The sequence below is a fragment of the Folsomia candida genome, unplaced genomic scaffold (assembly GCF_002217175.1).
Source record: "Folsomia candida strain VU population unplaced genomic scaffold, ASM221717v1 Fcan01_Sc056, whole genome shotgun sequence".
Classification (NCBI taxonomy): domain Eukaryota; kingdom Metazoa; phylum Arthropoda; class Collembola; order Entomobryomorpha; family Isotomidae; genus Folsomia; species Folsomia candida.
The window spans coordinates 163820-235908 of record NW_019091248.1 but is presented as its reverse complement, the minus strand read 5'-3'; the positions used below and the strand labels follow the sequence as shown (position 1 = coordinate 235908).

At 38.0% G+C, this 72089-nt stretch overlaps 2 protein-coding genes, 2 long non-coding RNA genes and 1 pseudogene across 6 annotated transcripts; 3 read left to right on the top strand and 2 right to left on the bottom strand.

Moving 5' to 3' along the window:
- The first annotated feature begins 18969 nt into the window (after positions 1-18969).
- LOC110862424 lies at positions 18970-19804 on the top strand. Its single transcript, XR_002549176.2, has 3 exons — positions 18970-19087; positions 19161-19200; positions 19285-19804. It is a non-coding gene; the product is annotated as an uncharacterized LOC110862424 (long non-coding RNA).
- An 18997-nt stretch (positions 19805-38801) lies between these two features.
- Positions 38802-39577, top strand: LOC110862419. Its single transcript, XR_002549174.2, has 2 exons — positions 38802-39015; positions 39163-39577. It is a non-coding gene; the product is annotated as an uncharacterized LOC110862419 (long non-coding RNA).
- Positions 39578-47576: 7999 nt separating this feature from the next.
- LOC110862420 (alkaline phosphatase) lies at positions 47577-54051 on the bottom strand. Of its 2 annotated transcripts, none has more exons than XM_022111617.2 (6): positions 53909-54051; positions 49600-49904; positions 49368-49541; positions 48777-49308; positions 47935-48397; positions 47577-47819 (listed from the first exon to the last, which is right to left on the bottom strand). In XM_022111617.2, exons 1-6 carry the CDS (start codon positions 53976-53978, stop codon positions 47648-47650), a joined length of 1716 nt encoding a protein of 571 aa, XP_021967309.1. In that variant the 5' UTR covers positions 53979-54051; the 3' UTR covers positions 47577-47647. The 2 variants fall into 2 exon arrangements, with proteins under 2 accessions (XP_021967309.1, XP_021967310.1); XM_022111618.2 differs by having other exon boundaries at positions 49600-49901; positions 53909-54035.
- A 2183-nt stretch (positions 54052-56234) lies between these two features.
- LOC110862406 (probable squalene--hopene cyclase) lies at positions 56235-64070 on the top strand. Of its 2 annotated transcripts, XM_035845529.1 has the most exons (3): positions 56235-60176; positions 61151-62462; positions 62919-64070. In XM_035845529.1, the coding sequence occupies exons 2-3, from the start codon at positions 61410-61412 to the stop codon at positions 63729-63731; spliced, it is 1866 nt and encodes a 621-aa protein (XP_035701422.1). In that variant the 5' UTR covers positions 56235-60176; positions 61151-61409; the 3' UTR covers positions 63732-64070. The 2 variants fall into 2 exon arrangements, with proteins under 2 accessions (XP_035701422.1, XP_035701421.1); XM_035845528.1 differs by lacking the exon at positions 56235-60176 and having other exon boundaries at positions 60203-62462.
- Positions 64071-65589: 1519 nt separating this feature from the next.
- LOC110862405 lies at positions 65590-67413 on the bottom strand (annotated as a pseudogene).
- Between the last annotated feature and the right edge of the window lie 4676 nt (positions 67414-72089).

The following is a 72089-nucleotide window of genomic DNA, read 5'->3' as shown; positions in this document are numbered from 1 at the left end:
ATTCACCTCATCTTTTGTATGTTTCTCTATGTAGGCTTGGCTTGTAATCATAACCTCAAGGTTTTGAATATTTTCTCGTAGCTGGTCATGCTCCTTTTGATGCTGCTGGTCTTGATACCGTTTTTCATCCTATTGTTGGTCTTGATACTGTTTTTCATCCTTTTCAAGTTGGTCCATGCGCGTCCTAATATCGGCGTCCGAAAGCTTTTGGCTCAACAAGGCTAACGAAAAGAGAGCCCCACTACCACTAATCAGGCCTGTAATTGAAATGCATGGGATTAATACAATTCCATGAACAATTCTATATATATTCGATGAAATACTCCCACAAACTTACCAAAACTTAGTGTTTTCGCCAAAGCTGGGAATTTAGAACTAAAGTTGCTCATCATTTTTAGGATTTCAAACAACGGACCGCTCATAATCTAAAAGAGATGCACCAAACTTTGTTTATTTTAAAACAGCTATACACAGATGAGCCAACTCACCACCATAGATATATGGTGAGGGGCACCGTCATGGATTGAAAACCAGAACGCAGAGCTCCGCTCGTTGATCTGATACTTGTTGACGTTAAAGGCTAATTTTACAATTGTTTTTTTCAAATTTTACAGAGCAGTACGGACGGTGGAGACGACTGGATAGTCGAATCCAGGCCGTACCGGCCGATAGGCCGTACCAGGGGGGTCAACCGTACACTAGATAAAATGGCAATTCAGAATTTTTCAGAATTTAAAATTTTTTGATTTTTTTTAGTTTTAAGCTAGAAAACAGTCATTTAAAATATGAAAGATTTTGTTTCGCGGATTTGCTGCCAGCATTGTGTCAAATAAGTATGCACGGTACGAGCATGCATTGTTATTTTACCAGGGTCTTTTTCAGTCAAGTGTAAATACTGTGAATGCATAATCGGACATCGAATTCAAAATTCCTCAGAATAAAAAAATATGTGTTGCGTATTACGAACATATGTGGGGAAGGTTAACCAATTTTAGAAACAAATGATTAAACTTAATGGTGGCGAAACTTCAGATGTGATACCTCGCGATAATTTTTGAGACTTTAACGCAGCCAAAAGCTGTGCTTAACTGAGAACCATGAGATCTCTCTCACCTGGATTTTTCTGAAAATCTCACTCGACCGATAATTTCATGAAACTAAAACTTTATTATTTATGTAGGTACTAAAAATCCGCCACATTCAGTGTGTGTGAAAGGAGCCTTCTCCGTTTAAATATTCTGCTTGGCCCTCAGAAAAGCGCTTAGATATAAAATTCATATCAAATTTAGCATTAAATTTAGCATTATATTCCGCCAATATTATTCTTTAATTAAACGAAAAAAAATCCAAAAAAAACCATAGGCCGTACACAGCACAGGAAATCCAGGCCGTACAATGTCTGGCGACGGCTCTGGTATACAACTAGCTCTTCTTCTTATGGTTAATTTCAGCACGTTAGGATACAATAATAACAATAAAAAAGACATGCTAAATTTTCATACCTTTTCCTGACAAAATGTATGAATTTTCGCATAATTTTATCTTCCTTACCTGCTGACCTTTGACCTTGACGAGTACCACACCTCGAATCCAACTTTGTACGCAAATATTAATTTAAAATCGGGAGCAGGGAAAAGAACGTGTCGATCAGAACAAGTGAGCAAAACGTCTGATTCACAATTCCCGCAAAGAGTCTCAATCCGTGCCCCTGCTTTCTCCCGCAATGTAAATATTCTCACACTCACTTTCCATAGCCGATGCATGTTTATTCATTAGCTTAACTGCGTAAGGTCACTCAATTGATCCGCCAACAATAATTTCAAGAAATGTACGTATTTACATAGAAAAGTTGAGTAGCAAATTGTACATACACATTTATCTGATAGGCATTAGGCGAACTATGCTCGACGCGTGTACAAGAACAGACGTGCAAAATTGAGACTGGTAACCTGTATATTCTTTATTCAAGTGTCTTTCCCAATTCATCGCATACATTGAACAAGTTCAACTACAATGTTCTACCATTGGTGACACAATATTTAAACCATTTAACCTAATCTAAAACTATTCTATTCGTAATAATACATCGTAAATATTATTATATTAATTAATAGTATAGATAGTCATCTTCTCGTTTTTCCTCGATAATCTTTAAAATTTCATCTTTATACTGTGAATATGAGCATTTACTCACATAAAGTGTTCTGGGTAGCGAATTCCAAAGTAATTTTGTCCTATATTGTAGCGATTTGCATATTCTACAGTCAATCTGGTTTTCTGCAGTATTGGGATGCAGATCTGCCTAAAAGATGCAAACAAAACCAAATTTTCCCGTCAAAATTTCCAGTGGCAGTAGTGAAATGAAAGTTGTCGAAGGGGGTGTGCGATGCGAAATGGTAATGTGTGCTTTTGTGATGTTAAAAACTTCGTGAAAATAATATGGACGATGCTACAACTTGAAAGGGGGAGGAGATACTTTGGAAATGTTAATGTCACTTTAGTCACAATGAATTACTAAAATGTTACAAATTAGGATCGAATTGACTCTCAGGAATATATAAATTTAATTGCATGAAGAAATGACTTGTTGACTCGTTGGAAGGCCGAATGTGGTTGCACTCGAAAAGAGACGGCAACCTGGACATGAAAATGACGCAGATTGTACTTGCATACATAAGTACATATACATATTGAGAAGTTTGCATGAAAATTGGATACATTAATATGGAGTCAGTACTGAACAAAAGTCTCCTAGTTATAATTGACTCAGAAAGAGTTAGTTGTTTCACTCTTCAGATTCAGGGAATAATCAAAATTGATTTAATAGTCAAATTCATTCGCAACTTTATTTTTTTCATGTAAAATTAATCTAGTCTCCTCTATAAAATTCACTATATAAACCCTTAATCCCTAGATTTAGCAGTTTCGTACATTAGCAGGGAAAAATGTGTACGGAAGGATAGCCATGAGGAGAAAGCAACTTTGTAAACTCAGTTCCAAGTAAATACCTCAGTCAGGCATTCATTCTGTGACCGGTGACTCGTCCTCAGAATCCTCCTGTTCAGAATTGTAAATGTATTTCAATTTTAGCGTATTTTTATAATTATGACCATGTCATTGTCTTCGCCGTGAAGCTCAATTATGCTTATTCTCAGTCTATCTATTTTACTAAGATAATCTTTCCTTTTAACATCATTAGACTAATTCAATTATGTATGTAACCTTTATTTGAATGTGAGTTGACCATTTTATCTGTATTTCCTTGCTCAATTCTCAGAACTCTCTTTAAGTTTGTACCTTTTTCCAAGTCAGTACTTTTCCGTAAAATCTTGTGTAACTTTTGTCCTTCCTCGGTCACTCACACGTACTCTATCTATAAATAAGGGTGCATTTTCATCCTCGTTGTCATTCTGCAATTACCTGTACTGTCACTCTGTTTATTTTGTCACCATAGTCTTAATTTGCCCATTTTTGTAACTTACACATTTTTATGACAATACATTCATCAAGTGACATTAGTAAAGTTGCCTCACTCACAATCTGTCCATTCTTACACTTTGGACAGATCCATTTCTGTGCCGCATCATCATACCGCACAGAAACTCCACTCATACACATTTCTGTGCAATCTCGCCATCCGCACAGAAACTCTGCCGTTCAGTTTTTTACCATCACAAACCATCCACAAACTGCGAAACACTAACTTTCATACACTTGCTCGTTGGGAGCCAACATCCCCAACATTTTTGGTCTCGCGAACCGGATGTGAAACCCGGTGAAAGTGTGAAAGTTTCTGCCGAGAAATTCAGTGCATAATTTCTGTGCACTACCTGCTCGAGCACAGAAATCAACAGAGTCTCAATCTGCCTCCAGCCTTGCAAACAGCTTCATGTCCAAGGCTGGTGGAACTGAGGACGAAGCACGGCCGCTACATATACAATATCCCGTTTTTTGTGGAAACAGCTCGACGATGTTTTTTAAAAATTTAGTCAATTCAGCCATTTTTGTAGAAAATCCTTCGAAATTGATCAAAATGTTTTCCTTGCTTGTGCAACAATGTACATATATGTATGTAGTTGGGTTATATTCACAATCTATTGGGGAAACTTTAAAGTTTTCATCCAATCCAAGCAGCAGAATAAGGGATTTGGGAAGTTGCAGTTAAATTGCGCATTACCGTAAAGGCGGAACCATTCCAATTTGTAGTTGCAGTTAAATTGCGCATTACCGTAAAGGCGGAACCATTCCAATTTGTAGTTGCAGTTAAATTGCGCATTACCGTAAAGGCGGAACCATTCCAATTTGTAGTTGCAATTAAATTGCAGGGTATGAATGTTCTTTTCTGACATGAATTATTAACATAAATTCGTGAATTCGTAAATTCGTCATCCAGAAATATTCCCTCCTCCCACAAAGTCATCTCAACTCCTTCCCCATAAGAATAGCATTGGTCAGGATATTTGGAGAAATTCCTGACTCACTTAAAATCGTCTCAAGTTGGAGCCAAGTCATCCAGAAATATTCCCTCCTCCCACAAGGTCATCTCAACTCGGTCCCCATAAGAATAGCATGGGTCAGGATATTTTCAGAAATTCCTGACCCACTTAAAATCATCTGACTTTGGACACAAGTCATCCAGAAATATAATTGGTTTTTCAAAAATTTCTCTGTCAATAATACATAGTTAGTCATTAGTTCAGTCTGTTACATATTATGCAAATGATTCCTTTAGTCAAGACTAAATTCAAAATTCCTTTTTACTTCATTTTACTTATTTTTTTTTTAAAAAAAGAAAGCGAATCCTTGTAATCATTTTAAATCCAATTGTACCTTTATGGGCCTCTTGGCCCACAGAAAGGCGGCCAATAAATCAATCAATCAATCAATCATCCAGAAATATTATCAATCATTGAAAATCACTGATGCCTGGACTGGTTAGTTTCTAGTAGTTCAATTTTGAGTTCTTATGGATTTGAGTGAGGTGGAAATATTTCCGGCCAAGTTCTCGTCATTTTTAATTGATTTAGGTTAAGTCAGGAATTTTATTCTTTTTCCTGACATCCGTTATTGATATATGTTCTCATCAGTGATTTTCACTGATAGCCTTAAATCAATCAGTGAAAATCACTGATGCCGGCTAAAATGCTACCATTTTTGCCATGGTATGAATGTATGAATGGGAATGAGGGGAATTGCAGACTTGACGAAGTTAAGAATGACATTCGGGAGGTAAAGGGGGATTGCAGACACATGCAAAGCTTGTACATGGACTTAGTTAAACTAGTTTCAGATTATAAGTCAAAGTAGAAGTTTGTTTAATAGTCCTGGTGCTACTTTTCTCAGCTTGGATTCTTGCCGATTCATTCTCCAGATTTTTCGATTGTACTTATTCGGGTGTCATGTTCAATTCTGCCATTACTAAATGTTTGTTATTTATTAGGTTAAGACTTGACAGGTGATTGTTGTCGTGCTACCAATTTTAATAAATTCAGCCACACATTTTGTTTATAAATCACACCAGCATTAAGTTTTTAGCCCGACCCAGGGGTCTGCCCGTTATTCACCATCTCCCAAAGGCTCCAGTGACAGTAGTGACGTGCTTTTTGACACTGGAGGAGGTGTATCACGGGTGTATAAAAGATCTCGCTATCCATCATGTTTCCCATTGCGACAAATGTAATATCGCCGTGAACATGCAAGCTGTCATTTGTTTTAAGTGTCGGGGTTATGGCTGGTTTTTTATGCCTTGTTAAACTTTTCAATTGCATTCAGCTACCAAACAAAAGGAAGAAAAACAGGCCCACAAAGGAATGAAGCGCACAAAAAGACCTTGCTCATCGACAGACTCTGATCTTTCAACCCTGAATAATGAGGATTAGATTGCTCAAAAATTGATATCGAAAATAAATTTAATTATAAGAAATGACATTATAAAAAGCACTGTAAATTTAAATTACAACCAATAAATGAACTGTCGTTAGCTGCTTCATAGCTATGAAAGTAATTACATAAGTATCCCACATCTTATTCTGTCATATTTTATTTTTCATAAGTTTCATATTTCTGTACTAAACAAAATCACTTTAATTAAACTTTAATTACCGAATTTTTTATCTGCATACCTCATTTACCTCCTCTCATACCACACTCGACGGCCATGATTTAAGAAGCAATATGCCAGTGAAAAATGAAAATTAAATAACTAGCAATATAGTCCTCTCAATTCTGATGAACCTGGATGCAAATCAATGATTCGGAGTCTCATATTCTCCAATTAAACTCTGTAGTCATTTTTTAAGTCATTTTTAATTTTCCTGTATTTTTATGACGAAGAGAAACGTTAGGTCTTGAATTCCACTAAAGATTCCAATACTTAAAAAATGCTATCATATTAAAAGTGGAGAGTACTTCCAATCCGAAAAGCACGGCGTCAAATGTCAAATCTACTACTCTAAAAATTTTACTAACTAATCATCCATATGCAAACTTATGTGCGTTCATCTCTACAAATTGGTATGTCCTCCATTTCCATCTAAGCATGACAATCATTGAAAGTATACGCCCACCGTTATGTACCCCTCGTTTAAATGATGGTCATGATGTTCAGGTTTAATCTTTAATATTTATATTAGTATTATGTTCGTTCTGGAAGATAAGTTATGTAATCGACCTTGGGGCGAGGGGGTGGGGACAGGAATGCCATCAGTTGTCATCCGTCCAATGTTTTGGCACGCCAGTTTGTATGTAAATAAGCTGACTTTGCTTAAACCATGCATGGCGACAACTCTTTTTTTTCGTTCTTGCTCCTACCGTTTCACACCCCGTCGATGTGGCGATGGGTGGCAGTTGATCTGACTGGGTTTTGCTCCTCCGGGGTCACCCTCATAACATGGTTATGATGACCCCTCTCATGCGAATTATTCCTCACATGCACCAGATTTAACTTCTCACCCTTGCAGAGGCTCCACCCACAGTAATCATTCATGATTCGCATGATCATATCATCATGCACCAATCTCACCCTTGCTGTCGCTCCTCCGACAGTAATTATAATTTCTGGACACCCCATAGGGCGGCTGAGGTCACGGGGCAACTTATCTGAGGTCAAGGGGCTATCAGGGGGTCGCTGTAATTTTTTGTTCAGTTTTCAGCCAGATTCATCCTGAGGAAGGTGAAACATTTTGATACATTCATTTTGCCCCGTTAGTGTGATCCAAGTACCAAAAGGAGCAGCAAAAGTAGAGGCAACTTTGGTTTTGCCACTTTGGTTTTGGAATATTTGAAAACGAAACCCTTGCAATATTTCTCCTTTGCTCGGGTCTTATCTTCGCGTAATTTTCCTACCTCAGTTCCCTTAAAGTTCATAAGGAAATACGCCACGTGAGCAAGCCGGCTTCGATACGAACTTGCCGGCAGGTTAGTATCGAAAGATCTCGCCATTCTTTCCTTCATCGCAGGTAACTTACTGTAGTTTCTTCTTGGTTGACGTGTACCTAATTGACAATTTTATTGACCCATACAGTCGATATCTCATGGCTTTTTGATAAGGTCCCATCAAGCAATTGAACTTCCACAGACAGCTAACGCAGCTCAGCGCTTACTTGCATGGTTAAAATCCCTGTAAGATAATATTTTTAGGTAATTTCCGCCTGATTGTTGGTGAGTCAAAAACTTATTTTCTTGTTTCGGTTTTAAAAATGTCTCGCCTCTATCGCCCTCTTTACAACGACGGGAACTATTTCGTCGTTTCATTCTCAACTGACAACAACGGAATCACTCGCTTATTCTTGTTCTATGAATTAATCTCTACAATTTCGGCTCATTCTAACGTTAGCAGGTTGTGTTCGCTCGAGGGCCCGGAACTTTTTGTTTCGAAACTTGTAGATTTTTGGCCAACTTTTTCAACTGCTGGCAGGGTGAAAATTGAGGACCGCCCGTCCTGTTCTGGGAAGTTGGAAAATTTAAGATTTTGTAAATTGTCAATGTCAACTAAGTAAATTTAATTGCAGGTTTCGTTTACTGTTGGCAGCACCGGCTAGTTAATATTTTGCAGGAAGATGGCTGGCTTCTTGTATGAAATGTTACGCGGTGGGGAAAAACAATTGTCAATCGGCGTGTATTCGGAGCCTATGTCTATGGACGGATGGACGCAAGGAATTGTAAAAATAAAAAAACCACCGTGTCAAACAGTTGAGGAGGTTGGTTTGCAGTACAGAGTTTTCATGGGTGGTGAAGTTTTCTCCACTCAAAACTGTGAACATCCCTGTAACCTGAAAATCTTGCTGCAAGATTGTATTTTCAAGGATCCCATCGAGGACAGCACAGATAATAGTAAATTCGTAAAAAAAATATCGGCTGGTGCTCTGCTTGATATCCCATTTTGGTTGAAGTAAGTATTTCTATAAACAACAACTTTATTTTATGCAAATAGTAATAATAATAACAGTATTTTTATTGGCACACGGTATTATTTCATATAATTGTGTTATATTATGCTGAATTAATTATTCTAGGAGGAAATCTGAAAGTGCCACGTGTCCAATAATAGGGTCTCTTTCGCTGACAAACACTTTCCATCATCAATATATGGCTATTAATCTAAGACACAATGACCAAGTTATTACACCAATGAGACTCCTTGCACCACGTAAGCGACCTCGTGACGATGGTACGAATTGCGTAACCCCCGTTTGTGAATCCGGACTACTCCTGGAGAAATCAGTACGTACGTATTGTTACTGTATTACTATATATATTGACGCACTTGTTTTAGCAATGCTGTATTTAATTTATATTCTCAAATTCTTTAGGGCTAACCAGGGTCGCTAATCCGCAGTAGAAATGAAGTCTGGAACATTGTTTTTGAGCCAAGATTTCACGATTTTTGCCTTATGCGCTGGTGCTGAGTCTTGTATGAAGGTCCAAGGCTTTCCGTTGAATATGGTTTCGTTGAGGGGCTTCACCACGGGTTCCAGGACGAATTTTTTGAATTTTTTTCGGCGACCTTGACCCCTTTCTAGACGAAATGCAACGGCGCCTTGCCTTTTTCGCTCACTCCTGCCCAAGCCATCACTGAGCCAGGATGGTGTGACCTTTTCACCTTGTGAACTTTTCATCCTGTGACCTTTTCATCTGGCATAGATTGGGCCATTTTGTTTATTAAAATACTCATCCGTGTTGAAGATATCCTCCTTCGTAAAGAGGATGGAAGACGTCTTTTCTTCTCCGTACCGCTTGAGGAGCGCTTTGCATTTTTTGACCCTAGCTTCCTTTTGGGGAATTGTTAACATGTGGCATTTGCCACGTTTTAGAGCCTTCATACCAAGGTCCAACTTTAGGGGTCTGGTCATCGTCGATTTCGAAACCTTCATTTGTAGAGCCAACTTTCCTTGGCGGCGGCGTGGATTTCTTCTTATTATCGCCTTCAGCGCTTTCAACATGCTCGGTGTCTTCTTTGACCTCGGACGACCGGAACTTGGACGTACTTTGGTAGACCATGTCTCTAGGAATCTTGTAATTGTTCGAGCAACCAATATAAAATTGACTTTTGAGGTTTTCATAGCCTTTACAATTTCGGATTTTCGGACGCTTCTAACAGAGCCAAAATCTCCAAGCTCTTCTCATTCAAAATTTTAGCCGCTAGAAATATTTAAAGTGAATTAAAGGTCCAACATTAAAACGAATTCATCTTAATTATAAATATCGCATCACTAACTCTTCCGGGGTCAGGCTATCGTGGGGAGTGGGTCAGAATTATTTTTATACGGTTTCCAGTCGGTGTCTGGATTCATAGCGAATCCAGACACCGCTCTATAAAAGTTGATAAAAAACTTCTCACCACCTCGCGACCACTCCTCCTTGACCTGAGATAGAAGTTAGTCAGTGACCTCGGCTTGCCTCTAGGGGCCTGCAGAAATTAGAATAATTTTGGGTGGAGCCTCTGTAAGGGTCAGAAGTTGGCTTTGCTGTGCATATTTATGAGAAAATATTTCGCATGACATGGTCGCGGCGGCTGATCTGAGCTCGGACGAGCAAAATTGAGGTCAAAGCTTAAATCCCCGTCGCCAAATTCATGGAGGATGAAAGGGTGGGGGTAGGAATGAAGAAAAGGAAAAAAATAACGAATTTCTGCTTAATGTCTATGCACTGAACAAGTTAAACCGGCCAGGATGATGATTTAAAGGCAAATTTGGGAGGTGAACTTTTACATGTATCTTGACTTTGTATTTTTTATAATCGAAGGCGCAAACTTAATATCCACTCGTCATACTTCCACCAGCATCCCCCACAGCCTTCCACCACATTTAAATGCACAGTTGAAATATGTACATATTTACGTTCTGGGTTCTGCATACATATGTGTAGATGAGTCTCACTTTGCCTCATGCACCTCGAGGAGCAGGTTTACTGCCTGCTTTGGGATTTCTGTACCAAGAGCAGCCCGGCACAGAAACTCGTCTCCCGTTGGAGAACCAACTATGTTGCCCAACTATGTCTAACTACTCAAAAAACTCCAACTTTAAGAAACAATTTTATGGCGAAGAGTCAATGTTTGCAGGGGTCCCCCCTGCCAACACTACCAAGCTGTATGCGTCTATACTAGAGTGGATGTATCTACTGTAAAATAGGAATTAATTAAATTTTGAGTCGAATTAATTAAGAAGGCTCTGGACTCGTCAAAATGATCTCCATCAACGAAAATTATTCCATTTTGTCATCAGTTTTTACATATATGTACATATATTGAAGAAATTGCGAGAAAATGAAATAGTTTTCGGAATATTTAATTTCCCCTCAATACTTCCGAATAAAATACCCTAATTTCCGAACCAGAATTTAATTCTGATTACGAGCATGACTTTGGTTTTGGTGTGGGACCACCCCTTCTCACTTATTTTTTAAAAACTTCAAAATGATGCGCATCTCAGTTGGAACCATTCCTACCAGTTTTTAGCGGGTTGGGCAAATTAGAATGATTCCAATTGTGGTTGATGTGCCTGCTCTATTTTCCTCTTGTCTTATCAATTTCGAACGTTTGTACATTTTGCACTACTGAGCTAAGTTGAGATTCTTGGTTTCTGTTTGCCCAGACCAATCACAAGTAGTTTACGAATTGAAAGTTTCAGAGTTGCAATGGAGTGTAGAAAAAGGAGGAGTGATGGAGGTACCGGACCGGAGGTTAGTTGACAATTGGAAATTCATTATTTTTGTTGTGGTCTTTTACTTTCGGTGTCCAGCCAATTTGGTGCCTGCAAAATAAGGGCCGTGTTTATTTTAATTTACAGGTTTCTACTACCAAGAAGGGTCGTGGGCGCACTCAAGACCTTCCAGTCCTTCCAGCGTCGACCAGAACGAAACGAAAGGTAACTGGCACTTCGGGAACGTTCATAAATTTCATAACGCAAAAATCGGCAATTTTTTTAGCCCACCCACCCCCTTTAACATGTGTCACATAGGCACGATATCATTGGAGCCTTGGAACCCACCCACCCCTCCTCGCGTTATGAAATTTATGAACGTTCCCTTCCTCCTTGTCCCCCATGTAAAATTCAGTTGAATTTTCCAAATTTGAAAGACAAATTGTGTTTGCAGATTCCCGAGTGTGATTAGTCGTCCAAGAAGAGGAAACTGGTGCAGACCACATCAGGTAGAAATTTAATTGATGATATCATTTTGTCGCGTCAGGCGTCATCTTTAAAGAAACGAGTAAGTATTAAGGAAGTACTGTTATTAACCTTTCACTTTATTTCTAGCGGTTGAAATTTCGACGGAGAAGAGCTCGGAAATTTTGGCTTTGCTAGAGGCTTCCATTTTTCAGAGTGCGCATATGGTCGCATTTAATAAATCCATTTCCCGAGAGCTAGGGTTTCGGCCTGGTGGTGCAGACCTGGCCACTTATCGGGATACCTGCACAGGTGAGCATAAGGGCACCAATGACTGGTCATTCTTGAAGGCAATTAGTGGACACACACACTAAATAAATAAATGTGACATTTTCATCTCTAATTAATTATAGGGTACATACTGGCGCACAAAATTCAAGTCGAAACTTTTAAAGGAATGACCTCTGCGGATGCTCTGAAAGCTTTACACAGCTTTAGGTTCGACTCTTCATCGACAATTCTCAGCTTGCAAAAGCTTTTAAACTGGTATAACCCGTCGGACTGGAGTTATAGCTTCTGCGGAGAGCATTTTTCGTCAAAAACGAGAAATTTTTGCCACCTTCAGAAGCAGCACACGGTCAATTTGTAGTAAGTATAAATATTTAACTTTGACATGATAGATGAGCGAATGCTTTAATTTCCAATTTTTATTTTAGTTCAACTAATACGTCTGCCGATCTGCAGCCCTTGGTGCCAGGAGATGATGTGCCACCAGGTCATCGAGACATGGATAGCGAGTAAGCTTTGTGAAATGCATTCTAATTACGAGTATATTTATATTTTTCTAAATCAGTTAGGCATCTCTGCGCTTCCTAATATTAGTTGTATGCACATACATATTTTGATTGTACTTGTGCAGGCGAGACTCCGGTGGGAAACTGGACCAGAGTTCCCCACAGGTTCCGTCCCAAGATGATGTGTCCCAGCAGAGAGTTGAAGTCCCCGAATAAGGAGCTTCCACACAACCGGATGTTGACCTCGGGTCGGTACCATTTCCGTTGACCCTCTCTCTCTCTCTCTCCCTCTCCGTCTCTAAAATAATATAAGACTTAAATGAATTGATGGACCATGTAAGTTATTCTCAGTGCTCAGAGGTCATTTGAACTAACCTGTGTGCTTTGGCTTACCCAGTGACGGTGAAGTCAACCGGATGGTTGGAGTGGCTACTGAAGCCGTGGCTTGTCCAGCAGGTTCTCATTCATCGCCTTCGTCCCCTTCTCCTCTCAATGAGACTGGTGTTGACCGTACGTGGGTAAAATTTAACCTACAGAATCAATTTACTGGATTGCCTCAAAGTTTTCCTCTCCCATTCAGGTTAATTCCCAGTGAAAATTATGGACAGGTCACGAAGGAGGCATCTGTTGGGGAAACAGTCGTCCTTGCGAACGCATCAAAAGGTCATATTACTGGACAAGTGTCTACGTTGAATCGGCCCAATTTAGCAGAATCATCTAAAAATACATGCCCTATTACATTTTCTTACTCTTACATGTCCGGTTAGGCTTTGTCAGAGTGGTCTTAATTTATTTTTTGTTTTTAAATATAAGATTATAATTTTATTATTAACAATTCTGGTTTTTTAGGAACTGATGTGCAAAATATTGATTTACCTGCCCGTTCAGGATATTTGCAAAATGAGGACAGTTAACAAAGAATCCAAGGAGTCTGGATTTGATGCTCTAGTGGCTAAAGCTACGTTTAAAGAAGATCTTAGTGTTGATCCTATTTCTTCTAATCCACTACTTAATGAGATTCGAGGAAAAGTTCGACAAGTCAAATTTATTGTTCGAGAGGATGATTTTGAAGGAATATTCGAATCATACATTAGTGCATTTCTCGCAATGCGTAGCATGCATTTGGACTTTTTGGTACAATCATTTAATTGGCCGCCCACAATTACACTTCCGAAGATACAACTTTGCGTCCTTGATATCTCATTGACCAAGTTCAAACTTAATTTTGTCAAGTCCTTACTTACCTCGTTGCTGAACCTCGCAGTACTCAAATTTGGCAGGTATTTATGACACAAGGTTACAGCATTTGTGCAAATCCGACGCTTGTAACAATACTTAAATCAAGTTGAATTTGCCTCTAGCTTGGGGAACCTGGATCAGGATGTCATAAAGGCTTTAGCGGATTCTAAGGACATGTGTCCCAAATTGGCATGCATTGACATCCAAGGAAAAAACATTTGGAATCCCCTCAAGAGCAGGACCCTTAAGGACATCACTCTGCGAAGGCTTACATCGAAATCTTCTTTGGATAATGCAGCTGTTGTGATTTCAGGTATGCATAAGATTCAGAGCTTAAATTACACAAATTAAGTATTTTATTGCTAAATCGTGTCCTATGTATCTATGAAGGGTTCCAGCATGAAAAACTTGAAAGCCATTAGTTTGTGTCTTCCGAACAGCCGCGGAATATATCAGATATTTGATACCTTTACTCTGCATCCCACTGTGAAGTCGCTAAACTTTGACGTCCCCATTGGGGATGCAGAACTTAGACATATGAAAAATATATTTCCCAATGCAGAGGTCATTAGGTAAATACGGAGCTTTTCATAGAATTTTTTTGAAGAATAATATTGTAGCATTTCTGAGAAAAAACTAATCATTAAATTGGCATTAAGAAGTTCCTAATCTAATACGCATTTTTAGCCCGAGTCAGGGCTTATGAAACCGTCATGTCCGTCTGCCCGTCTGTCCGGGACACGATAGGGGCAAAACGGGTGAACCGATTGAGTTCAAATTTTGCACATATGTATATTAGACAAAGTTAGGAGTTAAGTTCAAAGATGAGCCAAATCGGTCCAGTGGTTGGCCAGTGGGGGTCATTTAGGTCAGTGTTCGCCAAACGGCAATTCGGCAGGTCTTTGCCATTGCCGTAAATGCCGTAAATGCCTAATCCAATGCCGAAATGCCGAATACATATATACATTGCCGAGAATGCCGTAAAATCTTATTTTGGGCGATTTGAGACTCGTTGAATTTTGGTTGTCCGGGTGAATTGAACTCGCGGGCCGTTGGACTGGGCATAGCATGATTCATATTTCTTTAACTACTTTATTTTTTTAAGAAATTTGCTACTACAACTTAGTTTGCCACAAATTACCAAACACTATTTTTAAAAAACATGATAAGAATAATTACTGTGTGGTGTCTGTGCCATCAAACTGTGTCAGTGCCTACAAAGGATTCTAGTTATATATAGGTAAGCAATATATAAAGGTAAGCAAAAACACAATTATACAAAAAACTGTTTGCTGCATTTGTGTTGATATTATTGAGTTTGTTGGTTTAGATAATGACGGATAAATTCGGAACTCCGGGCCCCCGTCTCATTTTGCTCGGATCACAGGAAATACGTAATGAGCTCGACAACCTAGGTGCACAAATTGATTATAATTTCGTTTTAATTATTAAATGAAGGAATAATGCGAAGTGGTCTTTGTAAATCTAGATAATGCGGAAGACTGTACACTCCTTATATTAGACCAATCACTTAATGAGGATGACGACAGTGAGTTGGCAATCTCGGAGGATACTGTCAACAGTTTATTTGGAGAATCAACGGACCAAGAAGTCAGTGATGAAAACGACTCCGACACAGAGCCTCCTGAGCAGCCTCCTGGGGGGAAAAAAGGATTAGGCCGGCAGCGTGACCCAATTTGGAAAAATTTTATCCAATCACCTGAATTTCCTTCAGAATGGGTTTGCAAACATTGCACTTACAAAATTCGACGCCCCAAAGCAGACAGACTACGAAATCACATTCAATCAAAATGCAAGAATGCAAATCCCGGTCGAAAACGTCGTGCAAATTCAAGTTCAGCTGTAGCAGCCGTGTCAGTGCCGATTGGATCAATCGGGTCGGGGCCGTCTGCTTCGGCTGAATCTGCGTCGGAGGGGGAGAAAGATATATCATTTCTTTTGGAAAAACCAGCTAAGCAAAGAAAAATTGATGCGTATTTCTCATCAACATCGGCCAAGGAAAAAGAACGACTAGATCAACTACTCGTTAAATTCATCTGTTCGGCGAATGTTCCTTTCGCTCTTGTAGAAAATAAAGAGTTCCGAGACTTCGTCGCAGCTCTTCGACCAAACTATGAGCTACCCTCGGCCAAGCAACTATCGAATAAACTATTGGACGATTTGTACAATGCGAGCTTCGAAAAAGTAAAGTCCGCTTTGAATGGAAAGAGGGTTACCGTGATGCAGGATGGGTGGACCTCACCGCAACATGAAGCAGTTATTGCTCATTCAGTTTCCTGTAATGATAAGGTGTATTTTATTGACGCAATTTCTGCAGAAGAAGAGAAAAAGTCCGCCAAAAATTGCAAGCAGTGGTTGGAGTCCTGCATCAACAAAATAAGCGAACAGTTTGGGGCGACAACTGTAGCATGCATCACGGACAACTGCAACACAATGGAGGCCACAAGATCGTTACTTAAGAAAGACTTGCCGAACATTCTGACGTATGGATGCAACTCACATCTGTTCAATTTAACTGGGAAAAAGAGGACCCCTGAAGACCTAAAAATTCAAATTGTTCAAGTTCAAAAATATTTTCGAAACCATGATTTTGCTTCGGCTTGTCTCAAAAAACTAAATGGATTGAGACCAGTTGTACCGGGGGACACACGATGGAACAGTCAACTTGACTGTTTTCGCTGCTATGTTGCAAATCAAGCTAAATATTTAGAAATTTCCCGAAAAGATGAGAAAATTCCCGCCGAGATAAAGTCAACATTAGAAAATCCAAAAACGTTTGAAAATTTGACTTCTGCCCTAGCAGTTTTAGAACCAATTGGTAAATCGCTTGACACAGTAAGTAGAAATCGAATTTTGTTTAAAAAAACAAAACAGGTACTGACACAAATATTTTCATTTGGCACTAACACTGTTGTCTTTTCAGCTTCAAAAAAATAGTTCGACAATTGCGGATGCTGTATGGTGTTGGTTACGTAATGAAAAGGAACTTGGCAAGAACGCAGCGGACGAGTATTTCAAACTTCAGTTTGATAAGGGCACCCCTGATTTCGCAGTTGCCGCTTTCATGCTCCATCCCAAATATATTGGTATAAAAAGTATCAAACTGTTCATAATCGTGAGAAGCACTAAACGTTTGTGTTTGTGTAATTTACAGGTTGTCAACTTCCTACTGCTATGAGTCAAAGGGGAAGAAAATGGTTGAAGAATATGGACAACACATTTTTACTAATTGCGTTGGCATTTTTAACAAAAGATGAAACTTTTTTTTCTTCCGAATTGTTTGATGAAAGTATTACCAAAAATCTCAATGCTATTTCCTGGTGGAAGACTGCTCAAAATGATAACCCTCAAAAAATATCGCCCCAATTTTTGGAACTCTGTTCGGATTTATTGAAAATGCCATCCAGCACAGCCGGTTTGGAACGGTCCTTCTCTGTTTTTAATGATACAACCGACAAACGAAACCGTTTAGGCTTAGAGAAAGCCAAAAAGATTGCATTTATTAAACAGTTTCTGTAGACGTATGTCCCAACGGCATTACCAATAAATTTCGGTCTATCAGCGTATTTTCTAAAGTAGTGTCAGTGCCACGAAAGTGTGCCAGCGCCTACAGCAGAAAAGTTAAGCAATTTACGGTTTTAAATCGCTAGTTGTGTTAACTTAATGTATTCGAACTATTTATTGAATTACAAAATGGAATAAAATTTTGACAAAATTGTGTACCGCATATGAGACTTATTATTCTTATTTGTAATGTACAATATCATTACTTGGCTCCTCATTGCACATTTGTTGGGGAGGAGGAACAGACAAAAAATAGACAAAAAAATTGGTGGGATTTTAAACATGGGTTTTTTCCTCAGCAGGGCAGTGTAAACAAACGAAGAGGACGAGCGCAGTGGATCTCTCCTGCACTCGATGGTCAACCGCTCGTCACAAATATCGTCACAACTTGATGAAAACTGAATTTTACACGGAAATTCTTTCAGTTCACGAAAGAAGTCATGTCTTGTGCACATTTTAGCATAGGTGGGAACCCTGGACTCGACTGGCACCTTGGAAGGGTCCCTAGTAAATTGATAAGATATTTACCCGCCTAGGCAGCTATCACCTCCAATAATTCTAGGCTGCTCAAAATTGTCGCATCTGTAACAAATTCATGTTCATATCGAATCTAAATTAACCCCAGATTTAGTCGATTAATAAAATATTTACCCGCCTAGGCAGGTATCACCCCCAATTGGTTTAAGCTGGTCAATATTATCGCATCTGCAATAAATTTATTTTCATTTCCAGTCTAAATTAATCCAGGATTTAGTAGATTAATAAAACACTTACCCGCCAAGGCAGCTATCACCTCCGATAATTTTAGGCTGGTCAAAATTGTCGCATCTGTAACAAATCCATTTTCACCTCGAATCTAAATTATCCCCAGATTTACTAATTGATAAGATATTTACCCGCCAAGGCAGCTATCAGCTCCAATGGGTTCCTGGTAACCTTGCGGGGCAGCTGAGACAACCACCGTCAAAGCCAGAAGAATAACCTATAAGTAAATTTAATAAGACAAAATTTTAGTCAGATTTACTTGTTTTAAGAATATCAGTAATTGTTTTTCCAATTAATAAAACTCAACTGGAACGAGATTCATTTCAGCTGGAACGAGTAGTTATAGTGTGATGAGCAGGAAAATATAAAACTCGTTTGAAAATGAGACAACTTCTTTTATACTTCATACAATTACCATCATTCCCGCATATGTATCTTCCGTGGATTTACAGCACTTTAGGTAAAATTACAGTACCTGTGTCTTTCAAGTGTGAATATTTTTATGTCTTCTATATCTATCAACATATGTACATACATTGGCCGTATACTGGTTAAACTTAAGTGCAAACAAAACCAGAATTAGAGTGAGTGCAAATGATATAAAAATATAAATTGCTATAAATAGGTACTGAGATTGAACGTAATAAACAAATTAATTGCGCCAGGTTTTATTATATGTATGAATTTGGTAAGGATTTTCTTAAATTTATTTATACAACTAAGAGGGAAATATCTTCAATAATAAACGGATTGTATATGTAATTGGACAAGTTTGTTGTTAACCTTGGTTGTCAAGTCTGCATCGCAAATAGATTCGAATTTTTTTCCAAATTTAAACCAGTCCTGGAGATGAGCAGGTTTGCAATTACTTTTTCAAGGTAAGAAAATTTTTCATCTTTATACTCTTGCTAATGATACGAACTCCCAAATTAAATTTAAGTCGTGATCAGCCTCTGCCAATATTTACCAGATGTTGAGCATCACGTATGTACATAGAAAACGATTGGCGATATACCCCAAAATATTTAAAGTAGTTAACAGTGTTAACTTAAAACTAATTGTTACGGCACCGCTCGTGCAGCTAACATATCTTGTGGACTTGTAAGGTCTCATTTACTGTAATTTACAATTACATATCTAAGAAATTTACAATTACATATTTAATATTTACCAGATCCAGATCCTTACCAGATTCATACATATAATAAAACCTGGTGCAATTAATTTTTTTATTACGTTCAATCTCAGTACCTATATATAGCAATTTATATTTTTATATCATTTGCACTCACTTTCAGAAACGCCGCGTCGCCGTCGCCGCCGTCGCATGACGTGACGCGCGCCATCTATGGGAAGTTCATAATCGAAGACTGGCACAATTTTGGGTACGACTACGGACTAACGGCCGCCGCCTGGTATGACGAATTCCTCAAGTTCTGGCCCAAGGTGGAGAAAAAATTTGGGATCGAGTTCTTCAAAAATTGGACGATTTTAATGAAAGCCGGAGAAGCCGGGTATTGCACCAGGACGGTTTAACTGTGGCAAATTGTCTGGTCCAAAGAGAGGAAAAGTCTGGTTGATCGACGGGGTTATTGAACTCCGCAAAATAACCGCCATGGAAGACCCCGTGGTCAAACTCTTTAAATGTGGCGGGTGCGGGAAAACTTTTTTCAAAAGGGAAAAAGCCATGAGACATATTCTCGAAACGAGGCATGGTGCTGACCAATAAGTTGGAAAACGAATATTTGCAATTTTTCTTTTTCATCATAATTAATCTCGTGCTCATACATCCAAATAAAAACAAGTTACGAATAATAATACACAAAATTAATGAATATTTCTGTCACCATGGCACAATTTAGTATTCACAATAATTATTAATTTACAGTTAAGTGCAATTAAATTCGTGTTGGCAGCTCAGATTTTTAACTTTTAATCCATCCCTAAAGTATGTAAATATCAGATACTAAACAGATTTCGAAATACTTGCCATTTTTCTACTTTGATTCTGCTACACTCACAATCCCAATAATCCTACAAATATTTATTTTATGCAGAATAAGTTACATTTCGCTCTAGTAAAAAATTACGTACTGTACAAAACTGTGGCGAATCTGAAAAAATACAAGATCAACACGCATCCCTATATATAATCATCTCTATGAATTAATTACCTCTTGTTAGAAAAAATTATCGTTCTACATTCTCTAACTTTGAATTTGCATCCAGAGTTCCCTGCATCATCTTCATACGTCATTCAATATTCGTCACTCAGTACAAATGACAATTATGAGAAGCCCGACCCAATCCACCTCTATGGTTGATACTTTATTATAACAGAATTCTTTCCCGTGCCCACCTTATGGCGCACAGTCTCTCATAATAAAGTACCAACCATCCTACCCACTTTGCTTGAGTGCAGATCAAACAAGTCAGGAAATTGAGTAAGGTTTCATTACTGGAGAAGCCTTGAAATTTCTCTCGAATCGATACTCTCGCTCCGAATCTTCTTCTCTTAATATTATGCAAGGATGATGTACTTTACAAAAATCCTCCTCCGTCTCAGCACATCCCGATGATCAATTGATTTTTTATGACGTGTACGATGATGACACTTCGGAATTACTCGCGAATCCCATTTTGTCAATGTGACGATCTTAAATATGTATTGCTATCTTGTTATTCTTATTATTTTATCACTCTTTGAAAAAAATCGTGGTTTTCATTAAATATTTTGCATACACAAGGGTAAAGTTTGGCATGTATTATTCCGCACCTGTGGCCGCGGAAGCGTGGGGACATGGGACAATTTCCCCACGGAAATTTTAGAGTGGGGACAACCAATGTAATTGTCCGCACGGCCTCGTGGGGGCTGAAGTAGGAGGAATTGTTTAATATATAATTCTGAGTCAGATTATAATTTGAATAATGAATTTCAAGTAATTCAGGAGAATTATATAGCCTGTGTATTTTAGGAAAGTGTCCTAAAATGTCCTTTCAAATGCGAAATGCGACGTGAAATTTATTGGAGTTGGCTATGGAAAAAATCCAATTTCCTCCACAGGGAAAAGAGTTGAATTACACTTGAAATAATTGGAACATACATGTAGACATACATATGTGGAGGAATGTAATGACAATTTTAATTAGTTCGGTCTTCATAATTTATTTCCTATTTCTTAAGAAAGCTTCAATAAGTATTTGTGGATATGTAAGCTATCTAATTTAGGATACCTCGAACCCTTAGCCGTTTAATATTAAAGAGTTTCTTCCTCACCTTTAAAAAGTACAATATCTGTTAATCTCCTAAACTAATCTCATACATGTAGAATAATTGCTTGACATTATTGTTTGGTACGGTTAAAAGTACCAAAGTGTCATCCCGCTGGTAGAGTCATGTGGGTGGACAGTAACACGTTATGCGGTAAAACCGCGGAAAATAAACTAATAGGGGTGGTCTATCCGATCCGAGATTATACGAGTTTTTTTAATATTTGGTCAAATGTCTACCTTTTTTGCCTCAACCATTCTACTCCCTATTCACCTTAAATTTCTTTGTTTTTTCTTACGTTTTTTAAGTTTTTTTTTCTTGAGTTTTTTCTTAAGTTTTTTCTTAAGTTTTTTCTTGGTGCCACCTAGCGGCCCGCCAATGTCAACAATGGTAAAAATTACAAACAAGGAAAAAGCTGCTTTTTACAGCAAAATGGCAAAAAGCATAGTACTGTGCTTTTTTGCTTGGGAGTACACTCATCTCATCTCAAAATAAATGAGACGAGGTAAGATGAGATATAAAGTTGAGAATCATTTAGGTTTCATCTCATCTCACCAGGTAGTATGGGATAACATGAGATGAGGCCTCCCCCGTCTCATAGGCAACCCTAGTTTAGAATTATTACAATGATATGCATAAAAATTCCACAGGCATCTCTCAAGTGGCCGTTTACTTCCCCACAATTCGGGTAATTAACCATTGTATCACACTTGAAAACGGAGTAATGAGCATGGATCGAGCATTCCTGGCGGGAATGTCTGCCAGCGTGGTAGTTTGGACGGCAATTCTTCAAATAGATGGAGTCAAAACTATTTTACAAACAGGTAGAAAAATTGTTAAAATTTCCAATCTAGCTTCTACAATAAATAGGGGATCCAAAATCGCTTTTTCTGATTTAAAAAGCCGGTTTTAACCGGTTTTCGATTGACTCGAAAAGTGGTTTTACTATTTAATACATAGAAGACTGGCTTTGAGAGAAACCGGTTGTAAAATTTTCACAGAAACCGATTTTGTTACAATCGAAAACCAGTGTTAGATTTTACTGTCTATGGACCACGATTTATCATTTCTTGCCTTCAACGTAAAAATTAATAATTCTGAAATATATTTCCCCTAACCAAAAATAACGCGTTTTACTATTTCGTTTCAAATTTTGTTCTTATATATTTTAAAAATATATCAAAAACCGATTAAAAACCGGTATTTGGGGAAAATCGAGTTTTTCGAAGACTTGAAATAATTGAAATCCGGAATAATTGAAATAGGGTTTTATTAGGTTTATAGTAATAACATAACAAAAATAATTCGCAATTATTGCAAATTCAATCCCAATCATATACTAATTCCCTTTGTCCATATTGGAATTTGTATCGATTCTGAAATTATATTTTTTATAACACTCGAAATCTGGGATGCCAAAGTATGAAGTCAATTGTTGATTTGTTCTGGATTTTCATGTGTTATAATAGTGAAGAAATAACTTGCTTAGGTGAATTGAGATAACGTCTTCTAATGTGCAGGAGACATATTTAACTTTTAGAATGTAATTTTAAGGTAAAACTCAATTAAAACTGAATAAAACTCAATAAAACCCATTAAAACCCAAATAAAACCGACCCAACATGGTTAAATCCGTAGGGATTTATTCATTTACAACCCATTAAAACCCAATAAAACCCAATGAAACCCAACCCATTAAAACCCAGGTCGGAACACCCTGCCCATCATTGCTGGAAATGAGTCTTCCTTTCTGCTGAGACATGAACGAGTAATTCTGTTGGGTCTCAAGTACTTGGCACGAAAATTATTATTCCAAAGTCTGGAATCCAAACAATAGTGTTGCAAGAGGGCCAGGTACTAAATATAGTTGGGCTTTGGAGGGCATGCATTATTTACCTGAAGGGTCACTCTTACCCTTTACTCAGGAAGCCATTGCATTCATTAATATATTTTTAGCCTAATCCATGACTTATAATGTATGTACATAACAGTGCTTTCCGTCCATCATCCAATTTCATCTACAATTTGGTAAGTAACAGGTCATTGATCTTACAACGGAGGTCTGCCCACGAATGCACACATATTTGGACTAAAGCAAGGTTAATCAATCACAAATAAACCGTTGTAACGGTGGAAGTAGCTCACCCTGTGAGAATTATTTTGACATAATTGTCCACCAATGGTGCAGAGTAGACGAATAAAATTGATATGCAATTTTGGTATAAGTTTGCATTAATGGTGCAGAACAAGCGGAAAAAATATATACATAATTGTGACATAATTTTGCGCCGATGGTGGAAAATAAATGAAGGAAAACAAACAGTAATTTTGACATGAAATATCAGCAAATTCGTAGTAAAAATTATAGTCATTTCTTTCGGTTCTTCTGCACTTTTTGTGCGTTTTTCACCTATTCCATCAATTGTTTGGCACCATTTTGAGTCGACGCTTGTTCGATACCAGTGGTGCCATTAAGTCTGTCACGAACGTGAATAAGTCGCAGTAATTAGCATCAATTGATGCAAAAGAGTCGTTAACAGACAGACAGACGGGCAGACGGACAGACAGACGGACGGACAGACGGACAGACAGACGGACGGACAAGAGGAATTCAATAGCTCCTCTGCTACGCAGGGTGAGCTAATAACGGTACTATAAAATTTGCCAATGGAACTATCTGCCAATGTGCAGGTACACACACACACACACACACACACATATATATATATATATATATATACATACTGGCACTGTACTACTGGCACTTCGGTCCATGATTTAGTAAAGTAGTTTTGCATCGTTTTGTGAGGATCTTTGAAAATATTTCAAGAATGAAATGATCCAAACACACGCATTAAAACATTCGTCTTGCAATCCACTTAACCTTGCAACAAAACACTGATGAACTGTCCAACTCCCTTGCTAATCTAATTCAATGGTCAGTTCAGCAATATTGTCATACCAACAGGTTTTTACATACATATGTAGGTAAAGGCACCCATTATACCACATGGGTAATGGTAAAAAAATATCCGATAATTTATTCACTGTCGTCCAAAAATCCCCATTAAGGCTTTGTTTGCAGATAATAATCATAGGATATTTATTATGCCTACACTGTACAGGTAATGGCCCATCGCCAAAATCGTGTCCAATACATAGGCATTTTATCTAATTTTATCTCATTTTGTCTCATCTACAGTATGTAACGAAATTAATCATTTGTAGAATAATTCATGGATTCTGAGAAATTAATCATAGGGTGCGCATGAGTCCCGGTAATGACTCATGCACGCTTTCAAATTTCGAAATGATTTTTTTATCATTTATTCACCATGCATCTGTCCGCATATCTGCAAAATTTCAGACTAATTGGACTAATTTTAAGTAGTGCATGTAAAATTGAATTTAAAAAAATGAAAATTTGACGCAACAAAATTAATCATAGGGTTTAATTTGCTGCAAACTTTCATTCAATATTTATCCTACGTGAAAAATTGCAACCTTCTCGTTAACACTGATTCAAGTGCAGATATTTCTGCAGTTATTTCTGCATTTTCAAATACAAAATTTAAAAGATGGCTAAATGCTGTGAAATCTGCGTCGAGAAGAGAAAGCGAGTTGCTACTCTTCAGAAGGAGGGCGTTGGTGACATCAAAATAGAAAAAAGTTGAAATCGCATGGTCAACAACACAATCAATCATCAAAAAGTGCAAATCTACCGGAAACGTGCAGAAACGGCGCGGACAAGGTCAATAACCTAAGGCAACTCCTAGGCAGGACGCTGCGATTATGTGGAAAGTACGAGTAAACCCCCGGCTGTCAGCACCAAAAATTGCATCTCATATCCGAAAAGAGTCCGGTATTTCGTTCACACTCAGACACACCGACGTAGGCTGAAAACTGTAGGATTATCTGGTGGATCGTCAAAATGAAGCCGTGGCTCTCGCCGAAGAATCGGAAGAAATGGCTGACATAAACAATACAAAGTAGGGTGGTCAACTGATGACCGGGAAAAAAAATTTTTACGGATGAGACCCAAAATCCTGCTCCTCGGTACTGTTGGAGTCATCCGAGTATGATCAAAACCAAAGAAAGGTTTAAGAAGTTGACATATCCTGCCAAATGTGAAACACAGTGGAGGTGCGCAAAAATTTACTTTCGACAACTCAGGGATTCAGCTCACAAACTTTGGTTTCTGCAGGTATGGTTATGGTATGGGGCAGAAAATCTTGGCGTGGGGTCGCCACGTTGGAATTTATCGATGGTATCATGATAAAAGAGGAATCCTTAAATCTGTTGGCGCGAAACCTGGATCATTCTGCCACGAAACTGCGAATGGGTTGCAGTTGCACCTTCCAGCAAGACGAAAACCCAAAGCATACCACCAAAATCATTACGGATTGGCTGAGGGACAACACAATAGATGTTTTTCAGTGGGTTTCACAATCTCTCGATCTTTAACAGATCGATCACTTATGGGCACATTTGAAAAATCGGATGGCCGAACGGAAACTTACAAATGTGTAGGCTCTTAAAGCCGTTACCACAAATGAATGGGGAAAACTTGACCCGAATGTTACCAAAGGATTGTCGAGTCAATGCCAAGAAGAATCCAGGCCGTAATTGCAGCTAAAGATGCTCTCACAAAATATTAAATTATTAAATCAAACCCTATGATTAATTTTGTTGCGTTAGTTTTTCATTATTTTAAATTCAATTTTACCTGTACTACTTAAAACTAGACCAATTTATTTGAAATTTTGCAGATATGCGCACAGATACATGATGAATAAATGGTAAAAAAGTCATTTTGAAATTTGAAAGCGTGCATGACTCATTACCGAAAGAATGGGACTCATGCGCACCCTATTATTAATTTTGTTACATACAGTATGCCCATCACTGACGGGCATAGACACGATTTTGGTTTACAAATGAAAGCCCATAAAACGTGCAAAGCTTCAGGCGAGGAGTTAACACATGTCACCACCTCTACATAATCTTTGTTTCTACGAAACCACACGACATATGTAGACTCCTAATTTAACTTCACGTATATGTACATACGTATCTATGTATATCCTCATCGTATTGTTGGCTAGGCTTGAGGAGCCACCTGATTTAAATATATGTATCGTATAATGAATAGGTTATGGCCTCATCAATTTCCTTTAGTGAGTGAAGCTTTATTTGTCTTATTTAGTACAGGAATTTAAGCTTCACAGATATATCTGGTATATGTCGGGCAGCGATAAAATATTTACACCAGGGCAATGAATAAATACTGGCATTAGTTTTTATGTGATACACATGGAAATATTTTGCGGAGGGCCGATTTTAATGCGCACGCATTAAGTAATGGTATGGAGGAATTCCATTAATTTTTAAAATTATTGGTACAAATATACCCATAATTTCATAAATTATACATTAATAATAAATAATATTTCCCTCCTATTCTAAATAGCTCTATTGCGATATTTCCTGCACATGCCGGAAAGGATAAAATTTTTATAAAGTTATATATGTAAGTTTTGCATAATCCCTGGCGTTTCCTCCTAATAAATTTTATTTATTAAAAGAAACATCCTTCGTCGATATATGGGTGTCCCGTCGGACCAACATAACTCAATTTTCAATGCTGAGAACTCTTATGGCTTCTAGCCTGGATTTATCCGAGCTAGACTCGAAGTCTGGTTATCACTGTAGATAATATTTTTTACGACTTTGATTTCCGCCTGGTGTATCCAATCCGTCCACGGCCCCCGTCTTACAGACGGGCCAACTTCTGTATTTAACTTAAAAGTATTTCCAAACTCTAAACATATACATTGTGCTAGTAGCCAAGTTAAATCGCGATCGTAATTTTAAGAGGATAATTAAAATTGAATTGCTTCGAAGCAACTCTTCTGATATATAAAGTGTGGATTCTCCACTAGACCAAATATCCCGAAACTGTTCTCCACTGTAAGAAAAATTCAAGTAAAAATACAACATCTGTTAGGAGGGGAAAAAGTAAGATTAATATTTAAACAAGATTATCCTCAGTGTCCGGAAAACGGCGCCGTTTTGCCATTTTGCCGTTTCGTATACTTTAACTATTATCATCCCGAAAAACGGCATGCCGTTTTGCTGTTTTGCCAGGGAGTACACTGGTTATCCTCAATCTTAAAGTAAAGCTATTATTATCAAATTATGTAATCTTTACTGTACAAAATTTCCGGCCTCAGACTCCAATTAGCTTCTTGGTAAGAGGTCGAATTAAAATTTTGCTCAAATCGAGGATTTTTAAATTTATGTCCTGCTACAAATTAAGCCTTCCAATATCATCATACACCCAAGACCAGTTTTGTTTAAATTAAAAACCAAAAGATAACCTTATTTATTTTCTGTTCCGCTAGATTACAGACAAACATGTTTGCCTACGCTTACTACAAACCCTTCTACGACGCCATATGGAAACGGATGGAAAATCCATCCCGTCCCGCGAGATGGAGTGACGCTCCCAAAAACTCCGACGTGGATAAGGACAGCGCTTGGTCACTTGCCTGGGTTTGCGAAGGGTTTGCCGAAGTGCGAAGAGAAATCCTCTCAATCAAATTACAACCGGATGTTGAGCTTCTAGTGGGATCATTTCCATACATATCACACGGCAAGGATAACATGTTTCCGGACACGGAAGCCTTAGCCGTAGCGAACACCGCGGTCCTAGCTCCTTTCGGTCGGAAGGATTTCTTCAATGGGACCAGGGTTGAGCTGAATCTTCGAAGAATCACGCAGGATTGTATCGACCATATAAATGGGAAATATAGGGGTAAAAACCCCTTTAAATTCGACTCCTTCCCCCTCCAACTTCGTAAGGGATCAGAAGGCGTGGAAATCACGGATTATTATCAAACTCTTGGAATAACGCATCCCACGGATTTCAATTCTCGGGCCGTTCGAGACTTTTATTTTTCCACGCACATCTACGTGTTTATGCGAGGCTTCAGGCTACTCACCTTGTCCGTCTGTACCTCCGCGTTATGTATGACGACCTGCACGGACTACGTGGATGCGCCGGACGACCCGAAAATGGGGGGCCGTGAAGCTTACGCGAAAGCTGTGGTTGATTTTGGATGAAGTAGTGACCACGTCGGCGATGATAGCTCACAAAACGGAAATATTAGAACACTGTTTGGACGGAGGGATGGAGGCCGCCCCACCTCTGGGATGGAACATAACGCCGTTTGAGTACTTCGAGTCGAGATGGTGGGAGGCGGCTATGACGGTTTTCTTTAAGATGCCACTCCTCCTTGATGGAGGGGGGAATGGGGTGCCGTGCGATGAGAATTGGATCCCGTTGGGAACTCGGCTTTGTCCATCTATCAGGAAAGCGGTGGATGTAATAATTCGATACGATGAGCTGGTGGATATTTTTCACGACATTCATTCCAACGAACCGATGAATGAAATTCATGTAAGAATCTGACACCGGATATTTTCATGGTGTCAGACGAGTTAAGGCTTGACACCTTTACCAAAGTGAGCGCGAGGTATGACTTTCACGGTGAAGTGAAGGAATTTCCGTATAAAATTCACTTTTCCTCAAATTGTGAAGACCAGAGTAAAGTCGTACTGTAAAGGTTTTAAAAATTTGTAAAATTTGTAAAATGTAAATTAAAGTATCAGAATATTATTTATTATTATTATTATTATTGTCCACTCTCAACTCGTTCGACACCTCGGTAGCTTCCCTACTAAGATTATTTTATGGTATCATTATTTTATAAAGAAAAGCCTTCCTTGTGAGGGCTCAAATTGTGGCTGAGTAGAACACTACCAAATATTGACAGCGGTCTAGTACTACTATGTATGTAAACCTTTAGAAAATTATCTAATTAGAAGTAATTCATCACATAGGTGGCCGCAAGATACGGTGGGATTGAGGCAGTACGCGATTACGCCTGGGCATGCGCCGGCAGTGTCGATGAAGTCGCGACTTGTAACTGTATAGCTGGCGAGCGGAGTCACGAGTGGGGTATCCGGGCACCTCATACCCCACATGTCATTCCCCCACATCTCATACCCCACATAGCATGCCCCCACAACTCATATCCTCACATCTCATGCCCACCACATGTCATTCCCTCACACTGCATTCCTTCACATGTCATCCCTCACACATGTCATTCCCCACAGTTCATGCCCCCAATCCATCATGATAAATGCGAAATAAGTTGCATTACTTCATATTAATTGGTACATACATTATTACACATTAGTAAAAACCTGTATTCTGTATTGAACTGAAAATAAATCACTTCTTGGCTGGAGTGACACAACCAACGAAGAAGAAATATCAATCTGCTTCGAAAAGATTTTTATCCGGTTGTTGGACGATACGGTTGCGACAGATTGTCGCCTTTGTAGTAAAGTCAAGAGTATAACTTTAAAGCCACCCATTGTATCACTGTAATATCAGTTATCTCAAAACTGCCAAATTTGTCCAAAAATTGTGCATACCATTCTTAGCAGCTCAGACTAGCCATATAGCTAAAATCTGAAGCCCACTAATTTCACGCTAAAAATTAATAAATTAGGCAGAATAAAACTTTAAGGCCGCGTAGAAAATTTTATCAATAAAAATTGATATATCAATTTGGCAATTACAATAACGGCAAGTTTAACGTATAATACTTCGTAGCACTTCCACATTTTAAAATTAATTCGATAGTGCAAGTAGACATCGAGTAAATGAGATTTGTAGGATTGTTTTTCCCAATTTCGGGAAAATGCAGATTCTAAATATGTAGTTCGTTGACGCTAATCAAAATTCTGAGATAATATATGTTAGAAATGTGCCTGTATCTGATTTTGTAAAATTCAGTAAAACACATGGGCAAAACTATGCTATTAAGTTGTACTTAATAGCACATGTGAAGCCATGAATTTGATCTTAACCAACAGTGAAAAATACCTCTGGCGAATAAATTTCTTCCATATTTTGACTTCTCTTTTCAAGGTGGGCTATTTTACGAAATTTAAATCAATTTTCAAATACCAGCTAGGATATAAACAGATACAAACCGCAATTAACTAATAAATATGTAGTAATGTAACTTATTTCGCATTTATCAGGATGGATTGGGGGCATGAACTGTGGGGAATGACATGTGTGGGGGATGACATGTGAAGGAATGCAGTGTGAGGGAATGACATGTGGTGGGCATGAGATGTGAGGATATGAGTTGTGGGGCATGCAATGTGGGGTATGAGATGTGGGGGAATGACATGTGGGGTATGAGGTGCCCTAGAACCACGAGTGGGGTGCGGATATCGCCATAGGCTCTTTCGCATGGTATGCAGTGGTTCCTCACTACCGTGCTATCACTCAGCTGGCAGAAACAAGACATTTGACGAATTCTAAATACGCCGCATTAGCCGCAAAGGCAAATCATGCCGGTTTCATTACAAGCAATATAGCGGACACAGGAAACTCTGGGATGTTCCATAATATTGAATGGGATAGTTTGACGACATTAAAATCCCTGGATCCCTACGTCTCTGGTGAGTGCAAACATGTTCAAAAACATAAATTTCATTCATTGTCATATCATTTTGATTTCTGAATGACGATTTTCACTCATTTTCATTCATTTCCTACCAAAATCATTTCACGTCATATCATTCCGTATCGTTCTTACTGTGCCCCAAGTATCACGGATATGGTGATAGGAAATTAAAGGAATAACAATTATCATTCATGGTCAAAGTTGTAAAAAAATGATTCAAGTTTTCATTCATAGTCATTCACATTTCACTAAAGTCATTTTCATAATAAATAGTCTTTGAAATGATCGTGCATGGTATTGGACAGGTATGGGTGAGTGTCAGCATTGTCCGGAAATTGGGAACTGGATCGTACACCGCTGCCTCTACCGGGATGACAAGAAGGGAAAGGCGGAAGCGCTGAGGAGATTTATTGCGAAGAGGGTACATCTGAGAGGGGAGAAAAACATGGGCGGATTTTTTGGAGAGGTCTTAAAAATCGTAGCTGGGGATCAGGTTCCCGGTTCACTAGTGGATCACTGCGTCACGGTTGTGGACGAGGTTGGGAAAACATTGTGTGGAGCAGCAGCCAACGAGGAGATCAAAGTGGTGTCGACCCAAGTGGTCCTAAACCACGTGAGGGTGGATAAGGCCTTGGTTGAAACGTATGATCATGATCGGGGTTACATTTTGCGACGAGGAATATGTGGGACTTTGAGCGTCATGATGGATCGGATGTCAGTCTCGCCATATCCAAGGCTGATGGACGCCGCGATAATATATTCTACTCGAGAACAGACTTGCTAGTTTGGGTTAGCGCACCACACCGCGAACCACACCGCAAAAAATCGAACCATGAGCGCACCACACCGCGAACCACACCGCAAAAAATCGAACCATGAGCGCACCACACCGCGAACCACACCACAAAAAAATTAGCGCATCAGACCGCGAACCCCACCTTGTTCGAAGTCTGATGCGCTACGTTTTCGAATAAGCGGAGTGCTTACAAATACAATATTTAAGTACGTAACTTATCAAAATGACCTACCGTAATTTATAAAAAATACTCGAAAACAATAATTTTGAAGTTCAAAATTTTTGTGTTACCGCCAGTTTTGATAATCGATACGATTTTACAGATATTGTTTTTTTGTAAAATCTATTTTTATAATCATCCCCTTGTTTCGCTGTGGTTTTAACCAGTGTTTAAAATATCCGTCCAGAAATACTGGTAACCAATTCTGAGCACCATATTTTGGCCGGCTAAAATACCCAAAAATCTCCAAAATTTGAAAATGGAGAAATGTGTTCTTCGTTACTATTACTGGCTTTTTCGAGATATTTATTTCGAGAATTTATTGAGATACTGAACTGAGATACTGAAGCCCAAAACTGAATGTCCACCATGCGATTGCCCCACAATCATATGCGTGTATGTATAAGTATGTACTTTTAAAATCTCTTCTTCATCTAGAGCATTTTTATATGTAACTCGGCATGATTTAGACAATTTCAGATTTCCCATAAACACTCATGGTAAAAAGAGCATCATCAAATTTTGAGCATTATCAAATAAATTTCCAAAAGACTCCCTAAAACTCACCGATAGAGAAGTTGTCACAACCTGAACCATTTTCCCTCCAAACAATTTTGGAAGCTAGTGAGTCCAAAAAATTGTGAGCTATTTATTTGTTGCGATTTCCCCTGCGAGCAAGACATTTTGGATTTTTGATGTAACACGCACCACACAGCGATCCACCAACCGAACCTCACCGCGAACCACACCAGCGAATCACCACACCACACCGCGAACCGGGCCACCCAACCAGCGCACCACACCGCGAACCACACCAGCAAAATTTAAAATTCAGCGAACCACACCACGAACCACACCGGTGTGGTTCGCGGTGTGGTTCGGTGCGCTGTTTTTCCGCACCAATGGTGCGCCGATCCAGAAACTAGCAAGTCTGCTCGAGAAATATAAAGGCGTAGATATATATTAAACTTAGGAAATAGTAATGTAGTTTTTTTTGACGCTATATACGCGTCTGCAAAGTATGTACATCCTGAATTAAGTTGAATAAAATTTGAGATGACACAACAATTGATTTAAATTTCCTCAATATCGTGGGATTAATGTACAACAGCGAGTAAATTGGGCTCAATGTTGGATAAGTTTTACTCAAAAATTGCGTCATCTCAAATTTTACTCAACCTTGGGGGAATTTCGCACAACTTTGAGTAAATTTTAGTGAGATTAATTTAGAGTGTATGAGACAATTGTGTTCCTCATGGAAAATTTAGTATGTATTTACTGCGTGTTTTTCTTGTGATTAATAATTATGTAAAATCCAATTACAATTCCCAAGCTTCAAAAAAATATGTAGCTACAAATGTTAAACTGTGACGGATAAACCTTCTCTTTGTTCTGTTCAGTCTGTCGGGTGTCTCATTTCCACTATATTTTGCGTCCAATTCTCTGGCCAGAAAGTGCCAGGGATTTGTCTTCTGTGTCATGTTCATTATATTAATTGGTGCTTGTTGGAATTATTATTTGGATAAGGCTCAAATTCAAATGATCAATACTTGCTTGGAGTACGAGTCAAACATTTTAGAAGGTGAGTTCAATTTTTTTCCTAGAATTTTACATCACTCCACAAGTTTCAAGCATATTTACCTGTTCAATCTCATTCATAACAGCTATTATGATTGTGAATTAAATTGATATTGGTGAAATGTGAATCAAAAACTCTATCATTATACAACTTTGAGCGGGAATGATAATTGTCATTCCTTTCATTTCCAATCAAAATATACACATGGGCATAGTACGAATGATACGGAATGATCTGAAGTGCAATGATTTTAATGGAAAATGAATGAGAATTACGGAAAATTATTGTCATTCAGTATTCAGAGTGATAAATATGACAATAAATATAAATGAAAATTTTGTTTTTGAACTGGAATGGTTTCAAATAGTCATCCTCACTTGAGATAAATAAGGTATACAGTACAAATAAATTGATATTTTCATAGGTGCCGAGAAACCGGAAAGTTCTACCCAGCTGAAAGCAACCATTGTGTTCTTTCACCTACTGAAGCACAGCTACTACATGGGCCCATTGGCAGTTCTCGGCTTGATTCTATTTGACCTTTGCACCCCGCCCTTTATCCTCTCCATGACGACCGCCTGTTCGGAATTACGGTGGACCTGGCGCTACATGCTGATCCCTCCGCTGGAAACATACATTGGATTTTGCTTCTTCTACATTGGAACGGCACCACTGGCGTACAATTTTTGCGCCGGAATAAAGCTTATTCCGGAGTGGTGCCCACTCCTACAAATAGGAGTGCAGTATGTAGTAATCACGATGCATGGGAAAATTGCGATGCCGGTGTTTCTCATCTTCCCCGTAATTCTGATGGATACAATACTAAATAATATGCTCATTTTCACCCTGGCATCATGGGTGTTCAATTCGTCGGTCAAATCAGTTGAGAAGCTGGACAGGACGACGCTCAAGTACGGGAGGAGATCCATCATCCGACGTACGCTGAAGTCCTGTGGATTGCTAAAAATCAAATTTGGATCTAATTCTATTGACCGAAGGACACCACTGGTGATACAGAACCTTTGCCTAACTCAGACCATGTCTATGATTCTGATTAAGGAAGGGCGAAGATCAATTCTGCCCTAATTCAAAATACCCGTTGGATACTTGCAGTAAAATTGCCAATTTTACTGCAATAAAACTGCAATTTGATTGCAATTTTTACAGCAAGTTAACCAATTTTAAATTAGAGTAATAAGTATGATCTTTGATTGCCAATTAACATTTGAGTCTTAAGGGCCATGCAAGAATGTAATATGCAATATTACATTTTTAAGAATAATTTTTAAGATACAAATACTGAAATTCATAATAATTCACAATTATTAACAAAAAGTTGTCACCCAGCCGAGGAATCGAACAAAAGCTCCCTTGAAAATTCTGTCAAACTGTATAAAACCCTAACGGTAATGGCCGTCGTGGAAGGCGAGATCTTAGGGGAAATGATTGGTCCTTGCATGCACCACATTTATTCCGTTAGCTTCGCAACCGTTAGCCTAATGTTCTTTCTGAAAGAATTTATGGGAGAGCGACAAATTTCTTTGTTCATTGTCTCGGCAACAATCAGGGTAATAATAACCTGTAGTTTCATTGAGGCGTACGCTATATGTTTTGTGGCCAGGGTAGCGCTTGAATAAAAAGGGGGATTCGTGAAATGCTAAAGTCTTACGGAGTTATGAAGCACAAGTGGAAAATTCTGAATTCGCTGCTGCCAAATTCTGTCAATTTGGAGTTTCTAAGATCGTTGGACAGTTTGAAGAACGGGACAGAAATGAAATATGTTCTCACTTATTTTGACTGAGTGTCGGATGCGACGATGGGCTTGTTGTTGACGACTGGGTAACGCCATGGTGGATTGAGGGTAATTTGAGGGGAGTATTTTTCTCAGTTTCTTTAAGGTGGACAAAGTTTAGTTGTGTAAAAATATAAATTTTTGGAACTCACCCCGAAGCAAATTTTGATGCCACGCGTCCACAAAAACAAATTGCAATAATAAACAAGTCGGCGCATTATTAACAACCTTTGGAATTATTAACAATTTTTTGCATTGTGAACAAATTTCCGAGTAAAATAATATATTTTAACTGCATTACGATTTTCAGGGTTGATTTGATTAATTCCATTCATTAAAGTCATGAGCTTAAATTATACATGGCAAGATTCATGTATGTCAAGTCTAGCCGTGATTAACAAAATTCCGATTTAGTAACAATTTATCTAATGAACCCGTTTTATCATAATAAAAATTAATCTTAGCTCAATTAATTGTATTCGAGCTGGCTCAAGTGGCACCTTAAAATATTTTTGACTCAAATTGGTCAAGAGGGAATCTGAATTCAAGGCAGTGGCCAAATATCATTCCAAAGGTCTTTTGGCTTATTAACAACGTTCGAGTTGTTAGCAAAATTTTGAATTATTAGCAAACAGTCGTCATCAGTTACTGCATACCCAAATTGACAGCAGCTCATCCTGATTTTCATTTATTACGTATATCATCGAACAATACGTTAGTAACGTTAAATAATTTCCACAATTCGTGTACTAATTAATACGCCAAATGCAATTATTTTGGAAAATTCTGCAAATTTGAAAATGGGTGCCCAAATCCGAGGCAGTGGCCAAATTCTGGTCCAAAATAAATTTTAAAATTATTTCTACTAATATGTCACCCAATTTTAACAATTTTGAGGCAAACATCGTTAAAATAACCTAAGCTAAATCATTCTTGACTTCATTTCCTCAGAATAGATCAAATTAGTTTAGATGTATTACAGCCCAGAGTATTATGATTGAAGAACATGATTTTGGTTTGCAAATATTTTATTATTTTATTTTGGTAAAACGAAATTTCTGTGGACGTAAATAGTGTAAATTTCAGCTTAGCGGGTTACTGAAAGACTTGACGGCATGCTTTTGTCATAGTGCAAAACCGACCTTTTTCATGTTATGCTAGTTAATGATACAATAAAGTTAATGATACAATATTAATTACACGTTTCTTCTAGAATATGAAACAATTATTTACAACGAAACTGAAACGAGTGCATGAAAAAACAAAATAGAGTTGAAAAATTAAAGGTGATAAAAATCTTGCAAGCGCTAAAGGCGTGAACGGCTTGGTTAGGTTAACCTAACCTAACATAACCCAACTAGAACCGGGCCTGATACCAGAACAGTTATTCTGCCTAAGACAGGAACGTGCACTTGGTTCAGTTTGCAAACGGATTGAACTTCGATGTGAGTGTGATCCGTTCACATTCGGTTTGTCAACGGGCTGAACGTTGACATATTGGAATGTGATGCGTTCCATTCCATTCACATTGTTATGTATATATGATTATACATAAATAAGTGGTACACAGTGAGAGGTAACAGAGGAGAGTATTTATTAGTGGAGAGTTAAAGCTGGAGTGAGTACAGATTCATAACTAATTACATACACATATCTACGTAGGCATACATATACCTAACCTAACAACATGCTAATTTTGGTACGGTGCACTATACATGAGGAAAACTCAAAAAGTTTTGAAACCTGAAAATCCGGAAAGTTCTCGGATATTGTGACCTAAAATTTATGTGACCTAACCCTACACAACAATTCAAAAAGTACTTTCTGACTTATAGGACAAACTGCAAATGGTCATCGTATCTGCAGTTTGAAACCCCAAACATAACTTAGGTTTACTCAAAATTTTGAAACAGACTAATTTCAGCAATACCGGTACATGGTGTGTGCAGAGTTGTCACAAAACTAAAAACGCTCTTGGATGTGTCGAATGAAATAAAAAATTAGCATACACGTGTGGGAGCGTTTTTTCTCAAGTTTCCCCAAATTTTTCATATCGCCCCAAATGCTGACAACAATTTTTGTGACGCTACCAGTAAGCTAATTAAACCGGAATTTGGCATGCTATCCTCATTTCCGATTGGTCACATCGCCCCAGAGAACTTTGCTTCTCTGAAGACCACTGAAATAAGGTCACGCAGGTCGATTTCGAAGGGTGGGTAATTTAACTATTGTTCTACTACTAAAGTTCAATAACATACCAAAACTTGGGGCAATTCGAACCGGCAGTAATTAATAATTTTAGCATTAAGGGTACTTGTGCGAATATTGATCAAAACTGATCTTCCTACAAAGTACCCTTAAAAATTGTGCCAGGAGGTTCGGTCCGACGGCATTGGAAGCCAAATATAGGGTTTCTGTACAGATATGAAGCGGGAATGTTACCATTTCGTAAACTTCGAAATTATTCTCGAAAAACGAAAAAAATGTCAAAATTTTCAGGTAATTAGCATTACCAATTTCAACCTAGGCCGTCAATTCTCTGGGGCGATGTGACCAATCGGAAATGAGGATAGAATGCCAAATTCCGGTTTAATTGGCTTACTGGTAGCGTCACAAAAATTGTTGTCAGCATTTGCGGCGATATGAAAAACTGGGGGCAACTTGAGAAAAAGCGCTCGTACACGTGTATGCTGATTTTTGAGTTCATTCGACACATCAAAGAGCGTTTTTAGTTTTGTGACAACTCTGCACACACCATGTACCGGTATTGCAGAAGTTAGTCAACATTAACTTGGCATATCCATCAATGTTGATCAAATAAAGCATTGAAGGGATGCGTTCGTCACTGACGGATAGACAGACAGACAGACAGACAGAGACCGTGCTATTCTTATTATTAATACAAAACTTATATTACATAACCACATATTGAAATAAATTTTAAATCAATTAAACATTGAAATATTTATAGGTAGAAAATTTTGCACTAATTAATAATTAATAATATTGTTGCTTACTATGCAATCGCTTCAATCTCGCTGAAGAAAGTATTTCACGGAATCAATTAATGGGGGCGGTCTCACTAGCGGTCTCACAAAGTGTATCCTATGACCGGCGACAGCCGGGCACGGTCTCTAGTCCAACATTATCGATTGTGGTTTCGCACGACCGATAAGATTAATTACTCAACTCATATCACTGTTTGAAATGAACTACGTTCGTCGAATTAATACCACGAATTTGACTTATGCAAGTAAATACGTAGTTTATAACGTTAATTTTATTATTGACAATCTTGCTCAGTTGGAATTTCCCTTGTCAACTCTAATCCGATACCAAAATTGGGAATAGATTATAAACAAGGCTTGCCATATACATCTGTAAATGTATTTGTTTAGTAGATAATATATGTTGCATATGCGATACGCTATGATTACAAATTATCACTTACCTTCTCAGAATTTTTCATGCGCACTAGGTAGGCAAATGACCGATTGGTATGGCAAATATTTTGCACACAGCTCGATTCTATTTATTGCTATTTATCTCTTAGTAAACAGACGTAGTTAGAATGAGGATATATAAGGACTGGCCGGAGGTTCACTTATCATAACCAAAATTAAAGTTGGGGTTTGATTCATCAAGAAAAACAATCTCCGTAAAAAGTTCAACATTAACTTTGCAACCGTAGCCAAATTGTAAAATTTTATACTTGGTAAAACTTAAATTTCTTCAAGGATGAAGATAATTATTATTCTGGTTACATTTGGCTTGGCAGTTCTTTTCAGTATTAGCCGGGCAAATGGGAACCCGGGTAAGTTGTGAATTCTAGAAGAATATGTACAACCTTAAGCAACATTTTGATAATAGCAGGGTTAAAAATAAGCATGCAATTTTTTAAAAAAAGTTCGCACAAAAGTTTCGCGCGCGTTATATACATAAGTATGTTTTTTAATTGCAGTTCAATCAGAAGCAGAAGTTCTTGCCATACCTTGCAACGGTATTAATGGAAGCAGACATGGCACCTGCATCGCATCCTTCCTCGCCTGCCTTCCGAAAATTCCACTCATTTCGTTCCAATGTCCCTTGGAGCTGTCAGTCTGTTGCCCAGATTGAAATTGACACGGATAATATTTTGGTAGTATGAAACAGTTATAGTGACGTTATTTATCCATAGAACGTCTTAAAGAAAAACACTGAACTATGTAAAGAGGGTATTTAGATTAATTGGGGGGTATTTAGTTTAATAAATCTTACAACTTCTTGCAACATAATTACCTGTACAGACCATGAATATTGACGATGTCTTTCGAAATGCATTTCAACGGAGATGATGGAATAAAGCATTTATGAATTCTGTAAGGCTTATCAGATTACATTTTCGATTAGGCCTAATGCCTGTAGTAGCGGTATACATTATAATCTTAAAATGAGTGTAGTTTAGTATTGAATAATTTAGTTTTCTAAGCGAAATAGCACCTATGTCAACAACTTTTGCACATATTTTGTTCACTAGCTTTGTGGATATTTTCAGTTCCGATGTATGCATCTATTGAAAGGAGTAGATTTTAAATAAAATTTGCCCACACCATACAATTGAACTACGGTGAGTGCGAAATCCATGCCGAAGAAACAATGACGAAGAGAAGAGGAATCCAATGCCTTCCATGAATCCATCAGCCTTAAGATTTGCGAGTTCCCCCGAGCGACCAGAAATACTTTCCCTGACTTTTTTTAAAATAAAGATAGGAAACAAATTCTTTAATAACGATTAAATAATTTCCAGATTTATTCCATTCCTAATTTTAATATATACTACGCACAAGCTTTGACTGCGATTAATTAAATATAGACACTACTGGAATTATTACCTTACTTGTGAACGTTCCAAAATTTCCAGATACTCTCAGAAGTTTGAACAGTAACGGCCAGCATGATCCCACCCATCCAGAGGAAAAAGATGGTTTGAAACTTTCCATCCAAGCCCACCCTTCGAAAAACTTGTTTGTTGACTTGACTATCCTTCAAGGGAATTACCTCACTTGCCCTAAATTCTTTACTGACATGATTGAAATATTCATAGCCTAGTAACAAATGATAAATCCCAGATTCTAACAATCTCTTAAAGTTCTTGACAACCCTATGCTGCGATACAGTTTCAAACCTCCATCCGACTGCAGCCACGTGAAATTTATCACGACTAACTTGCAAAGGAATGCGGGAAGCATGCTTCCTCTCAAGGCTGTACTTAAACGATTCTGTGTCTTCCTTTGATCCGACGTAGACTGATTTATGACAACGTAGTAATTCCTCTTGAATACCGCTCCAGATTTCTGGGACGGAAATAATGGGTGCCTTTAGGTTAAGGAGGGGCATGAATTTTACAGGGAACGAGCGATGCCTTGGGTCTATGATTGCCTTAATCGTTTTATCTTTACGTCTTGTAAATCCTTTCTCGCTGGCTGAACGGATAAGGGTTTGCATGTCTGTATAAAAGGAGTAACTTAAGGAGGAAAGATAATCAAGTTGTGGTGTTTGTTTTGGTGCTGATAAAATGGCAAAACAGGAGGATGTAGTTATCAAATATTTCCGTAATTCAGTACCATTTTCTAAATATGGCAACACAGCTAATAGGGTAAGTACGTCGTGAAACCTTGGATCAACTTCTGCATCCGTAAAATTAGCCATTTTGCAGGAAATGTCCTACAAAAATTGTATGTTAAAATTAACACGCACGAAATTATATATTAGAAACATCATGGTTAGGATTACCTCGAATGAATTTGGATATAGGATCGTCTCTGGAATGTTCAGGCTCATGATGACAACGCTTTTATACCCACTAGTAATGATCGATGCGAGAAGCACCCAAACTCCAAGAAGTAAGTGAAATCCAGAGACTTTTGTGGGTAGTCCGCTGATTCCCTTGACTTGATCAAGCAGTGTGGCAAGGGCCCAGAAACCCAAGGCAGATAATCCAAGCCTACTTGTCCCCAAATTCAATGATGCAAGGGAAGCAAAGCCACTTAATGCGCATACAAGGAGAAGGACACAACCTAACAAACACATCCACGTGTAGAAGTCAAAAGGTTTAATGTACAAGTCGAAACTTGTCTTCTTTTTGGAGTAGCATGTCAGAAAGTGGAGGTCCTTTTCCCCAAAAACTACATTGGTTGAAGTCCAGTGGTACATATCCCAGAACATTGGAGTCTCGCCAGCACTAATTGCAGGTAGGCTGCATTTCTCGTCAAGTGCACTGTGGCAGAACGGAATTATGGATAAGTTGCACGAGGGCGCCAGTATTTCCATGAGTAGGAATAGTGCCGCGTTTGATGTTTGAGTGACCATTCCTAAATAAGGGTTGTTTTCCCGTAAGCCAGGAAAATCGCGGGCAAGCTGGAATTGATTCTGTTTTAGGTAACTTGGCATGAAGTAGTTAACCAATGCCATGTGGGGGCGGGAGTGGCAAATTAGTTGTTTTTGAATTGGGTATGATTCTTGCCCTGTTGCTATACAGAGAATTTCTCCCTCCATCTTGCCCGATAAGAAGAGCAATCCGAAATTTGGAATGACAGACAGTAAAAAGATATCTGGCCTGAGATAGGCCAGATACTGAGATTTTTGTCGTGATACTTTGCCGTCTTTGAAGAAATTTTGATTCTCTGTAATGAAGATTGCGTAAAGATAACCAGCTTGGTTGGTATCCTGTTTTGTTAATTCCTGCCGTACTCGTCTGAGTTCTTCGTGCGCCTGAAGTATGTAGAGTCTCATGAGAAGCCCTAGAGTGACGGTATCCCATGGCGGGTTTGAGTAGAAGATATAAAAATAACAGAATTTCCTATGGCGGGTGTAATATCGTGAATAGAAGTGATGTACTGTCCTGTCCTGAAGGTATTTGTATTCCATGGGAAGTGTTAAGCTTGGTGGGAGTACGGAAATGAGTAAGGGTTCAATTGGATTATTTAGCTTTAGTAGAAGGAAATCCAGGTTGTAGTGCATTATGTGGGTGGTGCATGGGATGGAGGAAATTAATCCATTAAGGGAAGGATGTTGGAAAGTGCCGTAGTTTGTGAGGATGGATTCATGTGGATTTTCTTCAGATATATTTTCTTTACAAAATGCGATATAAATTAATCCTGTGGCAACGACAAGTAACTTGGCTAAGATACTCATTTGTGGTATAAATATCTACACGAACTTTTAAAAAGTTATGCACTATGGTTGCACAAGACGATTTAGAACCAAATTTTGAGACTGAAATATTCAAAGCAAAATTTCGTAGATTTTGTGCAAAAGTATTGCGTGCCGACATATGTATTTAGTGATACTCATCTTTCCGAGACTGTACGTAATGAATGTAAAAGTACTCGAGTAAATAAGATAACTAACCGTATATTTTATTTATCAAGACTGTTTTAAGATATGTTCCTTCTACAAGGTTTGGCTATTGATTTAACCACCGTCCATAACGTGGACGTCGAAAGATGTCCAAAGTAGAAAATTGGACAACAGGTAGCAAGTTATACATTATTTAATTTTTCCGAAATATGTATGTTGACGGCTATGAAATATCTTATTCATTTTGAGCATTTTTGGTGCGTTCCTACGGCATAATTTATACATCTGTACAATTTCTGATTTTCCCATAAAAACACATAAAAATTAATCATAGATTACATATTGATTCGCATGCATATTATTACACATCAGATTATCCGAACACTATATAATGCAGAAGTTGTAGCAGTTCAACCAAGTGGACGGTTTTGTACAGTTTTGGACATTGGCCTGTCCAAAACGAAACATTGACCTTATATCCTGTAGGTGGGTGAAAATTTGTCGAAAGTTTAACATCCTTAATGCGTGTTCCGACCGGGGTCCTAACATATATTTAATTTTGAAGGCTAGTTACACGATTACATAAAGTTTGATATCGCAATAAATGTTTGAAGTTGCTACATAGCTTACTCTCGGTCTGCATGGTAAAAAACCAGATATAAATTTAAATATCGAGGTATTTGATCCTTGACAGGATTACCATGGGTTTCTCCAAACTATGTTACGATTGTTGTTTAAACTGCCTATAATAATAAAGTAGTGATAATAAATACAGTTAGAAGTTTATTGACTATCTAGGTGATCTACTGAGCCAAACACGATTTAGAAGGAAAATAAACTATTTACTTTTGAATATGCATTAAAAATGAAATGTATTACGAATAGCATTTTAAAGTTTCATAATTACAAGTTAAGACCAAGTTAATGGTTTATGGCGCTTGCCTGAAAGGGGAAGATTTAAATCAAAAACCCGATTCCACCAAAGTTTGCCAGATTAATTTACCATCCAAAGTGAAAATTATGTAAGTGGAACGGTTTAGAAATGGCAGGCAATCGCTGTCCTGCTGGAACTCTGGCTTCAATCAATCTCTTCAACTGGGTCAAGGTTGAATAAAATACACGCAATTTACGTTTACGTTTATCTATTTTTTATGTAAATTGTTGCAAAAAACGATAATTCGACTGATGATGAAATATTGCAGAAATCTTTGTAAACTATTGAGATGATATATATATAGATTGTCGCCACGATGTACGCCTACGCCTACACACATTTTTGTACTTTTGTTTCCCAATAGAAACCAGCTTGTTGCGTCAAGGTCAGGCTGGTTTACTGGAGCGACGGCAACCATTTAATTTGAATTTTCCCACCAATGAAATACGACACGACAAATTTGGGATCCATCCCATGGCTCATACATCCAGGGTTTCGTTTTTCCCGTCCAAAACTATTTTTTCCCACGGCAGGTGGGAAAAAGTGGGAAAAACCGGGAAAAATGGTATTTACCGTCCAAAACGGGAAAAATGTCGGCCCATGTGTTTAGTAATGGGGAAAGCTAACTTCTTTAATACTCAATATTTTCGGAATTCGACTTCATATTCGTCATCTCCATCAAATTCTGAAAATTTTGGTATATAATACGGCCACTTTTGAACAGTTTTGAACTTTTCCCCATTTTTCCATATGAATACATGCTAATTTTAAAGATTGCTCGATTTTAACCGTATTACCCACTTATTTGCTCAGAATTTCATGGAGAATACGAATATGAACTCAGATATTGAAAATATTAAGTTCTAAAGAAAGTGTTTCGGATCGCCCCAAAAGCACAGTATTTCCCATTTCTTCCATTTTTCCCATTTCCCACCTATTTTGGGTGGATGGTAAAAATGCCTTTTTCCCACTTTTTCCCACTGCCCTGGTCAATTTGGTGTTTACCAATCGAAACCCTGCATACATCGCTCGCACATCGGTATTCAAATTAGTTCATTAGTTCATTAGTTTCGCTTAGAAATTACTGTGCGTATTTGCGAATAGATTTTACTTACTGATACTTTGTAGCCAAATCCCATCAAGTAAGTTCGAAAAACATTATTAGAACAGTTATAGTTATGTGTTTAAAAATAGTTACACATGGATCTAATTTACATCTACATTTTTATACTACGAATAGTAAAATAAATAAGTACCAAATTATAATTCAATCCAGGTTTCGGTGATGTGTGATACTCGCATGATTTATTTGCCCACTACATAAATATAAATTAATTATATATGTACAGTATCTAACCAAATTAATCATAGGGTGCGCATGAGTCTCACTCTCTCGGCAATGACTCATGCTGGCTTTCAAATTTCAACATTATTTTTCTAACATTTATTCATCACGTATCTGTCCTCATATCTGCAAAATTTCAGACAAATTGGACTAATTTTAAGTAGTACGGGCAAAATTGAATTTTAAAAATGAAAACTCAATGCAACAAAATTAATCATAGGGTTTAATTTAACAATTTAATATTTTTCGTGGGCTCCTTTAGCTGGAATTACGACCTGGATTCTTCTTGGTATTGACTCGGCAATCCTTTTGGTAACATTCTGGTCAAGTTTTACCCATTCATCTGTGACAACGTCATTGACAGCCCACACATTTGTAGGTTTCCGTTCAGCCATCCGATTTTTCAAATGTGCCCATAAGTGATCAATCTGGTTGAGATCAGGAGATTGTGCAACCCAATGAAAACATTTACCGTGTTGTCCCTGAGTCATTTCAAAATGATTTTGGTGGTATGCTTCCGATTTTCATCTTCCTGGAAGCTGAAACGGCGACCCATGCGCAGATTTGTGGCAGAAGGGCACAGGTTTCGCTTCAATAGAATTAAGGATACCTCTTTTGCCGTGACATCATGAATAAATTCCAACGTGGCTACCCCATTCCAAAATTTGTTTCCCCATACCTTGACCCTATCTGCAAAAAAAACAATTTTGGAGCTGAATCCCTGAGTTGCCGAAAGCACATTTTTGCCTACTTCGAATGTGTCTCACATTTTGCTGGATATTTCGACTTTTCAAACCATTCCTGGGTTTTCTGCGTACTCCGACGACTCCATCCGTACTGTAGAGCAGGATTCTGGTCAAATTCGAATATTATATTTTCTTCCGGTCATCAGTTGATCATTCAACTTTGTCCTTCCCTATGTCAGCCGTTTTTTATAATTCTTCGCATCTTGTCAGCCCCTGTTTTGAAGCCAATGGTGAGATATTGTTGGTTCTCTAGCGGAATCTGGGCCGAAGAGGAAAAACCAGATTTTCGAAATGTCAAAGACGTGTGCTTTTCCTTCTATGTGAGCAAATGTTCCTCCGTCGAATGTAACAATGATGCATTTATAGAATGTACTTGGTGTCATAAAATCTTATGTTACGATGAGTTTTACCATTAATACCACATAATCAATTGTGAAAAGTGTACCTATTTTTGAAAGTTTAATATATAATTTATATTTGGTGCATATTAAATATTTGCTATCACTTTAATCGTAATCAAGAAATTAATTTTGCCAAGTAATATTGATTCGTTTGTTGTAAAATCATGAAAATTCTGTTGTTTAAAACTTTCCACCAACGCCTCACTAACCGATAAAAAATTCATGGAATCAAATTAATGGAACATTAATTTAATCCAACTCGGGGTAATTAGTTATCCACAAATAAAATAGTTATTTAAAAAACAACGTACGCATGAGAAACCTTCGAGCGTGAGAAGCGAGAAGCGAGGGCGAGAGAATCGTTGACCTCGAGAAAAATGGGAGTGAAAAATTTGCCGATTTTCTCCTCTTTTTATGCAAATATCTCCGCCAAACCTGCGCATTTGCAGATAGTGTCTTCTGCAAATTTCATATTGGTTAAATTTGTGATCGATTGACACTGGTTTCGTTCAAATCTGTGAGCATACGTTGGGAGACCTCCATTGTTAGTCAATAAATTTTTCTTTCCCGATTTGCAACTTGTGGAGAAAATAGTTCTTCGTCAAGGGTGACAACTAAGTAATTTTTTTCCTTTCGTGGGATAATTATAATAAAAATTTTTGCAAGTCCGGCGACAGTTTGATTGTGCTTCTCAGTCCACTGATTGACACGGGCCTTAGCTTCATGAGCCATCCGAGTTTGAGTGGGTGGGTTCTCCATAGACGTCAGAAGGTTGATTTTTCTGATAATAATAATTTTAGTGATAACGGTCGAAGTTAGTACTTTTCAACGCCGCCTTGGTGGGGGTGGTGGTACAAGTCATACATGCCTAATTCCTTTTTTGTTTAATACTTTACTTATTAATTATTTATTTGTTATAAACCCTTGACCTTTGACCTCTTTCACTATCATGCTATGTAGGTGAATAATTAAGTTTGGGAAGTGTTTTCATGGGGTCGAACTGAGTAGGGTGAAGTCGCTTTTAACTTTTTAATGCAATCAAAAATCACTGCTTTATCTGAGGTGTTACTGAACGCAATTTCAAAACCCGTTTTACGTTATGTTGTCCAGTTTTCGAACTACGCGCACTAAAAAAATTGTACGTATATGTCGGACACTCTGTCTGTGCAAAAATTGCCCATCAACAGTGCTTGGGAATTGTCTCCGTTTTTCTTTAATAATCTCGCAGTGTGGGGCGAGCAGGTATTTCTCGTTACCTAGATTGACGTTGATCACTGTTTCATTTCGGTACTGAACAGCATCAGTGATTTTCCTGCTCGGGTTTGGAATTACTGGCGCAAATAGTAGTGATGGAACCGTTTTTTAGGACACGGTGTATTTTTTAGCAACTTGTTTCCTTATTTACACATTTTATTTGGACCACCTTATATCTTTCACGGTATCACACGGTCTCTCGCCCCGGTTTGGCATCCATTTATCTCACTTAAAATGAATTCTCCTTAAAAACTAGATCTTCACATGATAAATTTCCCATTTGTATTTAATGTTGTTATCCGAACTATGAAAATATGATTAAATACGAGTAAATTCAGTTAGCCTATTCACCCTGTATTTCGTGTTAGTGCTTGCAAACTTGTATTTTTATTTTCGCAAAAACATGAACAATAATTGATCTCCTTGAATTATCCGCGTCCATGGAAGATCGTGAATATTGTTAATAAAACAAGATAATAAACCAAACCATGGGCTGGCGCAGAAGACGGCGTTGTGGTTGGGTCCAAATTTTCTGTAGTGGTCTCATCGCTCGGAATGCAATGCCTATTTTTTAAACCATCCCCCACACACAGAGCATACCTGCGAATTATTTTAAATAATAAAAATTATTATTCAAATACGGCATTATGAAAAATTTAGTGATTTTGAAATAAAAATCTAGTTAAATAGATTAATTCAAGTTAAATTAACCCACGCTATCAAATGTGGTATCGAGCTTTGTTCCTGCACCCCCGCAAAGTAATGAGCATACGGTCCTTTTGCAAAAATTGGGACGTCCTCTGACGAATGCGCTTCGGAAAATAGCGGCACTGGAACCGGCAGTTCGTAGTTGGGATTAGTTGTGTTATCCAACAGAACGTTGTGCCTGAGCCCCGTGTCCGGATTTGTCCACGCGGGGCCTGGACCGTTAGCATAGTTCAGTGTGGAGAAAACAAACCCATCGTCCGCGGGAATAATGGAGTGACGTAAGATGGGATTGCCCCTCACGTTATAGCCGGAATATCCCATCGTGTGGGAATGATCTGCACTGACAACGATCAATGTATCTTGATCGTCCGTCATTTCATCCCCTGTTTTGACGGCTTTGTCAAATTCTACAATTTCCCGCAGCGCGCGACCTGGTCTATTGGAGTGATGCGCGCTATCAATCTTGCTGCCTAAAAATTAAAATTGCTTTGAAATATAGTGATGGATGATTAGAGGAGTCCTGAGAAAAACGAAGAAAACGCAAAGAAATAACGTGCAATTTCACAAGCCACCCAAAATTGAACAATTTATGTAGAAAGTGGGAAATTTGATCGATGTTCATCACTCATTTCAGATGTTCTACATTTAATTGTAATTTTTAAAAACTTAAATGGTTGGAAATTAATATATTTTTTTCTTCCGATTAAGAATCGGATTACTTTTCTAAACCGGGATATACGATTAAGATTATGGATTAATCAGGGTTCAATTTGAGTTTTAAATTTTTTAAGGATTAAGGATTAACAATTTGTAAATAAAAATTGTAATTAATATGCCTTCTTGACTCACCGTGAACAAAAAGGAAAAACCCATTCGGATTTTTGTTTAATATTTTAATCGCAACTGCTACCATTTCCGTCATCGTGGGGTCATTATTTCTCTCCAGTTCGTCACTCCAAGGTAGTTCCGACATTGCAAAGGATCCCAGGAGATGATCAACCTCTAACACATTTAACCCCATCAGTTCATCTCGTCCCGTAATATATCTCGCCGTCCCGGTTTGCCCTTCCTTCATGACGAGCCATTCTTCCGCAATGTTTCTTCCATCTGTCCTCTTACCAGGTGAATTTGTTTCCTGGTCGATTTTCTCCACTGGCGTTAATCTATGCCGACCCCCGCCCAGCAGTACGTTTAGCCTCTGGCCAGCTTCCTTTCTCAATAATTGGATCCCAGTATCCGGACAAACTTCAGGATTCATACCCCATTCTGCAACATCTGCGTCAGTTTCCCAACTTCGTCGCGCAATACCGGCCCAATTGGCGGCGCCAGGAATGGCAGTGACACGACCGGATGTGACGACCCCGGTGGATTTCCCTTCCCTCTGAAATTAATAAACGTTTTACAGACAAATTTATGAATCAAATTTACTGGTGGACCAACTTGAGCCCATTCCACTATAGATGAGACATGAAGGTCCGTATTGTTTTGGCCTCGACAATCCGCAAATAAGACCCCCGGTGTCAACCCTGCTGTGGCAAAGCGAGCCTTAATCCCGCATAAGTACGCCGTCGCGGAGCATGAACTGTCTGCTACTTGAGTGTCCAAGCAGTACGTCTAAAATAATGGTGGGGTACAATGAGGTAGTGAAAATCACGGGGAGTTATGAGTAAACCTTTGAGAGTCCAGAGTAAGGAAATGTCTCCATGTGGAGGGAGGATTCCTCCCCGAATCTTGCCCCGTCATCTCTCTGTCCCTTAAAAACCCTAGCGGCAGACACTGAAGTTAATCCCATACCATCGCCGATAAAGAAAATCCCATTTTTTGCAACCGCCTCAAGTGGACCTTGCCGTTCTTTTGAGAGGATGGCCTCCTTTGCCAAATTTCGCCAATGTGTGGGAGTTTCCAACCACTGGGAGGGAACTTGACCTTGGATTGCTTGAACGAATCGTAACGCTTCGAGAGAATCGGAATGGCCTTCTTAAATAATAAAGGAGAAATTGAAATTATTTTTCTAAATTAGACAATTTGCGAAACTGCTCTCCAGATTGGTGACAGGAAGAATTCGTCCAAAATAATTTCGTGAATTATTTTCAGTCGTATTTGACCTAGTATTTGACAGAGTGTGCAAGGGCAAAAAGGCATGCCGTGCCTAAAATGCCTTTTTGCCTATTAGGCACATGGATTTTGGGCCTGCCCGATTGCCCGAAATGCCTTTTTGTATTTTTGGTAAAATCGGGGCAATGTGATCATACGGTCGCATGATATGTAACTTATTTTCTTTTACAATTCACAGGATTTGTAGAGGATACGTGAACAATTTAATTATGTTCATTTGAGCGAACTGAATGATTTTAGACAACATCAAACAAATTATACACATCCTGAGGTATATAAATATTCGTAAATGTTCGTAATTATCATGAGTGCGTTAGTAAATCATCATATTTGTGTGGAATTGAAAGGTTGAAACGTTTTAGAACAATATAATTAAACTGTTAACATTGTTAAGTGTTACCAATTAACAATGCTAACATCGTTTCTAACACATACACTCTAAACAAAATTTTAATGAATCGTTACTGCGCGGAGTGCATATATGACTCCACCGCGATAGTAATGATTTGGTATTAAAACAATACTACATGGTAAAAAAAGTAACACAAATTAGTGTTAAAATTATTACCAAAAAGTGTTATTAGCTCACCCTGCGTAGCAGAGGAGCTATTGAATTCCTCTTGTCCGTCCGTCTGTCTGTCTGTTTACGACTCTTTTGCATCAATTCATACTAATTAGAGCCAGTTATTGGCATTCCTGACTGACTTATTAGCACCACTGATATCGAACAATCGGAGACTCAAAATGGTGCGAAAAAATATATGCTAAACGCACCAGAAGTGCAGAAGAACCGTCAGAAACACTTATGATTTTGACGTCAAATTTTTTAAGGTTTGATGTCAAAATCATGGTTGCTCTTCCCTCATGTAGTTTGCAACATTGGTGCAAAATTATATCCCAATTACATCACTACTATTAAGATCGACGCCTACGACCTTTCAATAGATAACAAGGGAGGGTATGCCTATCCATGTTGTAGCTTATGGGAACTCCCATCCTTTCTCTCTCTCTCTCTCTCACTGCATGGCTCACTCCACAACGCTCATTGCCAGGCATGCATATGTGTAGCATGTATGTATGTATATTTGTATGTACATGTACATATCAACAGTAAAGTATCCGGTTATTAATTTTCCTAAAAACCCCGAAATATTTTTTTATACTTTCGAAAAAATTGCTGAAATATTTTTTTTTGTGAAATTGATTTAAAAAAAGAATTTGCAAAGTCATTTCCACAAAATAAACGCTAAGATACCCCAAGTTTGTATTTTAAAATGAAATTAAAGGCATTCTTGACATCAGAAATCATTTAATTTCAGAAAATTTCAATTTTTAGATTACCTGCTATTTTTACAAATAAATATTCGTTTTCGGCCAAATTTTTTTTAAATTGCGAATTAAGAATTTTGATTTATTTGTTCAAAAAATTTGTAATTTTTGGTGACCATTTTTGCCTGATTTTGAACAAAAAAATGAAAATTCTATATTTAAAAAAAACGAAATATTTTTGAGAAATTGGTGAGAGGAGAGCTAGATTTATAAATTTGAGAAATTGGTGAGAGGAGTGGAATGGGAGAGGTAGAAATTTAAGAAATTGGTGAGAGGAGAGGGAGGGGTAGAAATTGGTGAGAGGAGAGTGAGGAATTTAAGAAATTGGTGAGAGGAGAGGGGTAGGTAGAAATTGGGGGGATTCTTAGCCAACGACCATCTTATGCCCTGTGCATATTAGGGTCCCCTAGGCGAGTGGTGGATAACCCTAAAGTGGGTTAATTCCATGGCCTAAATTGGGCCCGCCACACCCCCTCAAAGGTATGAAAAGCGCGAGAAAAACCGGTATTCATGCGCATCAACTGTCGCCAAAAATTCCTTCATATTCATATCACGATCATATTTAGTAGGAATCTCAACTTTTTTGAAATTCTGATTTTTTTCAAATAATCCATCAGAAATCAAAAATCCTGAAAATCCAAAAATTTCAAAAAAGTTGAAATTCCTACTGGATATGATCACACAAGTCTTTGGGATCATAAAAATATAAATATAAAAATCCGAGCAAAATTGGATTTTTGTTGGATTTTTGAAGTTTAGCAGTTCTCATGACTTCGAGGGGGCAAATGTGGCCATGGGGTCGAAGTACTTTAGGGCTATCCATCACTTGCCTATGGAACCCACATAGGCAAGGGCATCAAAGGGCATCAATATCTGAGTAGGACATGTAGAGGGTCTCTCCTCCTACATAAGAACTCCGTCCACAGTAATCAATATATGTGTAAATATTGTATACATATAAAATGAAATACCAGAGTGTAGTTGTTGTTATTTCTCGGCGCAAGGCGCCGGGGGAAAGCTAGTATATCTTTATTCCGCATATTCTGCATCATTAGTGTAAAGTTTTGCCAAAATTGCGTATCTATTTTATCTGCACCATTGGTGAAAAATTATACCAAAATGGTTATTACAGGGTGAGCTACTTCTAACGTTACAACGGTTTATTTTATTACTAAATCTATACCAACATGGTGTAAATTTTTTAATTCCGTCACGGTAGAGTCATATGTCTACTCTGCTTTGTTTATTACCAAGTTGCTAAGAGACTCTTAGTAAGAGTTTAGCAAACGTATTCAGGGAATGCCCCATAGAAACTTACGGAAAAAGGCAAAACGGCATCAGGCGGGCAAAAGGGCACGCAAAAAGGCAATTCGGCATTGAAAAAGGCAAAACGGCAAAAGGGCATGAATTTTTTCCCAAAAAGGCGCTTTTTTGGTTACTCTGGTTTTTGATAGTTTTGGCCATAAATAGAATATGTCAAAATTAGCACCAAACTCGCACATTTTGGCTGATATCTCGAAAATTGCTAACGTCCTCCCTCTTTTTATTGCGAATTCTTGATCTACCAAAAATTAGGCAAATTTTAAAATATCATGGAGCAAAGTTTTTGGGGGCCGAACAGAACACTATTCAATCGTATATATATATATATATATCTTAGATATAAAATTAATGAGATTACAACTAATTACTATTTAACGTTGAGCACTTGACATGTATTCATGCGAGCCATGGTTCGAATCTTCGGCTGGGTGACAACTTTGGAATTATTCTGATTTTCAGTATTTGTATTTTAAAATAATTACGTAATTCCTATTTTTAATCATCATTGGATTACTATCATCCATACATGTTTACGTTCATGAATTTCTCCGAAGTGAATAAAGAATGAATGAATAATTCGTTAGAATGAATTAAATAGTGGATTTTTAAATCGTTTATGTTTCATCTATACATGTAGTTATATGGTGTGAACAATGGCGGGAGCAGCAGGCGGACAGGGGGATATTGTCCCCGGAAATTCAGAAATATCCTATCTTGCCCATGTTAATTAGTCCCTCCTCCGCCTATCTCATAATGTTAATGTCCCCCCAACTTCCGCCGCCCCTGAGTGTGAATAAAGAATGGACGAAAAATGGACGAATAGTTCACACTGAATAAAGTTGAGTGAAAAATGAGATTGCACAACTGGTTGTTTAAAAATTAACCCGACGCGATTAAAATTTAGTCAAGGTTGAGCGAAAACTGCACAACGCTGACTAAATTTTAATCGCGTCGGGTTAATTTTTAAACAACCAGTTGTGCAATCTCATTTTTCACTCAACTTTGAGTAAATTTGAGTAAATTTTATTTACAGTGTAACAATTAAATTTTCAAAGGAATGAATTTGAAAAGAAAATATAATGTGTGAACTGGTGTGCATCTTGACTACCATAATTAATATTTTAATTAGTATTTTATATAAGATAGTGATTAAATTATATTGCAATGTAATTACTATTTGGTATCATTCGATCGTATTTTTATCTTTTATTTACCCTCTTTCCCAATCGCGACGGAGGTTCCGGCAGACAAAACGAAAATGATTGAAACCTTGAACAGCTGCATTTTTGCCGAACAGCTTCTCTCAACGTCCCCACTAGTCGAGACTGGAGGACTGGGTGGAATTTGATTCCACCTCGGGTGCATATTCCTACGGATTTTGCAATAAGTTGAGATAAAGAGTTGAACTGGATTGTGATCACCAAAGTGGGAGAGAGAGAGTGATTGATTAAGTAATTAAACTAAGGGCTCAGCCACATATGCGTCTTTTGCTGCGAGATGCGGCATTTTTTGATGCCACATCACGCATCACCACTGGTCACATTTGCGGGGAAAAATGTGGCAGCAAACCTTTTGGTGCGCGAAGTTTTTGCTGTCGCAGCTTTTGCTGCTCTTCTGTTCACATATAATTTTGCAGCAGCATCATTTTGTTGCCGCAACTCATTTTCCTGTTTCTCATCACGAAATCTTGCGGCTTCTCCCAGAGAAGCAGCAAAGTGGACACTTGTGCATCATTGAGTTCACATCATCCTCAAATGTGTTTTAAAAGTATGTTCGCTCGTTCTTTGAATTTGGATCAATTGTGATTAGTCAAGATATATTTCAACAAATTCAGTCAATACGTGTATATACTCGATACATTGTATTTATGCGGCATCAAAAAATGTCGCATCACGCAGCAAAAAACGCATATGTGGCTGAGCCCTAACGCGTTTGTAAATGTATGAGTCTACTTATTCCAAGTGTCAATTTCTGGCTTGGAGTGTCCAATTAACAAACTACTTTGCCAATACTCTTATCTGTGCTCGTGATAAGCTCATCCATCCTGATTACACGTGGGTGACAAAATCACAAGAAACATCAATACAGCTTATGTAAATTGATAAAGTTAATTGAATGAGTACTCGGCCACAGTGGCGACGAAGCCGGTGTGACACATGGGGATATTAGCATTGTGGGTTAGGAGAGGGGGGAACTTATTGACATGGACAAGATAAGATTTTTCTCGATTTGTGGGGGGACAATGTACCCCTGCTTCCGCCGCCACTGCTCAGTCATACAAATGATTTATTCATTAGAGTATGTATAGTTATGTATTGGCAGATAATTAAATATTACATATCATTTTACGTCTTACTAGTTAGTTGTATAAAAAAGCAAAACGACCAGCGCCGTACAAATACTTCCCTATCTGAAACGCTTGCATACACGATCAAAATACATGCAATAATGGAAATATTTGCATTATAATTTCATTACTTGATGCAATAAAGGAATTAATTTGCATTTTTACTCGTAATCCGTGTTTACTATGCTCCAGCGTTTTGCTCTATTTTGTCAAACAATTGATGTTCTAGGAGATTCACTTACGCCCTGATGTATTTACCTGGTCGATTTTTTACCTGGTCTTTGCAACAGGTCTTGGTCGTAGCCTGGTAAAAGGGGCAGTATGGGAAGAAGCAGCGTCAAGGTTAGAACAAATGAATACAGTACTTCGCAATGTTAGGGTTGTGTTAGGAAAGTGGGAGATTATTTTAGCGAGTAGCTGCTTGATGAGCTTGTCAATTTGAAGGTAAGGACCAGACCGACTGGATCGGTTTGAGACTGGATTTGGCGATAATTGATTTATCCTTGATTTGTGACTTTAGGTTGATTTCTCCGGGAGAGTAAGCGAGCCACGGGTGGCCTGCTTTCCCCACTTTCGCCACACGGCTTGTAAATGCATTGCAATGTATTGCATGTATGCAAAACATTTATTGAAAGCAATGCATTGTAATGCATGTGCTATGCATGTGTAATGCATAAATTAAATGTATGAAATGCATACAATTAAAGAATTTATGTATGCAATGCATGCATATGTGTATACAATGCATAAATGCAAGTTCAAAATTTGGCAAAGAAATTCATTTCACGCCTCCTGGGGGGCGTGGCAGTAGATGGCAGCACCACCACGCACCACCGTGGTGTATCCGCCACGAGGAATAGAACCTGGGCCGCGAGCAGTGAAGAAAGTGGCTCTGTCCACTCCTTCAATGATGTTGAGAGTCCTAAGATTTATGCACCACTTTTATGCTCATGCAATCATGCAATGTACAAATTATTACGCAAATTTATTTTTGCGTGCACAAATGAGATTATTATCGTACATCTTGCTTGCATATGGACTGTATGTGAGTAATTATGCGACATTTTTTTACGAGCATGAACTTTTTGCATAGTTTGGTGGGTATGAGGGTTGGAATTAGCAGATCTTGCAAATAATTTTAGTATGTGAAATAAAAATATAATTGGAAATCGACATGTTAAATTTGGCACGACTTCATTTGTATTTCTGCTCATGTGCGAATTGTGTTAAAAATGTATTTTGCATTTACGTTGAAGTGAAATTGGTGGGTTTGGATGAAAAAACTCCAATTGTCAAAGGAGAGAATCCTTCCTTCTCCAAGTTAACTTAACAATTTTAACAAATAAATAGTCCAGATGGATTAAAATTGACAATATTATATTGCAATGCTCGTTTTCATTTACATACTCAATTTAACAATGTGAATGTTACAGATAAATGTTTTTTGTGTCAGTATTGTTGTGAATTACAATTACTTTGTAAGTATATTATTTATATAAAATTTTTCATCTCTATTAAAATAAATTAGCTGAAGAGTAATTTTCGGTGAGTGAAATTTGTGGAGAGTATTCACCCACAAATACTTGAAATTAAAGTGACTCAACTTTAATTACAATCACAATCATCTCTTTTAAAATTAGAATTACTAGACAATATTTCATACGTATTATTACTTATTTACATTTTCTGCTGCTTATTCTCTTGTGCTGCTGCACAATGAGTCGTACTAAACTTGAGATTTATTTTTGGACTTCTTGCTCTTCGTCTGTCTGATCAACTTTCTCTGCACACTGGACTGCTTTCTTTTGCCGCACTTTCTTTTCTTTATCGCCCCCATACCAACTTTTTGGCGGAACTACTTGATTTATTCTTGTTTTGTGGCTTAATTACTCGTCGAATTTTCTTTGCAGTGTGGGAAATTGAGTGCGATTTACTTAACGGTATCAACATGTCGTCGTCGTCACTCTGTATTTCATATAAATCTTCGCCACTTTCAGTTTGTGTTAATTTATTTTTTTGTGGTTTCTTATCCATCAAATAGCAGGCAGAGTTTGATGAATCGCCCACTTATTCTAAATTTTCACAAAAACCTGCCATGATAATTCAAATTCGTTTTCGGATTAATACACTAGAATAAAATGTCTTTGAATATGCAAAATAACTTATGAATTGGTGCATAGGAGGTATCATCAGTGGTACTGAGAGCATGGTTTCGGATTTAAACTATTGTCTGGTCACTGTAGTATCATGTAGTTAATTATTAGATCTACAAATTAATCTTGAGTCTCTTACATTTATGGAACCCCCAAAGTCAAAAAGGTCGCGGCCATCACACATCGTCGTACTAACATGTCGTCGTACTAATTCTAAAAAGTCCTATGTGCAGGCGATGCTTAATTTTAAAAAGTCGTATGCACAGTTTATTTGCATGTTATTCTTGTGCACATAGGACTTTTACAAATTAAGGATCGACTGCACATAGGCCTTTTACAAATTATCCGTCTACTGCACATAGGACTATTTATAATTAGTACAACGGCATGTTAGTGTATTTCCCAAACGCCCTCATATCTAGTGAAACACAAAAATTAAAATATTTGCAATACGTATGATCAGCTTAATTGTTTGATTTAATAATTTAGTTTCCGGTGTTGAGGGTATTTACTACGATTTGTCTAGCACATCGCATCAAACCCGCATATGCCCAACTTTGCAAATCGATTTTCCGAATTTTATTTTCCTAAACTTTCTGATAACTTGGGAACTTTTTTATTGTTTTTTATTGTTGCCAAATTTCATGCATACACTCTCAATAATTTTTGTCAATATTGTCACCGGCTGTAGGTACTATGCAATTCTACCACTTCGGTAATAATTTATCACCGAAGGGTAACATATACACAGAGGCTAAATCCCGCTCAGCCCCCATTGTGTCCGCTCGGGTAACAAAATCGGAGGCAATTTGTTACCCACAGAAGACAATTTGTTACTATAATGTTACCACGCGGTAGAATTGCATAGTACCTACAGCCGGTAACAATATTGTCAAAAAATTATTGAGAGTGTATCGACCGCACAACGCCGTAATTAGGGCATGACGACCAAATTTGCCGTCGAAACCTTAATCGCCATATTGCGACATGTCGATAACACCAAAAAACATGTTTCCCCCAAATTTCATGCCAATCGCCCAAAAAATGCTGAAATTAGGCCATGCCGACAAAGCATGTCGAAAAAAGTGTCGAAACCTTAATCTCCATAATGCGACATGTCGACAATACCAAAAAACATGTTTTGCCCAAATTTCATGCCAATCGCCCAAAAAAATGCCGATATTAGGGCTTGGCCACGTTTTTCGACATGATGTCGACAAAGTGGCCACACCCCCTTAATAGGGTGTCACCCAACCCCCGTGATGAACATGTGTTAAAAATTTCAGGTCGCTGCGACAAACCGTTCTAGAGTTTTAGTGTTGATAGACGGACAGACAGACAGACGGACAGACGGACAGACAGACTAACTAACCGATCACATAAAGTAGCTTACGCTATTTAATAAACAAAAATTAATAGTACTAAATTCAATTTCATAGATTTTCCAAAAATTAACCAGATTATTTGTACCTAACACAGCCGATGGGGCACAGCCCACGGGATCGGGGGCCCCAATTTGCCCTGCCTACCCCAAGTCTCGCCACTGGAATTGCAGCTTTGCTTGAAATATTTATAGTTTTGCATTTCTATACTCAAAATAATTCGGTAATAAGCGATTTACCGGCGGTGATTATACATATGTGACTCTACCGCCATGGTAATAAATGTGTTACCGCAGGTAGTAAATTTATTACCAAGTTGGGAATATGAGTTACCCCGCGGTGGCGTTTATTACGAACTTGGTAATACATTTACGACTGCACGGTTACAAACTTATTAGCATGGCGGTGAGTTGTATAAAGTCACCTAATAGGTGTTACCGGATTATTTTGATATATCCGCATATGCGGTATTTCTAAAATCATGTTGATACACAAAATATTTACTGTGATTTTTGTGGTTTTCGTAGTCGCCAACTAGCGGCGTATGTACCTACTGTCCTTTCGCACAGGATTGAGCCGCGGCTAAATACTGAGCAATGTTAAAAACCGGGTTTACTTCTGGAGCTAGATTTAGCCACGCTTCAATCCTGTGCGAATGGACAGTACATATATGTTAACTGTGCAATATGGTTGGATGGTGATGATTCAATCACAAGAATCACACTGGATGTATCACAAATATTATTTGTGATATATTTTTGTAAATATATTTACAAAAATCTCCCGAGAAAATATCTTTCTGCATAAAATTGGCCCATATTTCTGCATAACACATGAAATATGTGCCGCATATTCCCGTAGCAATCTGTGCAGAATTTTATGTATAACGGTTTATACAGAGCATAAATATGCACACAAAATTATGCAGAATTAATTGTGACGAAATCTTCTGCCGAAATGGGCAGAAACCTGCAGAAACCCGGAAGTTTTTTATACACGCTGATTTTTACATTGCAGTATTTAATCACAGTCCGGCCATTGCCCACTCCACCGCAGTTACATTTTACACACAAGAAGTAAAAAGCAGGCAAGAATGTACAATATCATCAACCTTCTTTCCAGCAACCGTCGTGACCCTGTAGTAAGTAAAAACTGGTTTGGTTCTTTGTTGGCAGTGTTGTTTCAATAAGTTGATGGAATATTATATCAAAGCTGCTTCTCCGTTTTAAGCAGTCACACAAATCTCTCGCATTATGTGACCATGGTCTTGTCTACCTACGTGAGACGGGTCATGTAACAATGCAACTTGTTTATGATTTTATTTATACTGGCTGACACTCATTGCCATACGATGCATCCAGTGGAATAATCCAGACAGGTTATTATCTACATGTACCTTTATCCAACAAAGTATTTTAATTAGACGAAAATATGACGTACTCAACAAATTTTGGTGTCCAAAATAACAATTTTTTACTGCGTGAAACACGTATAAATGTAACGAGGTGGGATTGACCATGACCAGTCACATTTTCAAATTATGAGAGAGGAGATCTCTTAATTCATCCATAATAAAACATTGACTCTACTACATAAATAGGTACGTTTTAATTTTTTCTGTTGAATTTCTTAATCTTTATTTTGGGGCTGTTCATGCATAAAATGCGTAATGCAAAAATCGAGATTTTATGACCCACAGACCCTCCATTCCCCATACGGGATAGGAATTTTAACATCGTGTAGATAGGCGACCTTACACCCCTGCATCCCCCTACTTGCGTCACGTATTTTATGAACGTTCCCTTGCAGACGTAAAGAAGGTTTTGTATGCATTTCTTATAGAAAACCTGGCACCGTTTAAAACCCCAAACAATTGTTTCACTGGCGACGTACACTCTGTCTCAAATGTAAGAGATGGAAATTGAAAATGCCCTCATTTAGTAATATGTTTGTCCTGGGCCATGAAGATCTATTATATTATAGCTAATTTACTGCCACATGTCTCCACAAAGTTTCATTGGAATTCGGCTAAACCTGCCTTTAGGTTGAACATTCTCTCAAAATTAGTCATATTGAACTGTCTCAAAAATAAGAGATAGGGCGTTTTTTAAATAAAAATTTGGATGCAATTAAAAACTAATATTCATGCAGATTAAATTAATTTAAAACGTCCTATCTCGTACTTTTGAGACACTCAAATTTGATTAATTTTTTGTAATTGTCCATAAATTTTGTGATTTGAATCAAATTTGAATGCAACTTGGTGTAAACATGTGGCAATACCTTAACCATAATATAATAAAACTTTGGGCCCCAGGACAAATCCATTAAAAAATAAGAGCATTTTCTAAAACTATCTCTTCTTTCTGAGACAGAGTGTAAAATTATCCAGTTCCGATTTTCCGTTTCAGTTCCGTTCCGGTTTTGCAAAACTTTTTTGCCAGAGCTCTTTTGCTTTTATTTTTGATGTGCAAGTTTGCAAACATATTTTCTACCAAAATTTCTAACAGTCACCGTCACAACAATGCCATTAAATTACCAGCCTTCTCATATGTATGATCCGTTTATTTGTAGGTATTTACAAACCGCCGCTGTAACAGGATATTCGTACAAGTGTAGAAAACTTCACGGTGCGGTGAAAGCTTGTCATAATCAACCATACGGCAGGAATAATAATGAGTCAACTTACTTGGGACACCTCCCTCTCCCCATCCCTCATAGATATCCCCCTTCACACCGCCCTCGTCCGTGGCACGGAATCCTTCCTCGCCGACCAAAACCCCACTGGAACTATGGCACGGACGTGCACACCTTCGACATCACTCTGCTCATTATGACCCTCCGTTTCATAGGGGAACCTCCCCGTCCCGAGTTTGAGCAAAAGGTCATCACCTACCTCACCAGGAGAGAATTAACCCACGGCGGGTGGTCTATCGTCCCGGACGAGGATAAATTCGATCTCAGTGAAAGTGTGAAGGCATACATTGCCCTGAGGCAGATGGGCCTAGCTAGAAATTCATCCTTTCTCACGCGTGCCCGTGACCGGATCCTACGCCACGGCGGGGCTGAGCGGATGAACATCCTGTTAAAACTTTATTCCGCCATGACCAGAATTATATCTTGGCAAGCCATTCCACCCGTCTCGCTGGAAGCTCTGCTCATCCCAGCATGGGCTCCCCTTAGCTCCTACAGTGTCGGAAGTTATGTCAGATTGGGATTTATGATCATGATGGTCTCCAGAAGTGTAGATTTAGCCGAGAAGTCTCCCGTCGTAACGGATTTTGACGAGATATTCATCAACAAAGATCACGTTTTGGAGGATTCGCTCATTGGACGGTTTCAGAATCCTTATTTGCACGCTGTATTCAGACGAGTCATCCCATTATTTGAAGTGGTGGATAAACTAGTGCCGCGTGCCGTGAGGGAGTGGACGATTAATAGGGTGGTGAAAGAGTTGGACGATATGACAAACCCGGTCGGGGGACTGTTCGGAACCGGCACGACGACAGAAATTTTGCTAATTATGTATCATAAACTTGGTTTGAGGGACAGTTTGAAGGCACGAGAGGCCAGAGAAGCGCTGAGATTGAGAGAAATTGAAGGAATGGAGGAAGCCACGTCGACACTGTTTGAGTCCTCCGTTTGGGACACGGCCTTTATCGTGAGGACTTTGATGGAATCGCATAAGATTGACAACGCTAGCATGGTTGGAATTGAGAGGGGGCTGGATTGGCTAGTAACGCAGCAGGTGGTAAGTTTGAGGGGTCACTGGGGTGGAAAGAGACCACTGTTGCGGCCAGGTGGGTGGGCTTTTCAATTAGGGAATCCACACTTCCCGGATCTGGATGACACCTCTTCTACGGTTATTTCAATGATACGATACCAGGTTAGTGCCAACTTTATATCAATCATGTACATTTAGTAATTATTACTGGGCAATCCTAACCTTGCGTTTACATAAATATACGATTTTTTACAAGGAATTCGTTTATGTTCTCAGATTTCAGATTTTCAGATCTCAGATTTTTTGAGTTTTACTCGGATAGAGGGGGGAAATGAGATACTACTGCATCGATAAGAATTTGTATTACGTACAGTTGTTTCTCAGTTCCCCCCACCCCCCATCCGCGTAAAATTGAAAAGTCTGAGCTCACGTACACGATTTTATTGTAAAAAGTCGTATATTTGTGTAAAAAAAACGCCAGGTTAGGATTGCCCAGTAATGGGTAGATGGTGAATTAAGGTTCTTCGACGTAAACGCTAACGTTAACCTTAAATTTAGCATAGAAGTTTATGCAAAATTTAACGTACACACTTTAATATAACCTTGTTCCTCTTTCAGAACCATTTCCCTGACATAACCAAGTACACCATCCCCATTTCCCGCGGGGTCGAATGGATTCTTGGAATGCAGAGTGTAAACGGAGGATGGGGTGCCTTTGAAGCAGACAATATTCACTATTACTTAGAAAATCTTCCCTTTGTTGCCGAATATCCCGCCGTGCTCCTGGACGCGCCCACCGTCGACATCACAGGGAGATGCCTGGTCGCCCTCGCCCATGCTAGCAGGAATCCATCCATCGCCGCGGATTTCCCCTCACTACAGGCCGCAATAGAGAACGGGGTGAAATTTATTTTAGCCCGACAACGCCCGGACGGTTCGTGGTGGGGAAGATGGGGGATGAACCATCTTTACGGGACGCATCTCGCCTTGTGGGGTTTAGCCGAAGTTGGCGCCAAATACCATGCCGGGGCAGCCGTCCAGAGGGCGATCGAGTGGCTGAAAAGCGTGCAAAATGAGGACGGTGGTTGGGGGGAAAGCGTGACTTCGTATGAAATAAACGTTGACAAGTTTGTCCATGGAAATAGTTCGGCATCTCAAACGGCATTGGTACTCCTGGGTCTGTTGGACGTGGGAGAAGAGGACAGTCCCGTGGTGCAGAGGGGACTTCGGTACCTTTTAAGAAAACAGAAGCAGGAGAACGGTTATTGGGATGAGAGTGTCATGACTGGAGTAGGAATTCCGAATATCATGTATATTAAATATTTTGGCTACCCGAAGTACTTTCCGCTCACGGCGATTGCCAAGTATAATCAGATTCACGAGGCCAAGATGGTTGGCGGGAGGAGAAGGACAACGAGGAAGTTGGGGTAGATGAGGTGAGAGTAAAATAATTATGTGGGTAACTGCCAAATGTAAGGTTTTGCTAAGCCTTGTAACGATAGGGTATTACCATGTTCCTACTTAATCATTGACTAAAGTTAATAAAATCATTCACTCATCATAGGGAACTTGCACTAATATGTGTATTTAGATATGATTATCATTCTGCGAAATTTGTAACCTACAAATTGTAACTTAGGAAGTATTTGAGATAATAAATTTCCTTGTGGCATGAAATTAATTAGATTTACGCAAAAAGTGTGAATCATCAGAGGTTTCCATTCCTCATAATCACATCCATACATACGTGGGAATATACGTATCATAATTCGGTTGGTCTTCGACTGAAGGGTTTTGACACAGGGACGTTGGGTTGTCGCATTGGACAAAATTTGCAGAAAGAAAATGGATCATGACAGAATTAAGAGTGAAATACCATCATTATGAATTGATACGATTTTCTGGAAAAGTTGTAAAAATTGACATGCCAATTTTCCATGCATCGGTTCATAATTTCCTGAGAAAATCGATTGGTTTAATGCCCGTTTAAATATTGATAGGGTGAAATCGCTGTATCTCGTCCATGTGGAGTGGAGGAATTGAGTCGGTTAGATAATTACCAAGATATAAGGATACTGATACATGCACTCTAAATAAATTTGACAGAATTTTAGTCAAAGTTGAGTAAAATTTGAGACCACTCAGCTTGCGTCCCCTCAAATTTTACTCAACTGGTTGTGTCACACAACCAGTTGAGTAAAATTTACCCGTTGTTGATCAAAATTTACGTCAGGTTTATCAAATATGCGACAACGTTGGACAGATTTTACTCACTCGTTGTGTCATCCCAAATTTTACTCTGCTTTTGTATAGAGTGTGTTACCACACTCTGAGAAATGGGGCAGACGTGTCGAGTCAAAATTGATAAGTTATTAAAAATTGTAGGGGAATCCGATTCCTTCATAAATTGCGTGTGCCCATCTTCTCGAAAATTTGACTTCCACCAGCTCTGAATTATGCATGAAGTGAGACCTTACGGCTCATCAATATTGCACAACTTTCTCCTCGCCCTCCTTCAGTCATTGTGAAGTTGGCTGTACATATGTGTGTTTGCAAATATTTTCCTCGTACCACATACATTTGTATAGGGCTAGGCGAAATATTCCCTGCAAATAAATTTTATTTTAAAATACGCCTACAAAAATGCCTCCGCAACACCAAGAAAGTAACAACGACACGGTTGAGAGTCCCCAAAATGTCGAGAAGGTTAGAACTCCCCCCTCCAGTCCACTCACTCTGGTTCCCTGCACGTCGGCCCCACCATACCTGAAATTCATTTATCACGGATGGTTGCAGGAAGGATGTCTCCCAACTGAGGGAATAACCTTGCCTCTGGGTTAGAGTGGAATAATGAAATGGTGAATATTTGGACGTATGTGGTGGGGTAGTTGGTGTTTCTGGGGTTACCGGTGGGAGTGGTTTTTGAGGAGGGTGTACCTGCAAGTCAGACCGGATGGTGGGTAGTAAGCAAGCGTGGATATCCAGAACACATATCCCGTAAATTTCGAATTAGCCTATGACCTGGGTCAGCACATCATGTCACATGATTCATGTGACCTATGTATGCATGACCTGGTACACATTATATAAGTTTTGTTGATTGACTTGTCGTGCTTTTTAGATGTACGTAAAATATCACACACATTACACAATTTCACATCGGAAACTGCAAAGGAGTCGAACAGTACACATTACAATATGCATAATATATAATGCACACTGCCTTATACATAGGTATGTAGATCCATATATGCATGTGATATGAAATAAAAATGAAACCGTTTGAAGCTGATGTTTCCCAACAAACTGTATATATTAACATTACCATATTGTTCTTACATGCACTCTGAATATATTTCACTAAAATTAACTCACAGTTGAGTAAAATTTTTCAGACATTTAGCCCAATTTACTCAGTGTTGTACATTAATCCCACAATATTGAGGAACTCTTACTCAGTTGTTTTGTCATCTCAAATTTTACTCAACTTTATTTAGAGTGTACAAAACGGTAACATGTCTGAAAACTTGGCTAATATGGAGTGTCCGGTCTTTCCTTGATCCATTTTGCAATTCCTTCCTGTGCAAAAACTCTGTCCACCAATTTTCCCAAATTGGGGTAATTCTCACTCAACGCGTGGGGATTCCCATCGGCTAAAAACTTGGCCCAATTTGAGAGATGATTCGCAGCAAAGATATCCGTCCAAGTTATACTGTTCCCGACTAACCAGCCGGACTTTGGAAGCGATATCTTCAAATTTTCCAAAGTACTTGGGAGCCTGTTTTTCCTTTAAGTCTGACATTATCCTCGATTTTAGAGCTTCATCTGCATCGGCGAAACGGACGAACACGTCGAAAAATCCTCTCGGATAGAAAAGCATTTATTTTCATTAGTTTCTGCATTTTTATTCCTTCTAGGAAAATATAACTACGAATTCGTAACATAGCACAGCAATTCAGTTTTGATAAACGAATTGCAAAATTATGCCTGCCTTAAGTAGGAGATTCGCAAATTTCAGGATAAGTAATTTCTTCCGCAATCAAATTGTGCCAACTCTATACTCTGAATAAAGTTGAGTAAAATTTGAGATGAGGCAACAATTTGGTAAATTTTACTCAATATTCTGAAATTAATGTACAATATTGAGTAAGTTGTACTCAGTGTTGGACAAGTTGTACTCAAGGATTGTGTCATCTCAAATTTTTTTCAACCTTGGGTGAATTTTACTCAACCAGAGTAAATTTTAGTGAAATTTGATTAGAGTGTACGCAAATCCGTAATGATTTCCACTAATGATAACGAAAAATTTTCAAAATCAAAGGCAAAATTTGACGTAACCAAATTCTATCCATCTGATGTACCAACCTTGCCCAAAGTCTTTCAAGGCGTCCACATACTCGTCACACTTTGCGGCATCTTCTTCCGTCTTGGCATCCAGATTGAACCGTTTTGCAAGGTACCTTCCAATCGCAGCGACCTGTGCGAGTACGAACTTAGGCTCAGACTGGCCTGGACATACCTCCAAAACTGGCATTGTTCCCCAGGGAAACGCTGCAAAAGATTCGTATTAAAACTTGCATTACTTATCTCTACGCTGTAAAAAAATTTGCCCAAATTTACTCAGAGTTGGGTAAAATTCCCTCAAGATTGAGTAAAATTTGAGATAACGCAATCTTTGAGTAGAATTTATCCAACATTGAGCACAATTTACTCAGGATCAGTGTTCTACATTAATCCCTCAATATTGATTAAATTTTACTCACTTGTTGTGTCATTGCAAATTTTACTAAAATTAATTTAGAGTGTACATGGAAATATTTTTATGTCCTTACTAGCTTTTTTAGCTGGATAAGTTTCGTCGTTTTTCAACCTCTCGTCCGTATACTGAACACCGGCGTAGGCAAACATTAGCCTTATTGGTTCCGCCATGCCACGATGAGTAAAATACGTGAGTTTATAAGTTTCCTGGGAACTCATGTTGCAATTTTTTTAAGAAATACTTGAGAAATTTTGCACTTGAGACATATATTTGTTTCTGTTGCTCTCCTGCAGATCAGATGTTTAACAGCAGAGTATTTATACAAGTCAGGCATGAACAGGCTTGACACAAGTGGCAGGTTTCGTTAAATTGTGGACAAAAAATCAATCAAGGTTAGCCAGTAGTGTGCTTCATGAGATCATTATCCCCACAACGTCCAGCCTACATGCATATGTGCTCATGCCATTTATTACTATTAGTGCATCACTTATTTTACCCTGCAATACAATACGTCAAGAAATACAGAGGATGAATTGCTAAAAAGTGAACGCTGGATGAGCGTTAGTATCTTTCCCTCTATTTAAAATTTCAACTTGAAATTGTGAGGATTGGAAGACGGTATAGTCTATATTATTGGATTAAAATTTTAATTGGATAGTCGCAACAACCCCTGAGATATTTGCATCCAAAAAAAGGTCGAAAAAAAGTTTCCAAAACTGCATAATTTTTGTGTTCTGATTTATCTTTAAAATTCTGTCAAATTGTTTGTTGTGCACAGAATTTGATACGAGTGGTATGAATGTTCGTGGCATGTATCTAGCTTTCAAAAATTTCTAAAAGTCCACATTTATTTTTCAATCTCTTTGCATACCACATCGCTTTGTAAAAAAATGAGAAACAAGTTTCAAAAATGATAAACTTGATTTTTTTTTCGCGACAATGGTTAAAATTTTTTGCGTGTTTTTTTTGTTTCAACAGTTGGTGGAGATATGCCTTAGTACAATACAAACTGCTTATGCACTTCAATTTTTCGATTCCATCCTGGTTATGGCTATTTTCTAAAAGAAACTGGCGCTTCAAAACGATGGCGCTTTCCTGAGGGGTAACTTTCTCTCTGGACCTCTAGCCGGTTATTTTTTTCTAAATTCCAACCGTGTTTAATACTATAGACACTGGGGAATATTATATGCTAAATTTTGTGAGTGTTAATTTATCTACAACTTAGATTATCTACAACGTTCGAAAATTCATCTTTGGAAAACAGTTTTATGCCACCCTCTTACTCTGAGGTCAGTCGAAGGGTGGGTTTCGAAACTAGAGAGCTGATTTTTTGCACACTTCGGGCTAAGGGACACGTGCAACTATGCTCAAAATTTGGAATCATAACTCTAACCCGTTTCAGAGCTATTCAAGGTTGCCCACGTTCACTTTTTAGCAATTCATCCTCTGTATTGCTTAATGTTGAAATTGTATACAGCCAGACGAAAGTTGGGATGTACGACAAGAGAGAAAACGTTGAGATTTTTTGCTATGCATACATTGCTAAAGTTTGTTCCGATAGTCAAAGTGGAGAATTATGTTATTGGAAACCTGGATGCTGAAGGAGAGTGAACGTTGGTTGAACCGAGTAATGATACATAAGATAGTAGTGGTATATTTGGTTCACAATATTATGTAGGAACTTTGCATTACTGTAAAAACGTTCAAAGCACTTCAGATCAGTCTCGCTGATGGCTCGTTCAAATAGATAATTGTTAAGTAAGGCTTGTTTAGACTTGTATGCAATAATTCCATGGAAAAATTGCGACTGGTATTATCTTAAATATTGGTGGACTATAATCTTCTAAGCTTCTAATCCTCTCAACTGTAATTTATGAAATGAATCATAAAAATCACCAACCTAATTTCGTTAGGATATGATTGTGTTCACTAATTTACGCATAGAATTTTGTGACATCTTTTGTTGTACACTCCTCCCCAATTAAATAATTATAATTATCTTCTGTAATTGTTTTGAAATTATTCAATATTAATACAACATGTGGATAATTTTCAGTGACTAATAAATTCATGTTCAATTTCAATTAGTAGTATAAATTATCATTTTGGGGCAGCTAACGCAAGAAAATCATGTAAATAATGGATTATAACAGTTTTGCTACAATATTGAATAATTTGTTTTAAACTTTGCTCCTTTAAAGGGTTTCAAATTGCCCGGGTTTGGATTTTCACAGTTATTCACACCGAGGTCAAGTGGCAATCATCGGTAAATACAGAGACATTCATTTTTAGCCAAATCAACAAATTGTGACAAAAGTTTGTAACAAACTACAAAACTATAGAATTACAAACTTATTATTTTAAAATTCACAATTTTATTTTCTAGTTTAGCAAAATTATACAGTGCGGTTGCAAAAATATGTACATATGTACATTGAAAACTAAAACTTCATAACTTATTTCGTTGTAACAAACTGAGTTTTTGAATTCCTAACATTCATGTGCCACAATATTGTAACATAAATAATTAATAATTTGTGTATTCACGGTAAATGTATTAACAGTTCATAAGAAGGTTTCAAAGTTCGGGATCAGCATGTTTGGTGTTGAAGGGAATAAAGGACAGCGAGTTGTACCAAGCACGAGTTTAATGTGAAATCTGATTCATTTTCGACACAATTTGTCTGATATTCTTTACTTTTAATCTTTGCTTATCTTAATTTACTTATCTTAATTTTACTTAATCTTTACTTCTCCAAAATGGACAAAATCGTACAAAAATTGTTTTTTGAACAAGCAGGTGTATCTTGAAATTCCCCCATCTTTTTATAGATTACAATGAAGTTGGCTGTTTCGTCTAGTTCTTCCACCTTGAAATCTATTTTGAGTTGTGCAATTCCTTTCTTTTCCGACGTTTTTGCTTGCGATTTCTTTGAAAATGGGTCACCAGATTTAGGTTTACCCAAATCCTCCTTCTGTAATATTAGTTTATTTTTTGCTAAAATACAATCCTTGCAAAAAAGCTTGCTATGAAGGGGGCATTTCTCCGCAGATGCCATCCTTTATGTCAACATGGTGAAGCGGGTCCGTACCTGGAAATAAAGAAAGATCTATATTATAATTTCGAAAAGTCCGTCCCGTGAAATTTTCCGTGACATTCCTGCGTTCTGATTGGCTGCTGGGTTTCTGTATCCGCCAATCAGAGCACGAGTCGATTTTCGATTACGATTATGGTTATAGTTATGATTACAGTTATGGTTATGGTTATGATTATAGTTATGGTTATGGTTATGATTATAGTTATGGCTTTGGTTATGAGTATGGTTATGATTATGAATATGATTATGGTTATGGTTATAATTATGATTATGGTTATGATTATGGTTATGATTATGAGTATGATTATGGTTATGGTTATAATTATGATTATGATTATGATTATGGTTATGATTATGGTTATGATTATGATTATGATTATGGTTATGATTATGGTTATGATTATGATTATGGTTATGATTATGATTATGGTTATGGTTATGATTATGGTTATGATTATGGTTATGATTATGATTATGGTTATGCTTATGGCTATGGTTACTTAGCAATTCCTTAGCAATTCCTTAGCAACGTTAAAAAAATTCCTTAGAAACGTTAAAAAAATTCCTTAGCAACGTTAAAAAAATTCCTTAGCAACGTTAAAAAAATTCCTTAGAAACGTTAAAAAAATTCCTTAGCAACGTTAAAAAAATTCCTTAGCAACGTTAAAAAAATTCCTTAGCAACGTTAAAAAAATTCCTTAGAAACGTTAAAAAAATTCCTTAGCAACGTTAAAAAAATTCCTTAGTAACATTAAAAAAATTCCTTAGCAACAATCAAAAAATTCCTTAGCAACATTAAAAAAATTCCTTAGCAACGTTAAAAAAATTCGTTGGCAATATATGATTATAGAGCAAGGTTAGGAAGGATATACTGAGCTATTATATACTGCAATAATTTCATAATTTTCAGACGGTGGTTGGCAATTTTAAAATCGGCCCGTCTTTAAGACGGGCTTCTGGGCTAGTAAATATATATTTTGCACAATAAACCGTTGTAATTGGAAATTTATTCAAAAACTGCTTGATGTTCAATTAAATGTTGTGATGGGCAAATACAGGGTGGTTCAAGCACCTAAAAATTTTCCAAACGTTATTTTCCATAATTCCACTTACAATACGAAAGTGTTAGCAGCACCGCTCAGAATTAAATGATACCACTCTAATGTGGTAGTACAAATCAACCTTTGGTTCGGATGAATTTCACTTTGGAAGTTAGTAAAGTTTGTAAAAATGCATGATTTTCATCGTGCAGAAGGGAGGTGAGAAAATTCCTCCTCACTCAGCGCAGGTCTCCCATCTTCTGACCGATTGACAGTTTATTTAAGTAAATGAAAAAATATCGCATTCATCAAATGTAGCTAATTCCATTTTATTATCTTCTTTCTACTGTGGAAGTTCTACAATAAAAATCAAATTACAGTTTGTGCCAAAAACCCGATTGATCCTTATGTAAACATGTATTTGCAATAACAAATTCCTATCGTCCTGTCTCATCAAAAGCCAACATTTTATATTGCACAAATCTAATCTAACATGTATCACACACGTTCCCGTCATTCTTGCATATTTAGCTCGCTACGCAACATTTTTTGTTCGAGCATCATTTTCCCACAATAATTAATGCTTACGTATTTAGTACGTCTTCTCATCCTGAATGGACGGTTCGTGCAAATACGACCTCTAAATTTACCACCAAGTATGTTAAACTCTTGAGTCATTAATTGTTCGTATTTCGTAAATATGTACATTATGTATTGATTATGCATGCATGCATATGCGTGTGTGCTGCTGCTGTTGCGAGTGAACCTTCATATTTGCAATAATAAATTTTGATCATCCTAAATATCCCTACTGACGCTTGATAAAAAAATGGTTCCAGATTTGCTATTTGCAAATTTTCTACAGTGGCAGCATTTTTTGCAATGTTGGTTT

Excerpts from the sequence above, each read along its gene's own strand:
- LOC110862420 (XM_022111617.2), bottom strand. The coding sequence starts at position 53,978 with ATGCAGCTGTTCAAGGTTTCAATCATTTTCGTTTTGTCTGCCGGAACC. Across the intron at positions 49,309-49,367 it reads CTATAGTGGAATGGGCTCAA|AGGGAAGGGAAATCCACCGG; the intron begins GTTGGTCCACCA and ends TATTAATTTCAG. Across the intron at positions 47,820-47,934 it reads TCGATACCACATTTGATAGC|GTATGCTCTGTGTGTGGGGG; the intron begins GTGGGTTAATTT and ends AATAATTCGCAG.
- LOC110862406 (XM_035845528.1), top strand. The coding sequence starts at position 61,101 with ATGCCATTAAATTACCAGCCTTCTCATATGTATGATCCGTTTATTTGT. Across the intron at positions 62,463-62,918 it reads TTTCAATGATACGATACCAG|AACCATTTCCCTGACATAAC; the intron begins GTTAGTGCCAAC and ends TTCCTCTTTCAG.